The sequence below is a fragment of the Pezoporus wallicus genome, unplaced genomic scaffold (assembly GCF_028554395.1).
Source record: "Pezoporus wallicus isolate ANWC-B61680 ecotype Strahan unplaced genomic scaffold, APGP_CSIRO_Pwel_v1 contig_1438, whole genome shotgun sequence".
Lineage (NCBI taxonomy): Eukaryota > Metazoa > Chordata > Aves > Psittaciformes > Psittacidae > Pezoporus > Pezoporus wallicus.
Genome location: NW_026638681.1, coordinates 2,017,811 through 2,089,899, shown reverse-complemented (window position 1 = coordinate 2,089,899; position 72,089 = coordinate 2,017,811). Strand labels below are relative to the sequence as shown.

The window sequence follows — 72,089 nt, the reverse complement described above, 5'->3', positions numbered from 1 at the left end:
CGGTGTCCCTGCCCACGGCAGGGAGGTTGAAACTAGATGATCTTAAGGTCCTTTCCAACCCTAACTATTCTATGATTTGCACACATACAAGGCCTTTTCTGAGCTGTTATTTTCCCAAAAGCTTTTGTCCAGTGACAGTTACCTACTAAGTGCAGTAGAGCAACTGCCTGCACATTCACAAACAGGTAACAGAAAGAGGCACTAGGTGGTATTTAACTAAGATATACCTTTGTTTATGGGTTTCAAGGAAATCTATTGGGTGTACCTGAAAGCTGTTTACTGAGTCTGAGGCAGCAACAGGACAGCAGATATGAGGAGGGCTACGCCGCCTAACACTAATGAGATGCCTTAGAAGTTATGCAGTGATGGGTGACTCACTCAGCACTTAGATGTCACAGGTGGGATGATTTGTATTAAATGCAGAGCTTTACAGCTGAGCTTTTAAGGCATAAATCCTCAAGTAAATGCATAAAGTAAGTAACAACAATTGGCCCCCAAAATTGTCACTTTTTTCCTTCAACTAGAAAGAGAATCTACTTTGTAAACTTCTGAAATATGTAAGATGAATCCTGACAGATTACAGTAAGGATATGTTTCTTTTTGGAAGCTCCTACCTATTTATGATCGCACACTTGGCTTTACACTTGCAGGTGACCTTAGTATGATTTTTAGCTGCCTCTGAATACCCTTGTTTGAGTATTGGAAACAGAGTAGCTTCACCAGTCTCGATCTCTATCAGAGGTAATTAGCCCAGGTGGTTCAAAAACACAAACCAGAAACATCACCCTTAGGTCAGTAGCTTCAGTGACTATTTCAGAATCTCTCAGGCAACTAAGAATTTTGTAAATGTGGTCCTGAAGCCATTTGAAATCCTTCTAGTTACAGCCAGAGTCAAATATTAACTCCAAATGCAGCTACCTGAAAGAACTGAGAAGCAGCTGCTTTTAGTAAAACACTAAACAAGGAGACAATTTTTAGTAGTGTGTGAAAATTATGATAGCACTGAAATGATCTTCTGCTTGCCTTTGAGGGTAATAAAAAGCACTACACCAATTGCAGGGTACTTGAAGTATTCTCTCTTTGCTCTGTGATTTTTCATTTCGCAGACACTTATGAATTACCACAGTTATTTCATAACTTCACTACCTGTTTTCAACAACATTACAGAAGGAATATATTTTCTGACCTCTCTGGTATCATGGTGGGGGTGCACTTAGAGGGAAGGGGGTTCTAGGTATTCGTTAATACAGTGGTATAGGGTTAACTTGAAGTACGAAAGAGTTTGAGAAACTATTGGTATATCATAATGCAGCACACCAGGTAGAGGTTGTCTTTCTCATTACAAGTGGGCAAGTGTCAAACTCTAACCCAGAAATGCCACAGTAAAAAGATTTCTTCTCAAGCTAACCCAGACAACTGGGTCACTACAGCAGTCTTTTGATGAAACTCTCAGCTGGAATAAACTGGCAGGATCTACCAAAATCCACTCCTCCTGGTTTTTACTTTCAGCAGTGGGCCTGGCCCTTATTTCTAGATTAATGTTGTATTGTTTAATTAACAAATAAAATTTGTTAATTTTCTGTATGAGGTAATTCTTTACCCAAAGGAAATGTACAAATCTTGCAGCATATCACTGCCACAAGGAGAAAACAAATTTGTCCTATAACATCTCAAGCAGAATACCTACACTAAGAGCAGGAGGGCATTCACAGCAGGGTAAGATACATAAAATAGAGACTTATTGCTAGGATTAGATTTCTGCCCAGGATTCACTTCTGCTAAATGAATGTATTGCAGCAAAACTGAAAGAAAGACTTACTCATGTATTTGCAGGAATTTCTTTTTAATCTGTGGTCAGGGAGTTGATGGTCAAGAACCTTTCCACCAGTCTACATGAGGGTTTTTGGTAGCTTTAAAATTAGACACTGCCTGAGGTGAGGGAAGGAAAAAGATCTATTCACCAGTGCTGGTTAAATGAAGAACCATGAGCATGTCCTAGCTCATGCAATGGAGTTTGTTTGTGGAGCTGCTCTTTTATTAGCTTGGATATCAATAAAACAAAACACATTCCGACTCAGAAGCCATCCTTAATGTGTGGAAGCTGATTTCTCATACAAATCCAGTATTCAAGAAAACATAACCAACACAATGACATATGAAGTTTGTATTTTCAAACTGTTTAAACGGCTTCTCTTTCCCCTGGTGGACCAGACTTTTTGTTTCTGCTTCACTGAATTGTTCCTCTTGTCAATAATGAAACAGATATTTAGTTACATCTTTTTAACAAGGTCTTTTCTTAGTCAGCTTTCTGTTAAATTTAGCATAGATGTTTTAAGGTAGCCATTTCCTTTGAAGGTAAGCAGAAATGTTCCTAAACCTTTATTTTCTACAGAGCTCCCTGTAATTATATTGAAGTTTCTATTTGGTGAGAAATAGCAGTGGGAGTTTGATAGCTTAGGGCGTACTCTCAGGTCTTCATTTAACCAGCACTGGTTAATACACCTCCTGCTCCCACCACCTCAGACAACCTCTGATTTCAGAGCTATGAAAGAATTTGTTTGTTGGTGAATATATAATTGATCACTGACTCACTGGCCACAAACATAAAAAACAAATTTCTGCAGAAACTCTTTGTAGATGACTGGCAGGATGATAGTTTTGTAAGAGACATCTGGAGCTTCACAGCTGTGAAGAAAAGAAAAAAAAAAGATGGGAAAAATATCCATAGAAGCCTTGGAAATTTTCAGCAATACACAGATGCACTAAATGAGCCTACTTTTATAGTGCCCCAATAAGTATTTTTCAGCTGCACTGTCTTGAAACAGGTTTTACTTAAAAGTCATCAGGACAGAGATTACTAAATCATTAAAAGGATGAGATGTTAAAAAATTCCAAGACATAAGAGAAAGGCAAGAAATGATTAAAACACTAAAATTGATGGCGCAATTAAAGCTTTCTGTCTATGCCAAATTGTAGGTGAAGTTGAGAGAATAAGTTCTTGTTTATAATATGGAAAATGAGAACCCTGGAGCAAAACATTGGATTTCAGTCAGTTAATTGGAGCAAATATTCCCACATAGAATTATTTGTTTCCTGAGATTTCGTTATGGAAATATCCTGGAGCTAATGATCTTCATACGGCATATCAAATTCAACTTTAGTAGGTATTGCCTGAGAATGGACCACTTGAGAAATATTTACAAGAAACATTTACCTCAAATTTGAATGAAGCTCAGGAGAACTTTTGTTCATTAAAAGCTCAATTAATTTAGTAAAATATGACTTTTGCTTCAAAAGTACAACTACATGTACTGGAATGAACAAATAGGCAATTAAGTCCTTGCACCTTTGTCAATACAATGGTAGACTATAAATTAGTTTTCTAACAAAAGGATATTTTCAAGTAACATGGAAAAAAAGTTATACTAAGTACAATGAGGAGAACATAATTCTGCAGAAAATTAGTTAATAAGTAATTATCAAAGCTAGCTTTCTTTCCTGAACATGAGCTCCATATATATTTCTAGTTACAAAGAGACAGCTGATTTGTAACAGTTTTGAAAGAGAGTGTCTTTTGATGATGCAATTTCCTTCCATTTCTAACGTCTGATGCTTTCCTGCTGAAAAAGACTGGGCCTTGCTGATTCTCCCAAACACTTTCCTAGAAGTGGAGGAATTGCAAATGTGAAGCAATTTTCATACTTAAACAAAGACTGTGGAAAGGGGACAGAGGAGGGAGCACTTACAGCCCTCCTCCACACCAACATCACTTTCTGAGCTGCTAAAAGACCAACACACAAAAATGTCATCAGGGAAGCCACTATGAACAGCTGTCAAACTAAAGAGCAACCGTTGTATGAATTATGGACTCTGACTAAATCTTTATCATCAACCACTAGTAGCCAATCAACTGAGTAACAAATACAGAGACAGTAAAATTCAAAGCACAGTCCATTTTTCTGCTTGTTTTTCCTATCTATGTGCATATGGAAACCACCTTTTTAGTAGTCTCCTAAAAGAAAACAACAAATTGTGAGCACTAAGGTAGACTCAATGCCATATTTAATGCATTTACACTACAGAAGCAATGATGTCTGGGATGTTACTAGCTGATATTTTGTTCAACAGAAATCTGAACACAAGAACATCTGCTGTCTAGAAACTGTGAGCAGTCAATGAACCTTGCAGATGTGTGAGGACATACAAATGACAGATAAGGCAAAGAGGGAAAAATTAAGGTGGCAATCAGCATCACTTTATGGCACTGATGCTGCACATCTTAGGGAAAGAAGCAGCAATCTGCTGCAGCAGCCAAGCAGATCAATTTTTCTCCATTTGCATAAAGTCATCCTAAAATGGCCACGCTCCCATGTGAAAGAGGTGATGTGCCAGAACATAGGAAGATAAAAGGTGACAAGTTTGACATTTTTGCCTGCAGATAACCTCAGGCAGGCAAGAGGCATAGTGAATTTGAAGGACATCCTGGGACACAGCAACAGTAGTTCCCAGGTGTCAGCAATTCACAGTAGTGGGTGTTGGTGCCCTGGAGAAGTCTCAGGCCAGACAAAATGTCACTTCCTGCTTCTTTCATTTTTCTTCACAATATCTGGCCATACTAGATCCAGTCAACATTTTTGCTACTGTTATGTAGGCATGGCTGCAAACAGGATTTGTGCTTAGCAGGTGAGAACAGTTCTTGTTCCAAGTTCAAGTCAGATAGATACCAAACCTGCAAAACAGACTCCCTTCTTCAGAATGATTTCTGTGCAATGTGTGGCTAACTTCAAGTCCATGCTAACATCTAAATCATGATAGCCTAACTTCAAAAATTAATTTTGGATTAATTAGTGATTTTTCAAGATTTATAACATTCCCAAGCTCTTTACTAACAACAGCCAACAGTAATTGTTCGAAAAAACAGATGCAGTGGTTTGAGAAAAGTAAAACTGAAATGTCTCTTGATACTAAATAATGTAACTTGACATGTTGTAATTTGAACAATTCAGTGCTGTGACAGAAGTCTAATGTAAAGAGGGGGGGGAAATTTTCTGTTTTCCTTCACCCTCACTAGACAGGATTGCTCTTGTTTTGTGCCCTAATACCCTAATAACCTAGGAAGGACAGATGAACAAAAGAGTGAAATATCTGCTGCAGATAAAAGTTGGCTTGTGAGATGGTTTCAAGCCTAAATGAATTATTTATCAGTGACTAAGCGCATGTCTTCTATGAGGAGGAATAGTGCAGCAATTACAATTGTACTGGCTTATTTTTGCATTCAGGAAAAAACATCTAATTAAGATAGACCAATAAGAAACAAAGTTACCAGTTAGGTCCTAAGTTATAATATCTTAAAGTAAACATCTACTGGCAATCTACTATCTTCTCTCCCACCTGCCTTGAGATATTTCTAGATGCCTTATACTGCCTCACTTAATCTAAAATGTACTATACTACAGTCAAGAATACAAAAGGGTTAACAGCATTAGCTTCCCCTAAGCTTCCTGATGTCCTATTTGTATGTCTGCATAAGGACAGAATAAGATACGAATATCCCATATAATGTTTAGCATGTCGTAGAAATAGCATGGATATTAAATAAATAAAAGTTACTTTGCATTTTGCTTTCTTTTCCTCCATAATACTGGGGCTATTTGAACACAGAATAGCATAGAGAGATACACGTATGCCAACACAAGTTATTCTCTTTCTATGTTACAATTTAAAGTTTTACTGTGAAGAGTTAGGGAGGCTTTTAACAATGGTTCACACATGCTTTTATCTTCTGTGACAAAATAAGATTATTCCCTAGGTACTCAGATATAGTACTTGGCCTTCCAGATCTAGGATTCATGTGAGTTTCCCTTAAAATGAACAAAGCTTTTTTTTGTTATATCATTTGCTTCAAGAGCTAAGCAAAAAATCTCAAGGCGTTGGCTTTGCATTTTTTAGTCATATGACACAGGTACCAGGCAGTTAACTTGTAGAACTACAAGAGCCTTTTGTGCTGCAGAATGGCAGGTAAGGAACTTGCCTACAGTCAGACCATTTTGCACTATGGCAGTCTTTTTCCATGGGTCAGGTAGTCAAGCAATAACTAGGTGTGGCTAAGTATGTGAGCCTACTTCTGCTGTCTTACCTCAGAAAGTGTTCAGATGAATTCACACAGGGGTACAAGAAAACCTAGGTCATATTTAAGAGTGTTTGCTAAGGGATCCCAAAGTTGTTTGAAATACTGATTAACATATAGGGTACCCCATGCTTAAAGGCTGAAGAGACAACTTCACTCCCATGACTGGGATAGCAGATGTACACCAGGTACCTCCATCACAGCCACAACTGTAGCTCCAGTCTCCCATGAGCCCCAGTAGTGTGGAGCTCAGTACCAGCTGCTAAATCTGCTCGGAATAAAGTGGTAAATCAGGCAGCAATAAGCCTCATGTTGTCAGGGCGAGGAGTATTACTATATCCAACCAACTAATTTAAATTTACCTTGGGCATATTAACTGGTTTGATTGTACTGTACACATGCCTTTGTTTTTTCACCATGCTCAGCAATATGAAATCAGAAATAATGCATTCAGGAGCAAGAAGCTTCCACAGTGCTTCTGACCACACACCATGATTCCAAACTGATCCTTTGACCAGCAGAGACAGATGGAAAATTCACCTGAAAGAGCAGATGATGATTGATGGTCTGAGCAAGACTATTTCCCCCTAGCCTCTGACAGCAGCTGCAGACATGCAAAACAAGCTCCTGTTCACAGGGAACAAAATGACAAAAAGAAAAATGTAGCATAGGGAGTTGCCCACATCCTCTGTCAATTCAAGAACAGCACTTTCTTGCGATAGCTAATACAAACATATGGGGAAAGAACACAGCTTTTCCCTGAAAAACTTATGACCTAAAACGCCAAGACAAAGACAGGGAGAACAAAAACATGCAGACAGACATGAAGTGATTTACACCAGGAAGTATCAACAGTGTTGTTCCCAACATATTTTAAGCTTTCTTGGTTTTTATCGACTCAAGGAAACACTTACATGCCCATAATTTGCCCCTTTTCTGGTTTAATAAAATCTATTTGTGTATATATATGCAGACTTCTCCATTTAAAACTTGCCCCAACCAATTAGCTTAAAAATCCAGTAAGGTCAGGCAGAGTTCAAAAACTTTTGGTTTACACTCCAACACCATATCCATAGCTTCCCACGTTAAACATGTGCCTTGTGAGACACTGGACAGGTACTGCCAGTACCACTTTCTCAAAAAAAACTAACTGTTCAGGGGACTCTGGGTGTATGGGTGGAGTTGTTTATAAGTGTAGTATCTGAATTGCAGTGAATTATGTGCCTACAACTACCCAAAATAGAAGGATACAACTGTGAACATAAGAGAAAGCAGAGCTAAGCTCTCATGTGAAAAACAAACATATTAGTAGAACATGCGCAAAGCAGGCAGTGATTACATCTGTTTTCAGCCTGGGATTTCTTTCCCTGCTGCAGCACACCGTGGTCCTGCAGCTCCTGCAGTGACAGAGATTGTGCAGGCACACTTCAAACCAGACAATCTGGGCATTTGCTGGCATTGTAACCACAGCAGCGCAGAGCTCAGCGTGAGCTAATCTCCTTAGCATGTACCCAGCATCTCAGGTGGGTTTTACAGCTAACTGTGCTCCTTCATCTAGCAGCACAGAGCTATCAGCAGCAGGGAAACTAGTTAAGAGCTAGCTTAGCTGTATCCCCTTGTCCTGTTGTCACTGCTTCAGAGAACTAACGTGAGAAAAGCTTGACTGTGCAAATCAGAGACCTTTCAGAAGCTACAAATTAGGTCTCAAAAACCTGGGTGCTGCAAAAAAAAACAAGCCAGTGCCCAAATAAGCAAGGGAAGTATACAGGGAAATTGCTTGTGGGATTCTGTGGAATTTGCTTAAAGTACACCACCACCAAACCCCAAAATTTTTGTGAGTGACAATGATAAACAGCAACAAACGAGCTGAGCCATCAGACAGAAACTATGACACACTACTGTAAATGCAAAGGTTAAACCAATAAATCAATAACTTTGTGGGTTACTTTGCACAGCCTAAAGACAAATGAGAATGACAGGGAGAAATCACTGCAGGTACTTTTAAGTAATACTTGGACTGGTGAGGCAGGTATCCATAATTAGGCCAACTCTCAAACTAAGAGCCCATTAAGCCTTGCTAGGAGGAATACAAAACTGATAATCTAATACAGTGAATCTTGCAAGAATTGCTGGATAAAAATCAAATTAAGGCAATCAATGATAAAAAGAGGATTCCCAGGGAAAATAGGTTTGGGGGGTGTTCTTTTCATTGTTGTTATTTTTTAAATGTAGGAGAACTAACTCACATCAGTGGGGTGGGAAGAACAGAAAAACCCAAACTATTAAGTGATCACAAGTACCACTGGCTTGCTGAATGACATTGTGTTTATATGCTGTATGTTACCTTTTGTTTTTATGAGCCAGTTTAAAGAAGCTTTGCACAAAATGCATTAGGATCTATATTGAATTAGGATTGATTTGTTTAATGGCCACAGCAAAGCAGGAAAAAAAGAGTCAGACAAATGAAAGATCACACAACCAGAATTACGTTTTACTATTTTGTACTATTTTGTACCTATAGAGTACTCCAACTTTCAAGCAATGCCAGTATTAGGTATCAATAGATTTTGACATGCTGACATTCCATTTAGGTACTAACGGAACCAGACTGCACTGTACCAGAAATATTCCCCGATATGAGATTTGTAATGATTCCAGTTAAGTGAACTGTACTGCATAGAAAACAACTGTAAAGGCATCACAAATCACCCATAAGCCAACAGACTTCAATAGTAAAGGTGGTCTTCTCAAGATCATTTACTAGGAAACATTAATTTACAATAAACCATAATTCTAGCATCACTAAGGAACAAACATTCAATAGGAACAAAGAGCTCACTTCATCTGACAAGCCACAAAAAAACCCTACACCATAATTCTGGAATACATTTCCACATTCTCCCCTAAATCCCATTAAGTAGATAGGTTTTACAGGAAGATCAAAATATGCAAGGGTAGGCAAGGAAACAATTAGGTTTTAAAAGAGGGAGGTAGAAAAAATCCCTTTGAAAAGAAGAGTTGGACAAAAAGGAAGCTGGACAAAGATGAGTTTACTTTGTTGTGTTACACAGCCAATGACTATAGTCCTTTAACATCATCTCCTCTGGTCTGGGATTAAAAGGAGGAAAAAGTAAGCAAGCACATTTCTTTCAAGCAAGTGATGTTTGTTCAAAATTTAGAAAGACTGCATCAGATAAGATCTGGCTTCTATAGACTCAAATAAATATCTTAAGAATGAAATGTTATCCCTTCAATCTCAAGGCAAAAGCCAAAAAGCTGGCAAAAGGAAAATGCACCCTTAAAAAAACCACTCTGCCTGGCGATCTTAGAATCATAGAATAGTTAGGGTTGGAAAGGACCTTAAGATCACCTAGTTCCAAACCCCCTGCCATGGGCAAGGACACCTCCAACTAAACCATGCCACCCGAAGCTCTGCCCAACCTGGAACACTGCCAAGGATGGAGCATTCTCAACCGCCTTGGGCAACCCATTCCAGTGCCTCACCACCCTCACAGTAAAGAACTTCTTCCTTATACCCAAACTTCCCCTGTTTAAGGGTTTAACCCGTTACCCCTTGTCCTATCACTACAGTCCCTAGTGAAGAGTCTCTTTCCAGCATCCTTGTAGGCCCCCTTCAGATACTGGAAGGCTGCTAGGAGGTCTCCACGCAGCCTTCTCTTCTCCAGGCTGAACAGCCCCAACTTTCTCAGCCTGTCTTCATACGGGAGGTGCTCCGGTCCCCTGATCATCCTCATGGCCCTCCTCTGGACTTCTTCCAACAGTTCCATGTCCTTTTTATGTTGAGGACACCAGAACTGCACACAATACTCCAAGTGAGGTCTCACAAGAGCAAAGGGGCAGGATCACCTCCTTCAACCTGCTGGTCATGCTCCTTTTGATGCAGCCCAGGATACGGTTGGCTTTTTGGGCTGCAAGCACACTGAAGCTGGCTCATGTTCAGTTTCTCATTCACCAACACCCCCAAGTCTTTCTCCACAGGGCTGCTCTGAATCTCTTCTCTGCCCAACCTGTAGCTGTGCCTGGGATTGCTCCAAGCCAGGTGTAGAACTTTGCACTTGGCATGGTTAAACTTCATGAGGCTGGCATCAGCCCACCTCACAAGCGTGTCAAGGTCCCTCTGGATGGCATTCCTTCCCTCCAGCGTACCAACCGAACCACACAGCTTGGTGTCATCAGCAAACTTGCTGAGGGCGCACTCAATCCCACTGTCCATGTCAGCGACAAAGATGTTGAACAAGATCGGTCCCAACACCAATCCCTGAGGGACACCACTCGTTATTGGTCTCCAGGCAGACATTGAGCCATTGACCACAACTCTTTGCTTGTGGCCATCTGGCCATTTCTTTATGCACTGGGTAGTCCATCTATCAAATTGATATCTCTCCAATTTAGAGACAATAGAGGCTTTATTACTGTCTTCAGGGAATTCAGGAGCAAGTCATTCCTTCTGGCATGGAAGCAGAACTCTCTACTAGCACTCTCTACTACTCTGAGAACACAGTGGAAGACGTCAACACATGTCCTGTGACTGAGATGACACAAAGCATGCTGGAGGGATTGTAAAGGAAGGCACAGGAAGGATATATCATAGAGAACTATAAGTGAAAGCAACACATAAAGATGTTCACAATGTAAAATTATACTAGCTAGCAAAGATTCTTCTTCATCTATTTTACTATGTTCATCTTAAAACATTAACAACAAAAAAGAGTTAGACACTACACATTTAAGTAAATGTACGTAGAGTAGTTCATCAAGTTATCTCATAGGCGCCTACACAGTTTTGTTTCTGGTTTTAATCTGATTGTCCAGACAACCCACGTCCTTCTAGTAATGCATATAAATATGCATTATGTGGTTCTGATCTTTCAAAAAAGTCACAGAATTCATAATGTTAAAACTCTGCAGAATGACCAGAAGACCTCTGCCAGCAGTCATAAGAGTGAAACCTTGTACTTATTAAGGCAGCTGTACAAAACTACCTGATGCATAGAGAAGTTCTTAATGAATAATGACCAGGTATTTTCATTTTCAGCTCATTAGAGGAGCTTTCTCTTTCTACACTACAGCTTTGCTAAAGGTTTGTCAAGTCAAGAGTTTTATTTGTGGACATTACGTCAACAGTAGCCCTTCTATATATCACTGCTTCTATAAAATACATCACAACAAACAGTTTTCACAGTGACTATTCCTAATATGCCTGTGCTATTTTTGATACTCTGCTTGACATCAGTCAGACAGTTTCACTTTCTAAGGAATGGAGTTTCCTCAGATCTCTTCAGTTGGGTGTCTGAGCTTTTATACCTGGACTTACTAATAAAAATCCCAATCACCTTCAAAAGTGGGTACCTACAGAAAGGATCTATCCGTATTAACAGACCTAGAGGAGGAAATCTAGGAAATATGTCGTTAATTCCTTCGACACAAATAAAATTTACTCTCCTACAGGAGCAGACCATCACATAAGCCAATGTAGCTTAACAGTGACCAAGAAGTATCAGCTGCACCTCTGAGAGGAGGGTGTCTGGTCCACAATTTTGGATTACTATCTTTCCTGATGTGTCTCTCCTTGAAACTAAAGAAGGGGAGGGGAAAGCAAGGAGATAGGATTTGCAGTTATGGTAATGATTTAATAATTTAACACCTGCTCCTTGGAAAGTAGATGGCAGTTGCATTCATTTTGCTGGGGTCACTGCCCAGCCATCTGAATGCAAAGATTTTTTACCACCTCTGACTTGGGTCTGATATAAACGGGTGACCTAGAAATTAATGGCTCTGCTTTACATTAACAAACCTTTGAAGCATACAGAAGCCTGAATTTCCTTTCAGTAAGTGGGAATTCATTAGTGTGAGCTTTTGCATTCGCAGTGGCATTTATTTATGATAAGAAAGGTGTCACGGGAGATTAAAGATTTTCTAACTAGAGATGCTTAGAGAGATAGTAGCGAGCTTATTTTTACTTAGGAGAAATTCTAAAACTACATTAGCAAAAGCGACACAACAGTCAAAAAAAAAAATAATTTTCCAATAATCAAACAATTGGTCCCTAACTGCACAGGCTTTTCTTATGAAAGAGCAGCAAGAGTGTTCACTGATATTTATTAGGCAACAATTTACAAACAGAAATAGATCCCACTGAAATCTTGTGAGCTAACCTTAAAAAAATAGATTAAACATAAATATAATCCATAGCATAAGTCACTCAAGAGTAAAACTAGAGTGCAAAATCTGAAGGAATTAATAAGGTGCTCTCAGTACTTGATAAGGTGCAGCCTGTACCACCTTAGCAACTTAAAGAGAGAGGAAGCATTTTTCCATCTACTCAAATCTCCTTCAGAGATAGTAGCTGCAGAAAGTGGGACTTGTTAACCTTATAACATTGACATTTAAAAAGTAGAGATAATTATAAACAAAGTGAGCAAACCCTACCAAGCAAATGGATTTAAGTGGAATTCCTATAAGGTCGTTTTTCTTTCTTTTTTTTTTCTTTCTTTCTTTCTTTTTTTTTTTTTTAAAAAAAAGAGCTAAATATGTGCTAGACAAGTTTAATGAGGCAAATAGGAAGTATCTCAAAAGACATTCACCCAGAGATAACAGAATCCAATTTCTGTTTGGTTCAGAATACCACTCAGAGTATCCTGTTTAATTAAAAGAAACATTCATATAAGAAGCATGAGATTCTTGAGTATGAATTTAAATATAACAGCCTAAGAAAGCAGCTAAGATTAGAATGGATTGTGATTCTAAATGAAATTATTTGCAGTCCTATACCTTAGAAAGTTCAATAGCTGTACAGATATAATAAGCTTTGAATCAAAATTATCAGGTCTGAGCTAATGTAATCTGTTCAGATTAATAGATGGGATGACAGAAACTGTGTATAGGAAGCCTAAACATATCCATACTGCAGTTGTTGCCAAAGCCTTCATCTACCTCTACAGTTATATGTCTCTTCCTATCACATGACAGCATGAAGTGTTGTTTAGTTGGGGTTTCTGTTTTTTTTTTTTGTTTTTTTTACACTAGCTACATAAGCCTGGGCAATGCTAAAAGCAAAATACAGTTCTACTCTGAAATACCTCAGTAGATTTGCTTTGTCAACATTCAGACAAATCTTGTAACTTAGATACTAGTTTCTCAGATTCACTAAAATTAAGGTGTAAAATTTAATTTTTTGTTTGTTCCAAGCACATCAAGATCAAGAAGGTGACTGGGAACAGCCAGGTGGAGTTACCAAGAACAATTTGTTCTTGACCAACCTGACTGCCTTCTACCAGTCATCTACCAGTTGTGATGACTGGTAGCATGGATGACAGGAGAGCTGTGAATCAAAAGCAGGGCCCTGCACCTGGGATGGGACAGGCTGCTGCACAGATTTACAAGATCAGGAATGGCTGGTTGGTGAATACCTTTGCTAAAAAAGACCTTTCAGTGCTGGTAGACAGGACTTTCAGCCTGGTAAGCTCATTCAGCATGAGCCAGCCACGGGCCCTTGAAAGCCATCATCATGGGCTAGTTGAATTGCAACTAGCAGTTGCAGGAGGGTGATCCTTCACCTCTGCTTGGCACTTCTGAGACCACATCTGGTGCACTGTGCAGTTTTGTGTTCCAATACAATAAAGATATTGACATGCTGGAGCAAGTCCAGCCGAGGACAAACAAGATAGTCCTGGGGCTGAAGCACTTGGCACATGAGGACAAGCAGAGAGATCTGGGTCTGTTCAGCTCAGGGAGAAGACATGTCAAGGGATATACTGCAGTCTACAGCTACGTAATGGCAGGATGTAGAGAAGACAAACTCTGCTCAAAGATGCATGGTGGAAAGATGAGAGGCACAAGGGACAAATTGGAACATAGGAAACGACACACAAGGAAAACAAGTGGCCAGACACTGGAACAGAGTTCCAGAGAGTCTGTTGGGAACTCCATTATTAGAGTCATTCAAATCTGAGCTGGACAACCTTGTACCCGTGACACTTTTTTGAGTAAAGACTGGACCAGCTGGCCTTCAGAGGACACACCAAACTATATGATGACTATGATTCTGTGCTTTTATCTCTGTGGTTCAGCAAACAAAAGAGGTAAATGACGTACGTTTGCTGATCTCCCATGTGCCTTAGTGTTTCGGCCTAAACAATTTACAGAGCTATCTTGTAAAATGCTGATTTGTTTTACCTTAGGAAAAAATGGACTCTACCTACTGAAATGATCATTGGATCCTCTTCAGTGTGCCTGTCTGATCATGTGGTGTATATCTTCTGATTCTTGGCTCCTAAAACTAATAAGCAGAAAAGTATCAAACCATCTCCCCATTATAAGAATGAGGAAGACTAAGATGAAAAGATGCAGAGATGCTCCCAGAATCATGCAAGAATTTTTGGGGAGACCTGGGAATTCCATGTATGACCCCTGAGATTTATGGTGGTTTTTCTTTGTACTGAAGGAAATGGACATAATTTTGGAAAGGTAAAGCACCTTCTGAAAAATCTGTAGCTCCCTCAAATTACCCAAAAAAGAGGTAATTTGCGGGTAGATTATTACAGATGGCAGCATATGACTGCTCTGGCCAGGGTGCAGGGCTAGAAAATGGAAGGCAGAAAAAAAAGTAATGCATAAGCAATGGGAAAGAAATGCCATATGACACTGCAAATGTGAAAAGTCCCCATACTATACTTTTATAGCATTAATTTCCAAAGTTTAGCCTCATTTTAAGCATTATATGTTGAATCAGCCAACCAGTCAAGGGCACCATGGACTGAGTGTAACTCTTTCAAAACAGAAGCCATGGTTTTTGATTCTGCCTTTCAAAGAGATGAGCTGACCTAGCCATATGTTCATATAGCCTCATGCACAAGGCCATATCCCTTTGACTACAAAAGATAATGTAAAAAGCTCTTCAACATATAACGCGGTAAACTCTAGCTGTTAACTAGCAATGGTAAAGGTTTTGAGTGCATTACCTGGCATATATTATCCTCACTCTCTGAATTCCCACAATAAATTAAAACCTGGATCTGTCTGAATTGTATGCGTGTGTGTGTGTGTGGAGAAAGATCAAAACCAGCAAAGTATTGTGGAGACAGTGTTCTCACAGGAGAATGCATAATTGGTACATAAACTCTGAATAATCCTGAAAGATACAGCAAGGCCATGAGAAGCCCAAAGAAGCTTAAGCAAGCAAGATAAGAAGCTGGAATTCACTGAGTTAATGAGAACTGTGGACTATTGGCAAGCTTTCGAGGTCAAGTTCTCACACCTGTGCTTAACCAATTATATGTTAGTCACTAAGGGTCTTCAAGACATGTATCCAATCATAATATGCCAAATCACTGTAACTGCATGTAAGAAATAGTATATAAGGAGTTAAGGCTTTGCAATAAATTTGGCAATCACTTGATCACATTGATCGTCTCTGCGTTGTCCGTGACTCCCGCGTCAACAAAGTATGACTATTGTAAAGTTAAATGTGTAGGCAGTTCTCATCTTAAAGTTTTCTGGTCATGCAAAGATTAGATAATATGTCAGGACAGTTAGGAGGGGATTGGAACACCTATTTGCAGTTCTTCTCCAGCAGGCTCACTTCTTAGGCTGACCTGCTAATAAAGGCAACCCCTGGACCATGTAGAGAACTACTGAAGCAGAGCAAGGTGTGATAACTGGGTGCAATATTAGTACCAATTGTGAATTACGTATTATTTAGGCCAAGCAGTAATATAGAAAAGGCTATTTCCAGTGCTAGCTAAATGAGGAGAGAGAGGAGAAAATTGCTGACTTGATATGCTGAAAAAATCATGGCTTGATACACTGAAGGAATGTTTCTCTTTTTGTGAACAACAGGAAAAAATACACATTTCTCACAAACTTACAGATACGAAAAAGGCAGACCAAGATCTCAAATATCAGGGTGAAACGTCAAAGACTGGTGAATTATTTCAAATAAGATGACATTGTACTAAGAATTCAACTAAAGCAAAATAGATAGAGACAAAGAATGGTGGGAAGTAGAACCAGGACAATGAGGATAAAGCTTAGCACTGTATTCTCATTTAAATGCCTGTACCATCTGCGAACCATATGTACTAAGTATGTGGGCTGTTAAGGTTACTTATGAGTGTGAGAACTTGTAATGAGGCCCTTGACATTTACAGAGGGACATGGCCTGTCCAGCTTGTGGCTGAAGGCAAATAAAACATCATAGAACAAGGAAAATCACCTTAGTATACTTCAGTGCTTCACTTCACCAAGGAAACATAAAGCTCCTCTAAAGAGTATGGTCTTTGTACTATGCAGTATTAGTAAACTTACAAGATTGCCCATGTATAAATAGGAATTTGCTCCAGACTTTTTTTAAAAAATATTTTCAGCTCTAAGCAAACAAGACAGCAGAAAAGCTATGGGATAAAGATTTGAAACAGTGCACAAAGCAGCAAAAGCTATAAAATCCTAGTTAATATACATGAAAAAATAATTAGTATGCATTGAAGCCTTGGGAAGAAAGCAGATGCACAAGAATTTTTACTGTAGATAAATTCAATGTTCCTGCTGCTGAATGTAAGATACAGAAGAAACTTTTTTCTTCTTATTTTTCGTCATGCTTGATGATCTTGCAGCAGTTTGGATGGTAATTGAGTAGTGAACGCATGGAAATTAATGTTTTACCTAGTCCGTTAAATCTCATTTCCAGAATGCGGCTGTATGGAGTAGTATCCCTTTGGTATCCCTGTTTTCTGAAAGACACTATTTCTGTATGTTGAGAAAAGATGCAGATGTAATGATTCTCCACATTTATGATATGAAAAAATTGTGGGAAAGGTGTAGAGAGGTTCTTTATTAAGACCATTAACTAGCTCTGGCAGTCACCATGATTACAAAAAGTAATAATACTACTTTCCTTTGCTTTCCCTGCTTTCCTTGCCTATCCTGCTCCATTGTGCACACTGTTCATTAGCACCCTTTTGAGGGTGGTTCAAGAGCTCATAGTCTTCTAGCCTTTGGAAGAAAAGTGACTAAATCACTCTAGCACCATAAATGTCTTTGGAGAAGACATTTTCCTTTCCCATTCCCAGAAAATTAATGTGCAGACTGCACCAGGAATAGATTTTCTGAGCAGCTGCTGATATCTTGGTATTTGAGCTTACTATAGATATTGGGAGTCAAATACAATCTTTCCCACTTCTCTTGATTGTAACTATTGGACCTATAACTAAAAAAGGGTTAAGCCATACTAGCTTTCTTCTCATCTGGCACTTACAGAACATGCCAAGCAGAAGTAGGATTTGGCTTGTTTCAAGATCTGAAGTGCAAGAAATCCATTGTGTGCAGTAGTAGTGGGAAATTTTAGAAGTAGATACAGATCCAAAAATGCACCACATGACATAAGGAAATATTCAAGAACTACTTAAAGATGACTTTTCTGAGACATAGCATAAAAGGGAAAAAAGGTTTGATCTATTCTTTGTCATAGTTGAAGAGATACTAAAGAGAAAGCCAATTTAGAGCCAGACTCTAGCCTACACTGACTATTGCAATGATTGATTTTATATCATTTGCAAGTCCTTCTGTTTGAACCCCAAATTAAGCCTTGAGGTGAGGGCTTTCATCAACTCTCTTCTTCTGATGAGGCTGTCCAGCATCTAGCACACCAAGAGCTCAACTTTCCCCCTGCATGACTAATGACAGCGTGATGGAAGAAAGGTGCAAGTCAGCAGAGAAAAAGGGCTCCCATGTAGAGAAAAGTGACGAAATGCAGTTCCATGGCAGGCTCTATAAGTCTGACCATATTTCTAATTTCTTAGCAGCTCTGGCAAAGGGAGCAGCATCACAATCTGAATAAAGGGTATTATCCAGTCTTCCTGTGAAAAGCTTTGCCAGTGCCACCCACAGTCCCACTGAAAACCGGCTATGAAACGCAGTCACTCATCTTGCCAAAAGCATCTTTTCTCTGCTGTATTCCAAACCTTCCTTTTCTCTCTCCTTGTCATTAAGTGAACATTACAAGCCCATTCAACACTTCCTATTGTTCCCAGAAGTGCATTTCTATTACTGAGTTATACAGCAAGAGTACAAGTAGCCACATGTTCATCAACCATCTTAATTTACACTCCCTCCAAAAACAGCACATATCTGAAACCTCCTCAGTTCCTAAAACAAATTACACCTCACTCTGACTTATACCAAAATTGAAGCAAAGCTCAGCAGGACTCATCAATTCTCAGCAAAGACTAAGTAGAATAGTCAGAAATTTCTAATGTCTGTTTAAAGGTTTTTTTTTAAATATGCATATGGCTGCTTTTAACCAGCATATTTCATCATGAGTAACTAAAGGCAAACTGCAGTTGTCAAAATCAAAGGACAAGGACTGTCTTTGTGATATATTAATATGTTATGTAAATTTGTCACTAACACACAACATATTATATCTATCTTATCTTTCTGATATTTGAGGACATATAGGAGCTGAACTCCACTGTCATTCTTTGTGCCCCTTCAAGTATCAGGAGAAATGTCCTGCTGCTTTGGGGTTCAAAGAATTTTCCAGTACCTTGAAATGAAAATGAAAGAAGGGGAAAGAGGAAAAGAGCTATTTCATGGTCTTTGTGTATGTATTGCAAAGAAGAGTCTTCAAGTTTGATTCAAGTTACTGCCTGTCAGAATCAGATGCAACTGGAAGTGAAGTTCAGTAGCTCTTCCAAACATTACCTAGTCTGCAGCTGCTCTTTGAAGTAAAAGACTATCTTTAAATAACAATTGAGCAAAAAGATATAGAGTGCACATACTTAAAATCAGTGTCTCTGTGAGTCATCATCCATGTACTTTGATATGGGAGGTCTCTATTTTCCGTCAGTTTTAGAGTTACCTTTAGAGTCTTCAAACAAACACTGATGGAGGAGGCTGAAAAGAAGAAATTTGTGCCTGTTGGAGATGTTCCAACCAGACTCAGTACAGGGACAAAGGATATCTCTTCTGATGTTTCTTATCTATTTCCCAGCACCTGGTGCTTGGTCTCCTTTGCTCTTCAACAATACCTCTGAGTGTTGCTACTCCAAAGCACAACCCATTGGGCAATTTGGATTAGCATTTAAGGTTACAGTTATTTTAGGGTTGTCTTTTATTTGTGAAGGGTTGTTCTAAGATGGCGGACAAAATTCCCATTTAGCATCTAACTATTTCTGGCCAAAATTTTTTTTTTAGGCCCATATTCTATAGGCAGCCCAGAAAGTTTGTGTGCAGTTCTGGTGTCCTCAACATAAAAAGGACACGGAACTGTTGGAACAAGTCCAGAGGAGGGCCACGAGGATGATCAGGGGATTGGAGCACCTCCTGTATGAAGATAGGCTGAGAAAGCTGGGGCTGTTCAGCCTGGAGAAGAGAAGGCTGCATGGAGACCTCAGAGCAGCCTTCCAGTATCTGAAGAGGGGCTATAAGGATGTGGGGAGGGACTCTTCATTAGAGACTGTAGTGATAGGACAAGGGGTAATGGGTTCAAACATAAACAGAGGAACTGAAGGTTAGATACAAGGAAGAAGTTCGTTACTGTGAGGGTGGTGAGACACTGGAACAGGTCGCCCAAGGAAGATGCAAATGCTCCATCCCTGGAAGTGTTCAAGGCCAGGTTGGATGGAGTTTTGGTGTCCATGGTTTAGTGTGTGTTGTTAGCGTAGGAACAGACACATAACCAACAGTATGGTTATATGAGGTGCTTTATTGCAGTGCTGGGAAACCAGGGGCACGCACCCAAATCTGGTTCCAACCTCATCACATCGCGTTTGCAGTTTATACACATTTAGCACAGATTACAACATTAGCTAATGCATATGCATTAAGGATTGCCACATCAGAAATGTTACGGCATCAGACTCTTCTACGCTTGCGCAGCCCCCTCTGGTGGTCGTCTGTGGTCGTTCCGACGAAGTAAGGAGTCTTCCTCAGATGAAGTAAGGAGTCTTCCTCAGATGAAGGAAGAAGTCTTCCTCAGGTTGTCCTCTTCACCTTTTCCTTACTTGGACCTATCCCAACCCTTGTGTGGATGCTAGCATTTTCTTATCAGCTTCTGGTATGCTCTTCTGGCTACCTCATGCATAGGTTCTACTTGGGTATCGTCTCCAGTACATACCTTTCTAAATCCACCCATACACTTTTCACCATATATGGTTATGTTAGGTTTTTGCTATTAAGACTATCATTGCAACAGTGGTTACAGAACAGCCGTGATACAAAATTGCAAAGTTACAACATTTTCTAATATACAAAACCCCGCTATTGATTTATAAATTTCTTAAATATAATAATTTCTATTATTTATATAATTGTTTTTCATTTCTACTATTTATATAATCGTTTTATCATAAAGACTTTGCCCTTTTCCAACATTTCCCTGCCCATGGCAGGGGGGTTGGAACTCGATGATCTTAAGGTCCTTTCCAACACAAACTATTCTGTGATTCTATGATTTTAAGTTAAGGTGGGAGGATACATGCATGCATGTGTCCCTATGGGCACATCTGGACTGCACATAACCTCTCCTATCTGAGATGATCTGATAAATTAAAGATTGTAGCTTTTTCTCTGTGATTAGGTGTGAGAGACTGATCTGAAATCAGACTCCACTGTCCATTGTCTTAAAGATTGCTCTGAGAAGCTGAGATGGAAATCCACCTATCTTTTGTCTCAGAGATGGGTGGGAGGAGTTGAGATAAAACTCCACCATCCATCTCCTGAGGCATGAGTGGGAAAGAGCTGACTCTTCTGTCCATCACCTTCAGGACTGGTGTGACGAAATGCTACCCATTATCCCAAGAATTGCTGCAGACACATGTGAGTGCAGACATGTGCAGTTGAAGAGCTGGCTGCGAGACCAGGGAAACTGGTCTACCAGGAACGTGGAATACACTGTCCTATCCCTACCCCCTTTATTGCAATAATTTCCCTTTTTTACAGTAACTGTCTTTTTGTAATAACCAAACTGTCTGATTATGGTACTTGACCTTGTTTGTGTCTTAATTTCACTCTTGGGATCATGAACTGAAACAGATTCTGGCACTGGGGTTTTTCTCCAATCGGACCCTGACATTAGATTCATAGAAGAAAAGGCTAGGAAGTAGCTAGGTTCATTTGTACATGTGTGTGTGGAGAAATCTCAAAACCAGACAGAGAATATTTTTCACTTTGGTCCAGGACTGTGTAACCAGTTTGCATTGATTATGCAACTTATACTTCACAGATGTAAGCTGCTCTAAACCCCCTGAAATCAAAAGAAATCTTTCAATTGACTTTAGTGGCTTTGAATCAGTTCATGTTCTACAGTACAATTTGTATTTCCCACTCGGATCAATAAAAAGCAAAACAAAATATTCACTATGTAGTGTAATCCATCCCGCTCCAGCTCTGTAGCAGACAAATGAGACGCCCTTTATTGAAGCTCACAGTGAATAAATGAGACTTTCTGCAAGTTTTATATGTTCATCAATGTTCATTACTTCTGAATTGATTTTCTGAGGTCTGAAATATTCTTCCTCATACATTTAATATATGTCCTTACTTTAGTTTCTTTGACTGCAGTTGAAAGTCTCCTGGCTCTGATTTCAGGCTGAAAATTTCCTATTTTTTATGACTATAAGGTGAAATAGTGCTAATTGCATCCTTCACTAAAGGTTGGATAGCTTATTACTCATCAAAAATTTGTAGACCAATGAATGAGTTTACTGAATTGAATATCTCTAGCACTGAAAAATTTCAATTTAATATTGCAGAATATTCACAAAAAAACACCAACTTTGAATTCAACCATACAGCTGCGTTTTAGAAAACCCTTTCTATGAATTATGTGCATTGAATCAGGGAATGAAAATGACAGCACTATGAATCACATAGATAATTTAAATTATCTTGAAATTTAAAAAGACAACTATTCAGGTTGGCCAACTTGCACTTTTGAGACCAATACATAGCCTCAAGGATTTTTAAATAATTATTTTGAAAGATAAGCTAGTTTCCACATCTTCATCCACTGTACAGTTTGTGGAGGCCACTGATGCAGTAGGCTATCAGTAAGGAAAATTACAGGTTTCCATGGGAAGTATGTAAAACTTTCAGAAAAGTACGTAGTGGCCTGTGGACAGTTAAGACAGGCATGACAGGTCCATAAACATGCGGCTCACACAGCCATTCCTGCCACAAGCTGAAATACCTTCAGGCACCTTACAAACTTCAAATGCAGTTGCTTTCCAAGGATTGTATTTCAGCCACTCATCCAACTGGGAAACAGATTTCACCTGAGAGAACTACTTGCAAACCACCAGGCTCCTCACCCAGATGTACCCTGCCACTCCTGGTCCTCCTTTTGTTTGGCTGTAACAAAGCTCAAACCTTTAAGATACTTGGGATGTGGTTTCACACTGACTCCAGGCTTTGCCTTATCCGAGGTAAGAGCCTTGCTGAAATCTCATGACTGTGGGTTTCATCCTTTCTGGTATTAGCTGTTGCAATCTCCCAGGTGCATAGTGGCATGTATGAGAAAACATGGGCACACAAGAAGATGACTGAACACATGGCTATTGCTCAATGGGAACTGATTCTTTGACAGCAAATGAAGATGTAAGCTGATCATGAGACTACAAGCAAGGATGACATTATAAGGTTGAGCCAAAGCCACTGGGAGCAGTGCAGAGGCTGGAGGTACTGCTCAGAGAGAATTCAAGCACATGCTGCAGAAACTATTGGGGAAGCCTCCTGTGCCTGTTGGGAGCCAGACTATGGCTGAATACTCTCTGATTTTTGATTTTTAACACTTTCCAGGGCTTTTGATTCATCTGACCTGGAAAGCAGATATTATTTGGGAGTGGGAACAGCAGCAATGAAGAGAATATCTGTTCTCTTAAGTAAGGGGTTGCAAAACAGAGACTGAGGGTATGAGAATGTGGTGCATTGCCTGCAGTAATGTAGCTGGTACCAGTTGTTCCCTGCCCGCTTGCTGGTGCTCACCTTTGCTCTTCTGTTGCTGAAATGGTCTGGGCTAAGAACACTTATTTCCCAATGGCTTCATGATGTAGCTGATCACTTCAGTGACTCAAATCAATCATGCAATCCTGGAAAAAACACTATATCAGACTGATGAAGGTTGTGGACATGGGTACGGTGAGAAGGAGCCAAAAGTCAGAAGGGAGAACTGCATACCATTAGACCCTTGGAAACAAAATCTGCTTCAAGAAATCAAGGAAGGTTAGGGCCCATTTTGTATATTTTCTCTTTCAGCCTGAATTTTTCTCTCCAGATGGTAACTAATTAATACCAAGTAAATGTCAATAAAGGTAGCTAAAATTCTTTTTGGAGCAGCCAATCCACACGTAAGTCACCCTTTTCATCCAGCTCTGGTCTACTTAGAGAGCAAATCTCACTGCAATCTTAATTATGAATCTTTGACTGGAAAATCCACAATATAGAGGGACTGGAAATTTTCAGAGGCTTGCCTTTGGTGTTGGCTCAGTGCTTAGCACACTGGAGTCCTAGTCTCAGTTGAAATTCCTAGCTATGATGAATATATAAGTAACTATAAAAATATGTCAGTAATAATAGCACCCTTATTCTCATTGACCTCAATCCAAGAATATAAGTCCCAAAGATACCAGAGGAAAATTTAAACACTCTTTTTTAAACAGTGCTGTTTTGTCCTGAAAATAGACTCACAGAGATGCTAAAAATACATTCCGCATGAGGCTGTGGCATAACGGTCAACAGTTTCTAGCACTGTTTTCCAAACAATTTTAGCTATGCTGCTGACTCCTAAAAGGGAAATCAAATTAATTCTAATACTTAATTTTAATTGGAAAGGTTTTTCAATATAAAGTTTGGGATTTTTCTTTTTTTTTTTAAAAAAAAAAACAAAACAAACAACCCAACAACAAAAAAAAAGCAAATAAACAACAATAAAAACCCAACCCACTGCTGTTTCAGGTTTTGCTGGCAAATAGTGCTGAACTCATTCAGTCTCTTTGCCAGAGTTAAGGTCACAGCAGCTTTAGTTTTACAAAGAACACCATTTTTCTGTTTCTCTGTTAATCTTGGCCTGAAAAGACCACACATTACTCTTCCCAATTGAACAGTTTAGCCTTTGTTCCTTTGTTTGGGTTACACTATTAATCTGCTAGGTCGATAGCAAAAATGTGTGAACTGCTAGTGTGCCAGATGATTGACAGGCAATTAACAGCTTCTAGAGAACTATGCTTTGAATTTTGCAGATATGTGACTGCACTGGGAGGCAGAGGCTGCTGATCTGACTGTTTTGTAAACTTTTGCTGCAATACTAAAAATGGGGTCTTTGAAAGAACTATTGTAACTATTCTCAGAAGCTTCAGCTGCAGAAGACCTACAAAATTGAACCAGAGGTGTGAAGAGCTTTACTGTAAGAGAATAATTAACCTGTATCTATTCAGACCTCTCAGAAAATAAGGTTAGCAAAGAAGCATTAGCTTTAAACTTTACCTGATGAGCAAGAAAATGTCCTCATTAAAATACTAATTTGAGAAAACATCCTTCTCCAATTGTCAGTTTTTGTGGGAAAAAGGAATATCCCACAAATAATGAAACTTTCACGCGTGCTATTTTTTGTGAGCCTCTATTTTTCTTCTCCCTGTTCTTAACTTCTTACCAAGATGGCCACCTACTACTCCTGTTAAGCTCTGCTAAAAAAGTAATAGTGTGAAGAGCATCCTAGAATAGTGTCCCTATACTCTCCATTGGTACATACCCTGGTATTTTAAGTTTATACATTGTAAGCACGTATGTGTGTTTGATGGTATTCCGCTTCTCTGCATATAGAATTAGTCTAGGCTATGAAAGTTACATATCCTTCCCTGCCAACATTATATTTTATTTCCTGAGAATGTTAGTAATAGGTGAAATTGTGTGTTGAAACAATAATACAAAGAGAAAAGATGATTATATTTGAAAATCTGTTAATCAGTAGAGGGGTTTTATGTATTAGGAAAGTTTAAGAACAAGCTGAAATTCTTGTATTGTGTATCTTAGTTACTTTATAACTAAGCATTACAATGGTAGCTATAACGATAAGCAACTAACATAGCCATATCTGGGAAAGGATATATGGGTAGATTTAGGGGAGTATTGTGAAACTCTACCGAAGCAGAACTCACGAAAGTACCAGGAGTAGTCAAGTGAAAATAAGAGAATGCTGGCGTCCACATAATGGTTGGGACATGTCCAAGGAACAGAAAGGTGAACAGGACAAGCTGAGGAAGACTTCTTACTTCATCCGAGGAAGACTCCTTACTTCACCAGGACGACCACCAGAGGGGGCTGCGCAAGCGCAGAAGAGGCTGATGTCGTAATAGACTGATGGGGCAATTTTTGATGCATATGTATTAGTCGATGTAATCTGTGTTGAATTTGTATTAGTTACGACATTTTTAGTGTATAAATTGCGAACGCGATGTGACGAGGATGAAGCCAGATTTGGGCACGTGCCCCTGGTTTCCCAGCGCTGCAATAAAGCACTTCATATAACCATTCCGGTGGTTATGTGTCAGTTCTTACGCTAACAAGAAGATTCTACCTGTGCAAAAAGCTTCATCGTCTTCAGTGTGTGAGTACAGGTCATTTATTAGACACACATGTGCACTGCCCACTTAGTGACTCTTTCGACCTTTGTTAAAGAGGTGGGGACTTGGTCAACCACACCATCATAATAGCCTGTTGCACCTTTATTTATTCAGATCTTATGCACAGCAATCTTTGCTGACTCAAGCAGGGAAAAATCAGTTCACAGCTGAAGCCCCTGAGTAGCAGCAGTGTGCTTGACTGCACACCCCTCCAATTTGGAGAGTTGTTGCCCACAGACTTGCACAGGTGCGAGTATTAACTGCAGAGAAAGAGAATTTGTAAGAAAAATGAAATGGCTCCCTCCCAACCCCCTTCCCACTTCTGCCACACAGCCTTCTTTTGTGTAGACACAGAACAGTCAAAATCTTAGGGAGTTAGCTTTTGTCCACGAGCCTTGAGAACCACAAGCTGCAAACAGCATCAAATGCGCCTTGCCAGGATGAAAGCATGAGCTGAGTGTAGTCTGGATTTGCACCTTTGGTTCCCAAGAGAACTGGCATTTTAAAACCTGAGACCTAAACCACCATGTTGCCACACTCTTACAGCTTTAAAAAGATCCATAAAAATAAGCATGTTAGAATTACAAGATGTTTGGTACGGAGTATAACGGCATTGCACTTCAGTCAGGTACTGGTTGTTTTCAAACAAATGGAGTGTAATCTGTTCACACTTACACTTCTCAGTATCTTTGCCTGTTCCTTTTGCAAGTTGCATGATCTTTTATGTTAAAATGTCCATGTGTTAGAAAATTCAGAATAATTCCGCAGTTTTTCCTTTAATACAACAGTTGCAAAGATTTTCAGATGTTACACTGTGAAAATTATTTTTTCCAGCTAGGAATCCCTATTTCATTACATGAACCCCTTTTGGCTTCCCTTCAACCAAATTTCATTGATGTAATAATTTAAGTAGCTAGCAATTAGGCCTTGGAAATTAGGTATTCTAAACATTTACATTAGAAATTCTTGATATTAGTTTAACAATTACTTTGTTATACAACTTTATAGCAGGCATACTTACTTTGAAAACTGATAACCACTACAAATCCTGAAACATATTTCTTTGCTTGTAGCATCAAGGAAAAAAGTGTGAATACAGAGAAACAAAGGGTGTGTGTAGAAAGGGGTGGGCAGGGGTGTGTGTCACATTTCTCAGTTTGCATTCATTTCACTTTTTCACAGACATTTTCATTACTGAGCTATCTGTTGATAGAGTTGAAATTAGTACCCCTGCCATCCTGTTATTCCAAGATAAGTATAATGTTGAGCCTTGCTTTCCTACTTTCTTACTTCCAAGTGACTCAAATACTTTAGCTTTCTTATTTCAATTGATGAGAAAAGTAGATAAGCAGTTAAAAGGGAAAAAAAGAAACCGAAACCTAAAACAGATGTAGCAGCTAAGAAACTATTTTAAAAGAGTTGAATCTTCACCAGCTGAATACATTTTAAATAACTAATATTGTAAAATTCTCTGAGCAAAAAAACTTGACTTGCTCTCAATGGAAACAATTTAAGACAATGTCTCTGATTCAGCCTCCTACGATAGCTGTTAGAACAGCAACCTGGAGTAAAATACATAAGCCCACAGCAGCTCTGAGTCAGAAAATATTCCTCTTATTTAGGAAGGCATTTATGAATCCATTCATCATGGTTATATATCAAGGTTTGTCTGCTGCTGCAGAAGTTCTGTATCCTACTGTACCATTACTATTTATCACAGTTACTGCTAGTTTCATCTTCATCCAGAGACAGCTGTTTGCATCTAATCTGGAAATGTGGCAGGACTGAGGACCATCCAAAAAAACACCATGTCCTGCCCAACTTAGCTTTGCACAGTGGGCCACATCTCCCTCCAGGACAGGATTTTAGTTAGGGTGCACAGTACAGCACAGCTCAGAAGGTATGTAGTGATCAAAGGCATCTACAAGGGCAAAAGCGTCACAGGAAGCTTACATTCAGTGGGAACGTGTTCAGGGTTTGAGCTCCAGCACCTCTCAGGGAACTGAAACTAAACTCCAGAGATCTTTTGGGAGTCTGGTAGTATTTGTCACCCTTGAAGCTTGGCTCTGGGTCTGTTTCTTCTGAAGACAGGAAGGTCACTTACTTCTCCCAGATGTTTATCACCTTGATGTGGGACCATGGGCTCCCTGTTTGTCACCCACTCATGCTCTTGCTTTCTCCTTGTTAACTTTACCCTTAACTCCAAAACCTTATCCAAGTCAAGTGTGACCGGTAGTCCTCAGAGACGTGCAGTCACCTTTCGGAAGAGGATTAGATGCCATGCAGTGTGCAAAAGGCAAACAGACAGCTCTTCTCCCTGCTGCCCTGTTGTGCAACTGCTTCAGTGTGACATAGCATACATGGTACCACTAGAGTAACCATGACCAGATACATAAAACAGTTCTGCTGCCTGTCCCAAAACTCACACTTTAGGTGTTTCAGCCATATTGCTCTTCAGCGTGTTTGACAGAAAGGTGCCAAATTACTACCTTCCCTCTCACATGGGAGGGTGAGGGGGCTGCAAGGCAGAGGATCTGCAAGGCAGTCAGGAACTGAACCCAACTTAGATACCATTCCCAAAACACAGAAGTCACCATTCATCTATTTCCAAGATGAACCCACCATCAGGGATAACATTCCCCCAGCTCTTCTCCACCATGAACACCTGCTGTCTAGCTGTACGCATTTAGATATCCTCTTGCAGTGGCAGGCCTATCAAACCTTATACTTCAATAGTATGATATCATGGCTCTGTAAACGCAAAAGAAAATGGGCTGAGAAAGGAAAGCAGAAGTAAAATAGGCAATAGTGGATAGCACACTGTTATTTGAGAGCACAAAAGGTATTGTTGAATATACCTTGTGTGATTTTGCTATTACAATTCAAAACTTAGTTGAATACCTGTATTTCACTCACAATTCATACACTCCTCGTGGAATTATGAGCTTCTATATACCAGTCAAACCAGATGCTCTAAGAGTAGGCAATGGCCCACTGGATTGCAGATCCATATAGTTTTATTGCAGGGGAACTACATACAGACCATGATCTTAATGAGACACTGAACCCATTTTCCACCTGGTTGCATGATCCAGCTTTTCTCCTCACAAATCAAAAAAAGTGCAGTAACTCAAAAAAAAAAAAAAAAAAAAAAATTGTAAAACTCAGCCTTCCTGGAGGTCCCAATGCTTCTTGTGTCAAATTCCAGACACTAATTTTTTGTTTTTGATACCTGGAAGACTTAAAGCTACTGCCTTTTGGAAAAGCTCAGGAGTACTGCTTTCCATCAAGGGAGTGTCAGGAAATTAATAATATAGAAGAAAAAAATCCTCTGTATCTCCAAAAATGTTGACTTAGGAAGTACTCCTCTAAGGTATAGAAACAAACAAGCATTACAACTCTCTATCTACAGACAAAATACCAAAATATCAACTTAAAAGATCTTGTAAAGTCTTAAAGAGTTTTGCTTTAGCCTTGTTTGCTTGAGTTTGTACACTGGAATGCTCAGCATCACTTGTATACCTCAGACCACTTGTTTCCACCAACTGCTCTGTGGCTTGCTCGTGTTCAAAATGCATTTTGTGGGAACAAACTTGAGCTCGTACACCATCTTCCACACATTTTCTCTTGTTCATAACATGTCCTATTTCCAGCCACACTTCATCTGGTTAGCAGCAGAGCACAGGCCTACTTTTATGGTGGATACCAAACACGTTGTGAAGTGCTCAGGACTGTCAAACTGCTGGGACATCTTTGGTACACTCAGGGGAAGGCCAGTTCCTAGCATTCAGCATGTTTGGATAGACAAGGTTTGAGTAAGGCACCGTCACCCTACACTTTGTTACTTCCCCAAGTAAACCAGTGGGCTCCTCTGACCTTGTGCCAACATGTAGACACACAGAAGACCTAAAATTTGAGCACTGAGTCCAGTTCAAACCCTTGGAGAATATGCCCCCTAAAGCCATACATACGACAACCAGTATTTTAATGCAGATTTCAGGAAGTACACCTTCCGTCACCTCTGGCTTGCCTGCCCACTCCCCAGTGGCTGTGGATTCATAGTTTCCCATGAACTTCCTCCCTCCATTGTACTTGCATTTCACAAGAAAACAAATCTTCAGACACCTCCCCATCCTTCTTTACCCTCCCAAACTTGCTGCCTGCTCTGAATTCCTTTTCCATGTGATTTCCACTCTGCGCACTCCACCCTCGTGCCTGTACTTGCTTGTGATAGTCCACCAATGACAAGGTTTCTGCCCTCCATTCTCCTGGTTTTGGCTGGTAGTCTCTTCTTCACACTGCCGCCTGTTCACAAGAGGTCCTCAGTGATACAGAGGATGACAGTAAATTACAAAAAAGTAGAAAAATCACAGTATCATGTCTTTAGTATTTTAAACATGTTTTTCCATTTTTGCAACAATTTGTTTCAGAGTCAAAAAAAGTACTTGTTTTTTGTTTTATTTTTCCCCAGGGTGAAAAGTAACCAAGCTTTCAGAATTAAAATGGGAAGAAAGTATAAGTTATTGGAAATGTGAAAAAGAAACCTGTATATCATGAATAAATTCCCCCATTGGAACAAGGTGCTCAGTATAGATTCCCATTTCAACATATGGCCTTGTTGTTTAGCACATTAAAAGCAATTTGGTTTTCTGATGTAACAATACTTGCATTTTTATAAAGGCAGTATGGGCTCTGTGACACCCAGACACCTACCTTGTGCTATTTGTTCTATGGACAGGTGAGATGAGGGGCAAGATCCTACCGCACTCCCTCTCTAACCCCCCTCGCTAGCCCTTTGCTGTGTATTTTGACATTACTCCTTTATTATAGTAACTGAGTACAGGACATATTCATTACTCTCAGCAGACTGTTCCTTCTCAGCCTGCCTAACAGACAACTATGTCATTTCAGCTGTGTACATATTCTACTTAGAGCAAAACAGGCATGTTTTGGTTTGTGTAACAGTTGTTTTTTTTTTATTTCAGTTACTTTTTCACATAAAACTATGTAAGCTACAAAAATAGTGAAATGCATAAATGGTATTAAAACCGCAAACTTAAAAGTTTTGATAAAAAAACTCATGTGTCTTTTCCTGCTAACAATGACCATTTAAAACAAACCATATTTTGATGGATTAATTTAATAAACATACCATACACTTCTCAAAAATAAATAACATCAGAAAAACCCATACCATCAACAACATGAAGTGTTTAGTTATCTTTTTTTTTTCCTTTAAAGACAGAAATGGAATTTCTAGGCACAGTTTTAGGCATTATAGAGGACACAGAGGCAATAGGTTAGTGTGCACTGCGCTGTACAAAAATACAGTCTGAATAAATTACATTGCTAGCCATAAGATTAGACTTCACTTACCAGTCAGTTCATTGCATGTTTAATAATATACAGTTACATGCTAATCCATATATATATCATTTATATTTCAAACACATAGGTCTCTCTATATTAGTTTTTAAAATTTACAAAAGCTAAATGAAGTTGTGCAAGAAATCCAGAAGAGGTGCTAGGTACTTATGAGCACCGGATGGTATACTTCAAGCTTAAAAAATACAAATAACTAGCCCTGCTTGCAAGTTTGCTATATATTCATATTTATTTGGAAGAAAAACAATGGATTTGTTGTGAGAGAGTCATCCTGCCAATGAGATAAAGCCAAGAAAAATGAAATAATGGTGCCATGACACAAGCACAACATACAAAATGATTAATTTGTCATACATACAATCCAGACACAGGTACGTATCTTTTTTGTGGCTAGGAAAAAAAAAAAAAAAAAAAAATTAGCATAATGTTTATTTTAGTTCAGTGCTGAGAAACGGAACACTTGCCAAAATCGGCAATGGTAAGGAGAGGGGAGGAATGAAACAGCAGTACGAACTTAAGTTAAAGGTAGGTGCCTAAACACATATATTAGATGCCCAGACACAAACAACCTGAGGAGCTTGAGAGGTGGGTCCTAATAGACTGCATTATCTTCAAGAGGAAAAGCAAGTGTTGAGACTGAAAATCAGATCTCTGACTCAAATATGAGTGAAGAACCTTGTCTTTAGGCATTCACATTTGTAAATCTTTTGCCTGAATACCTTTCATATTAACACCACATGCCTTTCAGAGTGCATATCATTAATTTACATATGCCTTAGGCTTGACAGGTGTTTTTACTCAAGCTCTACATAAGGAAAAATGAGTTGATAAATTAGTGGGATACGATATGGAGTCAGCACTGTACCTTCTTATTAGATCAGGTGAAGTGCCGCCCAATGTCAGCAAAAAACACCATCCTTCTAGAAAGAAACAGACATCTCGCAGCAAGTTTCTCTATGCTAACCTAAAATCCACGTCAAACTACAACATTCTCCATGCTGCTAAATAAAAGTAGAATTACACAGCTGTTCAGAAAGATACAGACTTAACTATATACTGAATATCCATCTTAAAGTCAGCCTCAGGAAAAAAAAGAAAAGTTGTCTGGTGCCTGTGAAACACGTGGACCTGATTGTTGACCCCATCCTTTTTTGTTCTCTAGACATTGCCATACAATCCCTTCCAAGTCAAGCTGTTATTTTGCTCTGCTCACCACTGGTCCTAGGAAGACTGCTGATATGGAATACTCTGCCATGGTAATAAATATTTAACAGAGAGACCCAGAGTTTTCTAAACCATCTTTGTACATCAGCAATACTTCCACAACAACCTCCTAAAGGCAGCCCTGTGCTCCCACAGTCTTTGCAGAACCTCTATGCCCTGCAAAGAGCAGAACAAGCATTTAAACTGTAGATGTGGTCTTAACATTGAGTAATTCAGCAGTCTTTTCTGTGGAACCAGCAAAATCATTTGTGTAGAGGTCAATGTGCAACCCCAGCATACCTACTTTTGCAGAGGTCCACATAGAATATATTTCAAATTTCTCCATTAAAAAAAAAATAGGTATTTCTAGAGATTAGAACTGTATAAAAATATGTTCATAATTAATAAAAATATCTAAATAAAAATAAAAGTGATGCAGACTAAATTCATGTGAAAGTTCTCTATTTTATCTTGGGTTTCATTTCATGAGTACAGCCTCTGGATGTTTTAAGTGGGAAACACACTAAGCAAGGAGTAATCAGATTTACATGGTCATCAGCCATTATAAACTCAGCTTTTAAAACCAAGAGATTACCTCCTGAAGTACTAATGTTTTAACATGGACATGACAGGGTCTCAGTTCTATTCTTGATAATCAGAGACACTCACAACCTAACTAGATTTTTTTTAAAATGGCATTTTTTTTTTCCTTGAAACACCCTTAGAAAAGAATTTTTAGTAAGTACTAGATGACACATGGAATAGCAAGTAGTTCCTTTGTCCACCTCTACTTTAACTTGATGTGAACTTTTAAGCATTTCCCATAACACAGAGTCTCTACATATACATAAGACAAACCATTTTATGTTTATTTTGTAACACCAACCAAAATTGAGGGTACCAATCCAAGACTTTCAAGAATGTGCATAAAGTTAGTATTTTAACCATTGCATCACAGCTCATGCTACAACTTTAAGACTAATCATCTCTTTCCCTCTGCATTTATATTTGTATTATATATATTTATACTAACGAGTATCTTTCAAAAATATAATTGAACTCGTTCCATGTGCATTCTTTTCATGACAGCATTTGAAAGTTACACAGGTACTTAGGACAACTACAACTCATTCATACACTTTAGACACCTCAGGGACAGATGAGGTCTTTTTTCTACTCCCCCCTTTCTCCACCTTTCCAGCAAAATACTCAGAGCTGAGACTTCTGATTACACAGTCAGAAACACATGTCTCCAGGTTTGGACTCCCTTCAACAATCTGCTACAGCTGGCATAGTGATCTCAATTACCAATTCATGAAATCCTGTGAGGTTGGTGGCTTGTTTGTTTTGGGTTTGGGTTTTTTTTTATTCTTCTCCCAGAAGACCGCTGAATGCAGATATTAGACAAGTCATTAACCAGTTACATTCATTGCCCTCACCACAGTCACTTGCAACTAATTCCTTAAGAGCTTTGTTGAGCATGTAACAAGGGGCCAACACAGCCTATTGTACAAGACGCCATTGCCTGCTTATCAGACATCTGACTTCTCTATGATACAGGGAAACTTCTAAATGGAGCTTATATCAGCTGCTCTCCTGAAGGCAATAGCAGATGCTGGCACTGCATTCTCATTCCAACTAGTTTTTCCACAATGATAGCTGAAACGTAGATCCTTTTGCTTGTTGTCAGAAAAATGAAGCTTATATATCAGCAGCTTGCAGCATCTGCCTATGTAAGATCAGCAATCCTAGTGTTTGCAGTTCTTTTAAATGGTTGTAAAAGCTGGTTACAATGTTCACACCCAAAAGGCAAAGGCTACTGTATCAACTGAGCAGACTGGTGCTCCACAAGAGTTCTAAAAAAACTGTGAGTTAGAAAATATGGGGTAATCCTTTTGTTATTTTTCTTTCATTAAATGATTCTAGTAATAGTCTTCATAGTTCTTAGGGTTCAGGCAATAAAGAATGGCACCCCCAAATGAAAATATAGTTGCACCCCAAGCCAGGCCATAGCCCCAGTTGAACTCATGGTATATTTTCAAGCTGACTGTTTCGATGAACTTGATTGGGTAAAGGACTAAGCTGCACACCTGAAGAACAACTGAAAGAGAAAAAAAAACAAATGTCACAAGAAGCCTTCTATTAGTTTCCATAAAATAAACATTACATAACTGAAACTCATATTTTAAATGCTCTTGGTGCATGTTAAGCTTGTAAGTACTGCTCTGTTTGATAAAAAATATCACCTTCATTTCATTCACAAAGAACACAGCAGTTTCGACATTCCCTCTTTGATGAAAACATTCAGTATGGTGTTAACAATGACCTGTCAGATATCCACAAAATAAACAATGAAACCAATCTTTCCCCAGTTCTTTTCTGTCTCTTAGTGTTTTAGTTTGCAGTCATTATTCCTTCCATAACAACAAAACTAAGATCATTTGTTCTATAGCTATAAGTAAGTCAAAATGAGAATCAAGAATAAATGACTATTGAGAAATATAGCTCAGAATAAAATAATTTACTTAGCCTAGAAATAATTCATTGTAGCAGGCAATGCATATTATACATATTTGTGCTCAGTAGAGACTTACTGAATTACATATTTCACATGCATTACTGCATACTGTAATCAGAATTAATGTTATTGTTAGAACACCAAGGGATCTATACAGTTTGATCAGTCACGAGACTTCCTACTGGCAAAACATTGCCTTGTATAATGAACTTGGAAGTGCTTCTTCTTAGAAGAGCTTTGTGAGGAAAAAATAAAAGAAAAAAAGCTAATAAAACAGATCAAATGCAAGGCAGTAAAAAGCTTAAAAATAGTTATTTCTACAGCACTGTTTCTGAGAGTGCCAGATCTCATGCAGCCTGATCCACACATCTGCACTGGAATTCAGGAAACCTGTTAAATGCTGTGCTACCAAAAAAAACCAAGAAACAACCCACAAAAAAACAAAAAAAAAACCCAACCAACACTCAAACCACTAAACCCACCCCCATACAGTAATCTGCAAAGGAAAATACACAGATGAATCCCCCAAATTTTCACAAGATTTTAGTTTCATCGGCACACATTCCCTTTTAAATTCAGGCACACTCAACAGAAAATTGGGACAACAGTTTCTATGGTAAGCAGGGGAAAATTATACTTGAAGACAAGAACAAGCCACATGATGTAGCAAATCCTCATGCCCCTAATTCTGCTTCCCACAAGACTAAATATCACAGGAACATACAAAACATCCTTTTTGCCCCTCAAATACACAATATGGCCTTATGACAGCGCTTCCCTCCAACATGTAACGCTAGCAATTTTTCAAGACTCCAGTCCGTGACTGCCTCTTGCAAACTACCCCAGCCCACCGATTACAAGCAGGCTGGGCACATCCACACAGTTAAGCACATGCATAAGCATTTGCAAGCCTGAGAGAGATACACTCTGATGAAAGTTCAACGGTATACAGTGTAATGCCATCATAGCTACATTTTTTTTTTTTTAACATTGGCAAGGTCATTCTGTACAGTTAATTAGGTATTGTAAGAAGAACAAACACTGTTTAGAGAATTGTTTCAAAGCCAGCGCCAACACAAAAGGCCAGTAGATAACAGAGACGAAGACTACTCTGGACTACAGAAGTCCTGAAATCACACTGAGAAAATACAGGAAAACGAAATAATTTTATTCTCCTCCTGCTTGAACATTCCACACACTCAAAATCTGTCATTGCCATTTTGTTCCCACACGTACACTTTAGTGTTGTCAAACTGGCACCTTTCATTAGCCCTGAAGACTAACGCTTACCTATCCTCTGGATAGGACTGGTACAGGGAGATGGTTTCCAGTGTTCACTGCACATTTTGCCATAACACTATAAAACATTCATTGGAAACTCCCCCCTGTCCTTAGCTTACAGACTAGTCTTGGGACTCTTACCTGAGACTGACAATCTGAATAATGGTAATGGATTTTTTGATGTGGATACAAAAATCCACAGGATTTTTTTAATCCTGAAGTTATTGAAGTGTTATTCTGTGTTATTCCATTTCAATATAATTTTTTTCTCCCAGCTTACAATACACTGTGCAACACTGGAAAAATTTTGACAGGTTATAACTAGAGGAAGCACCCACTCTTATGAAAAGATTATGTATTCCACTTTTGCATAAAGAGAACATCATTATACTTCAAACCACCCGAACATATGTTCAGCTTTCAGGCACATCCTTAAGACCATTCAAAGTCAAAAAGGATTTCCTAAGATGAATAAAAACTGACAGGTTTTTCAGTGGCTTCCTTAACATGCAACAACTCTGCTGAATCAATACAGACGCTTCTCTGTGTGTGTCTGTGTCAAGGGACAACCAAGGAAGCTCTCCACCTTCCCTCAATCTAAAATATGAAGTACACTGAATTTTAATCTACAGACTGGACTTGTGGCAACAAAAACAAAAAAGTGATTATCTTGTAATACAAAAGTTGCCAAAGCAGCAACACCCATGACAGGTATTTTAGACATTTTTATAGTGAGGGTTCTTGCTTTTGTGCTACTGTCCAGCTACACTATTGTAAAACTCAAAGCGCTGGCAGCAACTGGCCAGTGGAGACAGCCACGCTGCACAACACTTTTATCACTCTGCACTATTTTTGCCTCCTGTCACTGTTTCTCCCTTTAGAATGAGTGGGAAGAAAACTGCGTAGGCTAGAAACAAGTTAGTGAAGTTATGAAAAATGACCAGTATGGCCCCAAAAGACGTTAAAAACAATGCTCACAACTACTGATCTGTTTCTGATGAATTTAAAGACACTCCACGTTATGTTGACCTGCTTATGGGAAGTGTGCCGAATACCTTTCTTCAGAAGTACTAGTCTTTTCACATAGAAAAAAAGGCTGCAAAAGAAATCTTAAAAAAAATCCACTTCAAAATGCTATTCGAAAAACACCAGTCATCTCAAACCAGACTATTTCCTTCAAGCTTAGATCAATTTTCATGACTAGCATTATGATGCTTACAAGACAACTGCACAGGAACAGAAATACTAGTTTTATTCCATTTACATTAAATGCATGTAATTATATATACTTACCATATTAAACAACCAGAAATCATAACAAATGCTTTAAAACTAGCAACATTTAATTTCAGTCATCTTGGTATTTTTCTTCAAATGTTTGACTAAAACAGTTTTGCTGCCAAAAAGAAACTTATGCTGTGCCCTTTCTAACTGGTCTGTATTTGCGAAAATGGTGGCGCTCCTAGTATTTCTGCTCCCTATGCGATTCCTCCTGTTCATTCATATGGGTAAGGCACTTCATTAATAACCAATGAGTGTTGAAGTTTCAAAGATTAACACACATGCAACTGCTCTCTAAGAAGTTGTTTGTATTTAATACAACCTGTGCAATTAATTGGGAAGCAGCATGAAGAGAAAGGAGGTCAGTGCTGATTTTTAAAATACTGCTAGCTCAAGCACAGGCTACTCCACTACACAGATGACCAGGCATTTCAGCAGGAGGCAACAAAGAGCTTCTCAATGAAGGACAGATGATGACAGGAGTATAAAAATACTGTTTTGATACTTAGATACAAACTCAGGAAGGCTGAAGCCCATCTGGAGCTCACATTAAGCCAGGAAACGGAAAAAGGGTAATAAGGAAGAATTTCCACAGGTGCATTAGTTGCAAAATGAAGTTCAGCAAACATATTTATACAATGATAGACAGGAAAGCCAGTCTAGCAACAGATAATTCATTGAGACACCTTCTCCAAGATCTCTAAGTGAAAGTGACAAGGTTTGGGAGGGTGTCAGCAGATCAGCAGTGCAAGAACTACTTAGGAGTAGCATCCGTATCGATGGGAACAGATGGGATCAAGCCAAGGGTAATGAAAGAGCTGGCTAACGTCATCATGAGCCCTCTATCATCTACGAAAAATCACAGTGATCAGGAAATATGCAGATGACTGGGAAATGGTTAATGTTGTGACCATCTTTGCAAAGGCTAGAAGTGAAAAATCCACAGAATTATAAAATGGTCAACCTCAACTCAATCCCTGGAGTCATTATGGTGTACATCATCTTGGAGTCCACCTCCAAGCAGATGCAAAACAAAGTGGCCATCACAAGGGAACATGGCTTCACCAACCAAAGGACAAGGGTCCAGAGGGCTGCCAAGATAACCAGAATCCTGTAGCACACTATTCTTGTGAAGACGATGAGAGAGCTAGGTTTATTTAGACTCATGAAGAGGCAGATAGAGAGTAATTTCAAACCAGCCTACAGCTACCTGAAAATGTAGCTGCAACAATGATAGAAAAAACTCAACCAAACAACACTCTTTGTAGTGACCAAAGGTAATGGCACCTGAAATAATGGCAACCCAAGATAATGGCAATGGACGCAAATCTGAGTTTCAGACATTCAGGATGGACATTAAGAAATGTATCATAAGGTGGGTAACATGGCATAGGACAACATGCTTGGAGAAGTTGTGGAATCTTCACCCTTGGAGCTCTTCCAGAGTGGTCCAGACAAAGCTGCAGCTGATTGACCCAATGTTAGTGACTGTCCTGCCTCAACAAGAAGGTTGGCACTCATGACCTACAAATTCTCTTTCCTATCAATATTTCTTTGATGCTATGACACTTTTTGCCACCCTGTAGCCACTTGTACTACAGTCCGACTTTTTCAGACCATTCCATCAATTTCTCAGAATCAAATTCTGTCCTCTAATGTATCTGCATTTTTTTCTACTTACATTGTAAAATTTGACAAGTAGACTTTTATTCTATCTTCCGCATCACTATCAAAACAGAACTCAGGAAGCAATCCAGCCAGACTGTGCTCTAACTCTCTGTCAGAAGAAAAAGATACATCCTCTAAATATTCTCCAAATATTAATTGTTGTCCTTTTTTAACTGTCTCACCTACAGTACTTTCACTTAGACACTGCTTCCCTAGTTTACATGTAAAAAACATCCTGGGAAATGTCTCAAAACTTACTAACTTCAACAGGTTATTCTTACAAACATTGTTAAAACTGTTAAAATATAGACCCAGAAGGCAAAAAAAAATATCTTTTCAATACCTTTTTTTGTTTGCTTTTACGGACTTTCAACAACTAAACTTCCCCTTTCTATCCTTAAATTAAGACTTGGTTGGCACTCTTTTGTTTGGTAACTGTATCGTGAGACTCCTCCACTGTCAAGTTATGAACTTGTACTTCGCAGATGCTTTCAGGGCCAGTTTGGTTCATAATCACCAAGATACTCTAGCAAGTACATAAGCTAGTGACCTCTACTAGGCAAAAAAAAGCTGGGAAGAGCTGTATAAGGTGGCTCCACGCAAGTGTCCCGCAACTGCTGCTCTGTATGCTCCGTATTTTTCCATTAGCTGAGTTATTCCTGTTCTCTCTTCATTACACAGAGCTGACAGTGTGTATTTTAAACACATTCATGTCTGTTGAGCTCTTGATAGCTTATTCTCAGTATCTAGGTTGAATTTCTTTTTTGTCCCTTTGCTTTCTCATCTCTTCCACTCCAGTCAATCTTTTTCCTCACCTACAGAGTCGCTAACTGAAACCTGAAGCTGAGACGGAAAAAAAAAAGTTAAAAAAATCAAAGCTAGAAGAAAAAAATGCCTGAAGCCAACTGTTTGGATTCTAAAGTGCCTGGAAAATACTTTTATATTTTGTCTCTTCTCCTATACAGTGATGTTTTCTACCTGACACCCACAAAGACCATTAAATGTCTCTGGGCAATTCATCCCGTGTCCTTCTTCCAGAGGCAGCTGGCAGACTCCTAACTAGAGTCATACAGAACACTTGGTCTTCTAAGTGGACCCACAGGTCAGGGCAGGGTATATCCTCAAAGATCTTCTGTGAAATCCAGGTGAAGGTTTGAATCCATGGACAGTTGCACAAACTCTACTGTGCTGCAATCTTAACCTTCCTCTCTTCAGTAGGAGATTCTCTTCATGACTCTTTGAAGATACATCAGTCCATATTCACATCTAAATATAGCTGACATCAAAGATAAAATCTGTAGGAAATGACAGTAACAATTTCAGTGTCAAATCCCAAAAGGATTCTCCTCACATCTTCCAGATAACAAAGTAGAATGGAGCAGGCTGTCTTGGCCTCATCATCTCTCTTCTTATATGCTTCGGGTCATAGCTATTTAAAACATGTATGCACACAACACATGCGCACAGGCAAAGGAAAGAGGTGAACACCATTCATAAGCTAAAGCAGCAATGTATTTTCCTTTATGATGCAAGTAAGCATTAATCCCCTCTACCCCCAACCTTTTGTAGTAAAGACTAGAACTAATTTTGTGTAGAGGAGAAGAGATTAACCTTTAACATAAACAGTGGGATCTGGGGAATTTTTTTCTTGGGGAGAGTTTTTCTTTTTTTTTTTTTTTTAGTACAAACTTAACCATATACTAAATGAGAAACATGGCAAGAGAGGCAGTGTATGGCTGAATAATTGCTAAGTTACTACACAGTATTATGAGAAATGAATTCAAAAGCCAAACAAAAAAAACACTACAGAAATTCAACAGTCCCACTCCCTTCAAAGTTAACTGGCCAATGTGCTTTGTAAACTCAGAATTAATACTAAATTTTAAAATAATGGCACTAGCTCCTTTATTCCTTCCACCAAGCAAGCAAAGTGACACATAGAACAAAAAGATACTATTTCCACTCAGGAAATCTGATCCTAGGTTACATTCTTTTCCTAAAAGCAAATGAAATATAACTTATCTAGAGCAAATAAAAGTCCATGTTGAAGCACTGTGGCTCAGCCAAGGAAACGTTATCAGCAGGGGGCAGCAGGAGCCTTCCTCGAAGCTTCGTTTCATTCCCGAATACCCTGCAAAATCTGCTCTCTTATCTTTCTGTATTTTTGCAAGTGGCTTTTTATAATACATCCAAAAGACTAGGTTCTGTCATCCTCTTCATTATGGGCTAACAGAAGGGGCTTAAACTTCTGGCTCCAATGCAGATATGAGTGGCAGGATGAAGGCAAACTATGCTTGGAGAATCTCAGGAGAAAGAAAACATCCGTGCTGACCAAGCCCCAAAACACCAGCATGTATAAAAGGAGATGATTTGATATTGTAATTACACCTCACTGGAACAGTCTTACAGACAGTTCAGATTTATAGGTCTCCCTTAAGATTTTGTGATAGTTTATATAAACTGTTCCATTTTCATGTTTTTTAAAATGAATCAGGGACTACACTATGACAGCCTGTTAAATTAATAACTAAGGAAGCAAGCTGACACAGTGAAATTAATTCCTCATTGCACAGGGGCATACATAAACACTTTACAACATAACCCTATTTATTTTCACACATAGGGCTTCAAGAGCTCACATCTGGGAATTAGTTTTCCCATTTTAAAATTATAAAAGGAAGAACATTAAAATAATAGAAATGGCTTTGTGTGAAGAATAAAAATGGGGCCATCAAGAAGCACAAAGTCACAGATTAAAAATGGTACTTTGAGATTTATCCTTTATATCCCCTGCTGCATGTACTTCACAAAGTAATAAATATAACACAAATAAATAATTTCTTATGAACTAATATCAGTGCAACTGCAAAATGATTAATTCTGTGCAGAACTGGTATCCTGAAAAACCTCACTGGAGTTAACAAAAATAAACCAAATGCCTCTGAATTTGTATGCAGAACAAGGCCATGGCTTCCTTCATCAAAGCGAAGCTGCTCTCATCACGTTGCCAGTAATCTGCTTACCTGCAGCAAAGAGCATGACTGCAACTGGTCTGTAGAACCGCCTCCGAGATCCCACGCAGATAGAGATCAACCCAACCAGGAAAGCTATGAGAATAATGGCAGCACCACCCAGCAGCAAAGCAAGAGTAGCTATCTGCCAGTCTAGGGGGAAAAAAAACAGAGAGAGGAAAACAATAATAATGCAGTTTCAGTAAAACAAGTCCATAGGTCAGACAGAAACAGAATATGAGGAACACAAAAGGCTGCATCAAGGCTCGAATAAACAAACAACTGTGCTTCAGATTTCTTTTCTCCTAATTAGTGAAACACCTTTATACAATAGATGCAACTCAGGAGCAGAATGCTACAACCTCCCCCACTTTTTCTAAGGCTTCTTTAGGATTTTGGCTCCAGTAAGACTGAATAATTTGGTTCCCTGGTTTTTGTCCAATTTAGAATGAGAAATTGAAGCCGGGTCACAATTAGCTGGCCCCCAGTCTGCAGTAACCTTCTCACATAGAACAGTAAAAGTCAAACCTCTACTTGAGCTGATTAGGATGGCATAGGAAGGCTCATTATACACACTTGGTACTTGGGAAGCCACATAATATGACTAACAAGACTAAGGTGTAGGAAGATGTTTAGTTAACAAACATTAGATGTAGTGAGTTAAATCTGAACTCCATTTTAAAACATCAGTTATCTTTCCCCAAAATCAGCTTCTGAATTTGGCCCAGTGTATTTTCTAATTATTTTGATACATAATGAATGCAGTTATAAACAACACCCTTGCAGTCTTACATCACATAAATGAAAAATCCATTTGCAAGCTGATGATCTAACTCAAGAAATTCCGTAGGATTTTAGAAAGGCATGGGCTTTGTGCTGCCTCTCTGCTGAAGGCTAAGTAAGATCTTTTCTCCCTCCAATAACAGTCATCAAGAAAAACAATCAGATCACTCCTATTTATTAGTACAAGAAAGATGATCTAAGATCTGCTTTTGGGAAAAGGACCTATGGATCCAATGCATCTTGCATTACTTTGAACATACTAGCACTCATACAATATTCAGGATAAAATGTCCAAATGCATGACAACAGTTCCAAGAAGAGATTAATTACTTCCAAAATAAATTTAGAGATATTGAGGTTACTAAAAGAAGAACGACAAAAATCCACATCCTCTTTCGGAAAAGGGCAAAAGTCAGTATTTTAAAAAACAGTACATCCAGTTTCAAGCAGGATCTAATCTGCTGAAGATACCAACAGTGCAGCTGTCGGGCTTGAGAATGGAAGGCTGGCAGCTATTATCACCAAAGAGCCTTCATATACTATATGAAAAAGGATGGAGATTAAAGAAGAAAGTGAACAGAAAAGCTATAAAAGCATTGCTCAAAAAGATAGTTAATTTAAAGGTGGCTTTGTGCAAGTACATGTTTATTTTCATTCTTTTTAGACATCCAGACGTTGTTTACTAATACTTACAAAAGTACTCAACCATCCAAGCTATTTTACTCCAAAAATCCAAAGCTGGGAACAATCTCTTGTTCTTCTACCATCACCAATGTAATCTCTAACACCAGTCTGCTGTGTCCCCTAACTGCTTTACTATTATTGATATAAAAATGTGATTTTAGTTATGGATAGGAGTGTTATGAAAAGTGGTTTTTAATGTTGACATGATCCTTCAGAAACACCAAGTGGTTAGTGCACTGATGATTTAGAAAGTATTCTTCCAATATCTGAGTGCATTACAGATATAAAATGCAGAAATAAATGAACAGAATGGACTGCTCTGGAACAATAAGAGAGGCATCCTTGAACTAGAAAATTACATAGATACAAAGACTAGACTCATAAATCCATATTGGCCCAGAAGTTAAAAGCCGTACCAAATTGATGAAACGAATTAAAATGCCAGACAGGAAAACTCAGAAACTAAGATTTTTGGAAGCCATTATAAATAATAAAATATTAAATGTTATCTTCACATTGATCAGACGCCAAAGTCTAAGACAAACAGAAGGTGTGCAGCACCGGAGTAGCAGCTAAATGGAAAAAAGCTGAGTATCCTACTGCTTTCCAAAACCACCACATTGGTAAGACCACCAAAAAATGAAAATAACTAAGGTAAAAATGATATAAGCATGAGGTCAGAATATAGTTTTGCTTTCAGGACACACATCTATGGGTTTTGGAAAGGTTAAAAAATAAACAAACTACCTCACTATAGTACTGATGTGGGAGGGAAAAGGACAAATGAGTGTTGGGAGACACCTACACTCCCAACTAAAAAAGAACCGACTTAAACAAAATTAATTTCTTGAGTAAGAGAACCTACTCAGTGATGTTGACAGTAGGACAAAACCAAGGTTCTTAATGTTCCTCACTACTAGCTGAGGATCAGGTATTGAATGCTGTGCTCTGAGCTGCAATGTCTGGAACTGCCTCTCTATTTTGGCTCCAGCCTCCATTCACAGGAGCATACAATACTACCAGCCTTTGCCTTGAGCTGCAGCCAAGAGGGATTCTGGTTAAAGAATATCACGACGGTAAGATGCTAGTGCACAAAGCATACTGGACTGAATTTTCCCTTATTGCCTACCATGGAAACTGCATGTATAAGTCTCCTTGTCATCTTACAAAAACCTTAACTTTCAATTCTGGAAGTCATTTGATCTGGTGACTAAAGCTTATGTTGGACTAAGGAAGCAGTATCTTCTGCATGAGCCTTCTACTTAACAGCAATTTTTTGAGGAAAAACTCCAGGCCAGTAGACTTTATATGAAAGAAAGGAAACATCAAAAGACAACTGAATCAGTAACCCTGAAAAGAAAAACACTCTGTTAGATACCTACCTAGCAGCCTTCCAGTATCTGAAGAGGGGCTATAGGGATGCTGGAGAGGGACTATTCATTACGGACAGTAGTAACAGGACAAGAGGCAATGGGTTCAAACTTAAACAGGGGAAGTTTAGATTGGATATAAGGAAGAAGTTCTTTACTGTAAGGGTGGTGAGGCACTGGAATGGGTTGCCCAGGGTAGCTGTGAATGCTCCATCCCTGGCAGTGTTCAAGGCCAGGTTGGACAGAGTATTGGGTGACATGGTTTAGTGTGAGGCCATGGTAGGGGGGTTGGAATTAGATGATCTTAAGGTCCTTTCCAACCCTAACTATTCTATAATTCTAACAATATAACCACACAGAGCAAGTGCAGTTTTCCACAGTAAAAATCTATAATGTTCCTCCGACTACCCAGGAATGACTTATAACACACAGCATCAAAACTGGTACAGCAGATTGCTCTGTTACATTATGTTACTGGTACACAGAACATAAACATCATAAACCTACTTTAGAGTATCCATAATACACTTGCACCATTTCTAGGCATGCACCAATCTTGCAAGTAAGATACTATACTCAGTTCAGGAGGCTCAGCAGTTTGGTGAGACTGCTTGTTCTCACAGAGATAGAAACATGCATAAACATGAGCAAAACAGGACCTTATAAACAATAATTATTAGTTTCCTGGATTCAAAACATAATTTGGGTACACTTTAGGGATGCATGTCAGTACTTTTCACTGTACATTGCTACAGTTTATTTACACTACACATCCACTAAAAAAAACGTTAAATAGCACTTCTTGTGTAAGAACTCCCACCATATAAAGTTTTAGATTTTAAAAATCACTGTCATTTCATCTACACGCAAATTAAGTTGCTATGTTGATTTATAACTGTAGAGTCAACAGAAAGCATAACTTTAGTTTTTTTCAGCGTTCTGTCATTCCAGCAATATGTTAAGAATTACACTGATGATGCCACCTATCCCATCCAAACAACTCGAATGCATTTTTGACAATTGTTAAGCAACTTGAAACAGATTTCTTAAGGAAAGTCTCACTTATTGTATACTATTTCTAGGTCTGAAAATCCAAACATGTTTTTGTACCACACAAGAAGCATCACCATGTCTATAACCATGGGAAATATACACTGCTATTCTGACAGTGATGATAGTGTCATTGTAACAATCTGCCTGTTAGTTTAGGGATGTGGATTTCAATATTTGGAAATAAATATAAACATGAACCTAGGTACTTAACACATTTTCAAATCATATATGGTGTAAAATTTATTAGAATTACCATCTTTGGTGAAAAAAGCAGACCCACAAACCATGATGATATTGTTTCTTTTCAGTTAATTTCTCATAGATAAGTAAGTCAGTGCCTTTTTGTAAGGACAGCTTGGTCTGATTGCTCTTTGGAAATTCTGCCTGTTTCTTAATGATATGGAAGCATAGGGTTAATTGCACATTGAAACGTGTGACCCTCCTCCCTTCTTCGCCCCAAATGAAATGACCTAAGGCTTTAAGCTGTATATTCACTTTTAATTAAGACCAGCTCTATCTGCTCTCTTAGGCAAAATACTTCTGTACTAGGATAAAATCAGGAAAAGCCATAACAGAAGGAGAAAACATCCCAAAGTTCTGAAATGTTTATTTTAATAACTAGTTTTTTTTTAACACAAGAAAGAGTAATGCAAAAGTCTAGCATTGTCATAGAATTCATGTTTCCAGTGAGTTCTCCCCAAAATTACGTATTTCGTATATGTGGTACTCTACAGTAAAAGAAATAAAGGACATTAAAAAATACTGGAGAATATGTGAAACATTTGTGTATAGGGACCTTTCAGGTAATGCAAGTGAACGGAATTAATCTCTTGGGAAACTAATCAAGTATTCCTTTCTTTCATAAAATGATTCTCCACGAAGTCCTCTCCTCATAGAGGCTGAAGTGAGAAAATGCATGCAGCTGTTACATGATGAAGGCAATGACTAAGCTTCTTCTAGCACAAAACAAAACCTTGGTAAGTAACAAAACACAACACACTCTTAGTTAAGTTTTTCTGATTCATTGCACAGCCTCCACTTATCATGTACCTGCCCTCAGCCAATAAATATTCTTAGAAATTATAGCATTTAAATTCAAGAATAATGAATTTGAAAGAACGTGTCAAGTACAGCATAGAAAGTTGAGGCACCCACGCATAAGAAATTAAATATAACCCACTGAATGTCATAACAATCAACTAAGATAAATAAGATAGCTAGAGATACTCCTAATTGCTTCATATTCAAAACTATTACTAAGTTTATAAACACCCATCAACTTAGTCATCAAATAGTCAACAAAAGTTTAGAAAGTGCGTGATTACATAAAACCACAAAAGTAGCATCTAGTTTCTGAAAGCACATTTGTCATACAATCAGTAAGTTATCCTCTTTCTTCAGCACGATCAGATGCACAGACTTCTGCGGAAAACTAAGCTCTACTGAACTCAGTGAATATACTGAGGTAAAGTGAGGACTGCAGTAGCCATTAAGTTCTCATATACCACTACACAGAAAAGTCAGTCCTTTGGAACCTCATCTGAGCCAAAATGATGGGTTTTAAGGAGCTGCACAGATGGATTCTGCTCTGGACAATGGAGATATAGGCTAAAGCTGTGAAGCCCAGTGTCCCTAAATTACTCAGTGCATACTCCTCCACTCCTGTACAGCCAGCATGGCAAGAGTCTTTGAGACTCCGTAGCATGTGCTTCTGCACACGGCAGCAAGAAGTGCTTTCTGGCAGAATCCGTACCAAACATCCAGTAAGTTCTCTAGCCAGTTTTCTACAGTGAGCCCTTATACAAAAATAACACTAAATATTGCCTGCACGTTGTCAGTTTGAATAGTATGCTTATTACCACTAGCTGCCGCACAGACATACATTTTTGGATAGAGAATAGGATTTTTCTAAAGTGGATCCTCAAGTCACTCAGACACTTAAAAAGCACTGCCAGAGCTATGGGAACCAGCCAGCTGTGGCTGAATGCATAATTTCCTTAAGACAGAACTCACTCTACCCCAAAGCATTCTTCTGAAAGCCATGAATTTGAACACACAAAATAACTACATGAGGTCACAGATAGGTTAAAAAGAAGCTGTTCATGGAAGACACAAAACTATTTTCTGCTTCTTCACCAGATTTATGTACTGAGCTAGTCCCTAAGAAATCACCCTTCATCCACACACAGCAGCACATGGGACAAAGCCCTTATAACCCAGGTCTTGAACAAAGCAAGTGGGCTTAAGAGCTAGGCTGTTTCATAGCTCAAATTCACCAGAATTTTGACAACTCCCAGATAGAAATTTGAGCACTTTATGCTGGGTACCAAAATCCCTAATTCCCTGCTGTGGATTATTCAGAGGCTCCATATAAGGCATCAGTCACTTTCCACTTACTGTACAAGACACTTTGCAGGATGATTTAGTGATCCTGACAACGCATGGACAGTTACTTACAGCCAGTCAAAGAAAAGGTGAACAAGCACAGAGATGTGTCCAAGAAACAGCTAACGGGTGCAAACCCAGGTACACCCGTGTGTTGCCAAGATGCAGAATGCTAATGACCACAGCTGACTAATGAAGGAGGAAAGGCACACAGCTCCTCCTTGGAAGCAACATACTGGAGCTAGAGGACTTCTCAGAAACTGCAAGGTCTTTGCTTCCCAGCTCCAGACTCAAACCTCTGCTCCCATTTCCCAGAATAATTTCTTAACTGCTAGGATAGACTGAAACTGCTCTCCTTTTCAGCCTACTAGACTCAAGATGGAAAAACAGAGGCATGAGATCTATGAGATCTGTGAAAAAATAGGTACAAGGGAATCCAAATCTGAGTCTTGAAGCACCCCTTACATAACTGGTCCGTTCTAACTTCATGGGGCTGTTCATGCACTGACACACAAAAAAAGCTGAGCGCTACTGTAAGTCAGTCCAAACTCAGGGCTCTCTCACCTTTGTGGGAAAAAACAGCCAGCTATAGAGTCCCTCTTGCTTGGGTTCCTCCTATGGCTTTCCTTTTCTCCACAGAAAGAAAACCTCCACCAGAGGAGAAGAGGCTGGATCTGTTCCAGGGAAGGTAACACCCTGATGGCAGGATGTTCTGGGCAGTTAAGTGCTCTACTACCTAACCTCCTCAGCCTGGGAAGGGGGTGCTTGCTAAGTCAGGGGAATAATTAGGCAGTCTCTGCTCACCTTTCAATGGCAAGAGGACCTCTCCTGCTTCCCACCCAAAGATGCCACTGAGCATGCAGGACATAGCTTGGCTCCCAGAGAAGTGAACAGCACAGAAAGCAGAAATGCTCTCAGTTTCTCAGGGTGGTCTCTGCAAAAAAACTACACATCACCTGCTTGATGTCTCTTTTATAGCTGCCATGTTCATCAGACTATGTGTGGCCCTGAGACTGCTGGACTCAAACTTCCTGTGTACTTTGACACTGCAGCAAGTTTATCTCCCATCTGTACAGAAGATCCGACTGAACAAAAGCAATAAAAATATGGTAAGCAACTCTGCTACTGTGCAAAGGAGATGGATTTTGCAAGACAAGAAGACAGTCTAATGCCTGGGGGAGTGTTACAGATGTATGAGCAACCTGAAACATAGCAGGTGCTTACTCATCTGCCCACTGACATGCATCCCTCCTGAAGATTAAACCTTAGATGCCTTATTTATATAAAATTTATACACTTGGAGGGAAAATGGGGCACGTTGTATACCTACTCTTCGAGCCATGGCCTGCCTTTATTTCTAAAATCATGTAGTAAAAAGTCCTTTAAATGCAATTCATCCTCAAATAAAGAGTTAATTGGTACCATTATATAAATCTTTATTATTTAAAAGCAGCATGCCTTGCACATCATTTTGCCAACAGAGGACTTCAAGACAAGCACAGTATTACAGAGAACCATGTAATCTATAATTCATTCACAGAATAGTACAGCATGTACTCAGGCATTTCTTCCATTGGATACACAGCATTCTTCTAAGATTAGCTCACTACTATGCCATTTTAATTATTGGATATTCATTCATTCAATTAAAAAAAATGCACATATCTACAACTCCAAGAACCTCACAAAAACCTGGAAATCTCAGAATTATGTCACCTTTTTTGACCTCTTCTATATATATTACTACATTTTAGTAATCTGAAGAAGTATACTTCAGGTTGGAGCAGGAATGCGATTATTTCCTACAGTTACTGATGTTCTTCAAGCAAATTGGCAATCTTTTGCAATTTTCATACCTCATACGATTGTTCCTTGCAAAAAATAATTAGCATTTAAAATAGTGCCAGGAGTACTTCCCATCAAAACTATGGCCTTTATATTACAGAATTGGAACAAGTAAAAACACATGAAGCAATTGAAGCAATATAACTGTATACACTTTATCCCGTCTCCTGCTTTCTACCTTGAATCTTATGTGGTCATCTTTGGCCATAAATCAGTAGCAGAGACAAGGTTACTCTCTACGTGATTCTAAATATAAAATCTCATCAAATATTTAAACCACTATCTTATTGCTAACACAAGGAACATCTTTTAACTTACTGGTGCAAAACTTCTTTATATAATACACAAGACTTAAAGCAACAGGATACATTACTGATTTTAAAATTGCAATGAACACAGCAGTAACAATAACCCATTAAAGCTAGAAGTCTTTTTTCTGTTGTTTGTTTTTATGGGGTTAGGTTTGTTTTTTTTCAGTATTATCACTGATGACGTGTGGTGCTCTTGACCTGACCAAATAAACACATACAAACTTCATGCATTACACTCAAATGTGCTGTAACCATGTCTCTTAGCTAATTGGAGAACAGTGGATGAAATGGTAGCCTCCATCACACTGCAAAGTCCAGACTACTAAACAGGACTTCCAGATCTGCTGCTCCCACAGCGCTTGGGAAGTCTGAGGCTAAAATAACTGCTCCATTTGTAAAAGAGGGAGCACATCTAAACACATTTTATCTAGGGCTACTGTGAGGGGTAGTCAACAAATTCAAGGCATTCTGAATACACTGAAGGAATCAGGTAGACATTGGGCATAAACAGAGTATCAGTCATCACAGAATCACAAAGTAATTTAGGTTGGGAAGAACCTCCAGAGGTCTTTCTAGTCCAGTTCCCCATGAAAAGCCAGGCCAGTCTCCAAGTCACACTCAACTTCAAAGTTAGATCATCTTTCTCAGGGTCTTAGATACCGAGTTTGAAGTCATATGGCTTTTGATTTCATATCCACCTTCAGATGAAGCATCGGGGATGATTATTAAAGAGAGTAATATGCAAAATGACAGACTACAGCTTTCAAAACCAGAAGGAATGTTTTATTAATTTCTCCTTACATTGCATGAACCACTTTCTTCAGACTTAGTGAAATTACGTTGTTATTTTATAGTGAACTATCAGGCTTGCTGAGCCTTTTACAAATATGTGTCAACATCAACGCTGAGCAATGGTCCAGATTTTCTAATGAGGAAGCTGCTTTTGAGCTAGCAATTTTCCCCTGGAACAACTTAAATTCAAACCAAGCAGATACCATCCAAGACTACTGAGCCATGTCAATTCACATATCTGCATCTAATGTATAATTAAGGTTAAACCCCTTCGAGTGCTACTGAATGAACAGCCTCTGATGCCTTTTTTTTTTTTTAAGAACAAATTATAACACAATTATACGTGTAAAACCAGACACAAGTTGTTCTACTGCACTATGTTGTAAGTTCAGCTTAGTGGTTTGCTAACCACTAAGTTTAAACATGTCCAGACACCCTGATGCATGTATTTCCTTAAGAATGTTTTGTTTTTCAAACACTGATGGACAGTTCGTAGAGAGTATAATAATCTTAAAAAAACCCTGAATGTTCCATAAACAGATATACAGGTTGTTAAGTTACAAAGTCACATATCCCTGTCCAGCAGAATGAATACAACTAATTGGAATGAAAACCATTCAAACTTATGTAAGCTATTTTCACAATAAACTGAAATGCTGCAAAGGAGTCATTATTTTCTATGAACAGCAAATATGTGTACTAAAGACAAAATACACAATGTTTGCCTATAAATCAGATTCTATGGAATAATTTATGTCTTTCACATCATATTTGGTGAGGCACTGGAATGGGTTGCCCAGGGAGGTTGTGAATGCTCCATCCCTGGCAGTGTTCAAGGGCAGGTTGGACAAGGCCTTGGGTGATATGATTTAGTGTAAGATGTCCCTGCCCACGGCAGGGGGGGTTGGAACTAGATGACCTTAAGGTCCTTTCCAACCCTAACGATTCTATGATTCTATATTTGTATATCTTTGCTTATGAGGCTATAACATTATGTGAACTATAATGGCTGCAGTCTATTGCACAAATTCAAATTTACTGCAATTAATTCTGCAGCGAGATGACAACTGTGTCCACAGGTACAGATGCACCAGACAGTTGTACATAAGATGCACTTAATTTTAGGCAGATGCTGTGATAGAAATAAATATTCATACATAATTCTTAACTCTTAATAAATCCATAAGTGAACCATCACAAATTAGACATAATCCACTTCAAATAAGGTCAAAAAAAAAAGTATTTCCTTCAAAGACACCAAAGGAACACTCCAAACCCTGTAAGTTTCAGTTTTTTCAGCTCCTCCTTATGTTGCTATTAGTGAGAATATTTTAATTTCATCAAGGGAAGAGAGACAAGGGATATGCAAGAATACCTTTCTGAAATTACAGGAAAGAATTGAACAGATGATTTACCTACACCCTAAAGACCCAAAAATAACAAAAGCAAATTAAGATGAAATATTTTATAATATTCAGATTTCTAAAAATTAACTATTTTACATACTTGAACCACCACTATTATGAAGTACTTGCACAACTTTACCAGTAGTATATGAGAGCAAGGGATTGCTTGCAAGCTATAAAAAAGGCTCTCAAAACAGTGAATGAATGAATGAATGAATGCACACACACATACTCCAAGCACTAGCAACACTCAAGGAAAAAACAAGGTATTATTTCCTGCTATAGCAGCCAATGTAATCATGGTCTGTACAGCTCCTTCTCTCCATCACTACATTGCCCTTTAGATAGCAGTCAGGGGTCCTAAATCTAATTACAATAAAAGTTTTTAATTAAACCTTGAACATGCTTTAACAGCTTCTAGTGTGAGCTTGCCCTTGATGGTGCCACTTGAGGTGCTCTCCTTCAAGGGATGATGAAGTAAATCTCTTTAAAACCAAGGGTGAAGATGCCTTTTTCCTGTGTGTACTACTGCTTTTCACAGCTAGCTAGCTACAAAGCTCTTTGCAGAGGTATCAAGCTAAAGAGCTTTCCCTGTGGGAGCTCTCCACTACCTCCAAAATATACTGCTTGCTAGATTCTCAATGTAGGAGGAAAGTGCACTTAAAATATTAAGGCAAGCACAAAAATGGCCTTAAAAGATGAGCACAGTCCAACTTGGTGAACTTACTGGGAGCCCTCCTACTGACTTTAATGGATATTTTAACACACTAGCAAAAGGCAAAGCGAGAACAGTACAGTTTCTCATGTTCCAGGTCTCCTCAGAGTGCAGCACTGTGTGCCAAACATAAGGAAAGTGAAAGGTTTATTCCAGTCACCTCAAATAAAACAACAATTCGCTTCTTTCCCAGTAGCTTGTGAAACCTGGCCTGATCAGACTGGAAAGTATCTGAGGAAAATGAGTAAAGCTCATACAAGGAACTTGAATAAAACTGGACAGGCAGGAATTTTTGTACAGGACAAAAGAAGCACCAGGAGTGAACACATTTTCAACACATGACATGTAACAAAACTACATTTCATTCGTATCCATCCTCACCCATTCATCTTCCAGCTTCCCATAAAAGACAGGTGACCAATAAAGCAACAAAAGAGATTAGTGTCCTTTTATGCTGTTCCATAAGCTGTTCCACTGTCTTAATGTCTCACTTGTGTGTGTGTGTACATATGCATGTGTGGCAGGCAGACGGATTGATGGGGGAACCCAATAAAGTGTGTGCAAAACTGGGAAGGGGGGCAGGATTTGAAGCAGGTTCTCATTCAAGCCATCTGAAAAGTCTTTCTTCAATCAAGGGGATACTATTTCAGAAGACACGGAGAAGGGACAAAGGATTCACGTTGCTAAGGAGACATGCAGAAGCTGACATTCCTACATAAATTTCCACTTATACTGGGGAAGGAAAAGAAAGCTCTGTGAAGTTTGTCTAGATACCCTGGTAACTGATTGAAAATGACATTTCTTTACAATTTCTTTTGGCATTTTGTGATTTGGAACAAAACCCCAAACAAATTCAAACCCTCAAATATTACTCCACACAATGACAGGAGGGAAAAAAACAAAACAAAACAAGAGCACAGCAGCAAAGGAACCTGTGCAATTCCTACTCAAGCAGAGATCGGTTATTTCCCAGAACCTACACAAAGATTTCAGAGAAGCGAGGAAAAAGGAAAGTATCCAGAATACACAGTAAGCCCCTTGCTTCCCCGCCCCCCCCCCCCCCCCCCCCCCCCCCCCCAACATCTTGTCCCTGTATGATTTACCCACCGGAGAGCACAGTGATCCAAATGGATGAGTTAGCAACGCCAGCGTGCGTGTAGGGAGGACGTGGATGGGGATGAAAAGGGGAAGGGGGTGGAGAGGAAGAGGCTGGTTTCATTTGTCTTTGTTTCTACTGGGACTCCAAAGTTACTATCAGGCATAAAGTAAATAAAACAACCCATGTAAACCAAAACAATCATGGCACTACAAAACAATTTACTGAAAAATATTCAACAGGCAGCTTGTTTATATCATTCACAACCGTTTTTTTAAGTACGCCGAGCAACAGTGAAATGACATTTAAAAAAAAAAAAAGAAAAAAAAAAGGACAGAATAATCGATGACCAAAATCCTAGAAAGCTTAAGAACAAATGAGCAATAAGAAATCAAAACGGGTAGTGTGACAAACAGGCAAAGAGTATGAAAGGCCAGGGAAAAGATCAGTACCTGCCAGAAAAGACACACACAAGCACAACCCAGGGGGATGGATGTAGGGAGCCAGACTCCAGGCGTGCTCGCTCTGGACAAAATAACAATCGTGTTTGCCTCAGGAAGCCCCAACTTTCCAAGATTAGTGATTTCGGGGTACGGGGGATTATAAAATACTTGATCTCCCTTCTCATATAGCTTCTCACTGTATGGGTACAACTACAACACGGAAAGACAATCAAAACTAGCGCAAACTCGAGCTCTTTCCTGAGGGGGACAGGGCAAAGGGCAGACACGGCACCAGCCAACCCTGCCGCTCACAGCATCCAACCTCACGCCTCCCCTTCACCGCTGCCCATCCCGCGGGCGGAGGGACGAGCCGAGGACGGAGCCGCGGTTCCCCCAGCTCCCGCCGCTCACAGGGACTGCCGCAGCCCGCGCCCCAACTTGCGAGCAGGGAGGTGTGGAATCGGGGCCCCGCAGCCCGGGGCGGGGAGGGGGGAAGCACCGGTACCGGGAGTAGGATCGGAATGGACGAAGCAGGTCGGGATGGGGAAGGCTGCAGAGGTCGGGAGGACAAAGGTGCCAGGGACCTTCCCCAGCGGCTGTCAGTGCAGGGAGTAGGGCGGGGAGCAGGGGCGGCAGCGGACGACGCGGGAAGTCCGGCGGGGCAGCAGGAAGGTGGCGGAGCAGGGCCGCGGGCACTGCTCTGGTCCAGTGGAGGGTGGAAGGGAGCGGTCAGGCTGGCCCCCTGAAGGGGCTGGGACCCAGTCCCGGGGGCACAAGGGTGACGGAGATGGCTCGGGGTATGCTGGAGGGGCCGCCAGGGCACGGGGGGTGTGGGGGGTATCGGCCTCAGTGCTCTGGGTGTAGACCAGGAGGAGCAGGAGGCCACCGAGGTAAGAGGGCGGACGGAGGGACGGGGCAGGAGATGGGATGCGCGGTCGTGATGCCGCCGGCGGAGGGGAGAGGAGCGCGGGGATGCCGGGGCAGATCCGGGGCAGCCGTATCTCACCGCTGTGCAGCGTCGACTCGCAGAGCCAGCTGTCCAAGTTGCCGGGCTTGCGGCAGGACTCCCAGAGGGACAGGTAGTATTGGTGATCCGCCGTCACCCAGGCGGGGCTCAGCACGGCTCCCAGGTCCAGGCACAGCGCCAGGAAGATGCACACTAGCCCAACGAGCTTCAGCGGGGTCAGCACCGAGACGCGCACCTCCTCCATGCCGCTGCCGGACGAAGCCATCGGGCCCGTGGGGAACACGGACGAGGAGGAGAAGGAGGACGCGCTGCCGCCAGCCCCGAGGGGAGCAAGAGCGAAAGCCCAGCTCCGCGCCGAAGGGGCGGGAGGAGAGAAAAGCAGTGAAACCAGCGCTGACTAACGGTGAGGACAGGCCTTCGCAGGCAGCGGGCAACGTCGCTCGCTGCCTCCCTCCTTCCTTCGCCGCGATCCCTCCTCGGTGTATCAGGTGCAGAGCTCCCCCTAGCCCCTCTGGCACCGCCCGCTCCAGCCCGGCCCGGCCCGGCCCGACGCGCTCCTCCCCGTTCCCGCCCCTATCGGGCGGTGACCGCGGCGGGGCCCGGCCCGAGCTCCGCCGGGAAAGGGTTGGGGGAGTCGTCACGCCGCGTGCGGGGGTCGGGAGAGGGGCCGGAGCTAGAAACGGTGTCGGGTGCGAGTCCGCGTCCGCTCCGCCGGGGCAAAGTTTGGGGAACTTGCTGCCCCGCCCCGCCGCCCCCGAGCGGCAGCCCCCGGTCGCACCGTACGGATCGGGGCACCCCGGTCTTCCCAGTGGACCTGGGATAGCGCGGATGGCCCGGCGTCACGAGTGGAAGCGGAGAGTGTCCCGCAGGGCCGGGCCGGGCTGTAGCGGAAGGGCAGCGGGGCCGAGCAATCCGGTTCCTACCCGCTGCCGTCGTAACGCGGCGTTACTGGGAGAAACGAGAAAGCGGGAGAAACGGAAGGCCGCCTCGGATGCGGGATTAGCGGTGCCTGACCTTGGTTCCTTTTCTGAAGTGACCTTTAAATCACAAGTTGTTACTGGGAGGTTTAACAAATAATTCAGCGTTTCACTGTTGGTGCGCTGGACGGGCTTGCAGTTCCCGCTTCCTTGTCCTGTCAGTGGTGCTTCTGCTCTGATCCCAAAATAAAGATCCCAAAATAATAACTACTTTGCCTGAGTTTCATTTCATTTCTGTTTGTTTTGCTTAATTACCATTACGGTGCTGAGAATGTCAAGAGTAAATGTTTTGGTTAGTCATTAAACACGGGTAGTAGTCTGATTTGCTGTTTTAAAGTAGGTCTTCATAAGATAGAAACACAAACACGAAGGTAGAGTATAATGTCCATTAAGGGTTATTAAAAAGGAAGAGGAGGAAGATTCAACCAACAGATTTTAAAGCGAATGCTTCTGCTTTGAGGGAGAAATATGGGATGAGAAAAATCAAGTGGGGAAACCCATCATTTAGGGAAGAAACAGAAAAAAAAAAATCCCTTCCATAAGTGCTAATTATTCTATTGCTACTAATATTACTTAGTTTCTCCACCCTTCCCTTCCCCAAAGCATCAGTTTTCTTTCTAAGATCATCATCTTACTGTAGGAGTGTTCTCATTAATTGCAAAAGGCACAGGATTAAATTCTACATTTACGCAACTTTGTCCCAAGTTGCTTTTCACTCTATTCATAGTCCTTTAAATCTGAAATGGAAAAAAAGAATATTACTTACACTGAAAGCTCCTCGAAGCACAAACAGCTTTGCTCTTACAGCTGTTCATAGGAGTTAGTGTATGAGGTCTACCCCTGTTTTCCCAGTGCTATTATGTTAGAGAACGCTTAGATGTATTGCCACAATTTCTCCTTTTCTTAAGTATTTAGGTGTTTCCTGTGTTAAAAACACAATCACAGCTCAGTACCCTGATACCATAGTAAGTGTATCAGAGTGCATATACAGTGATGCTAGCAGAAGCCAGATGCATTTCTAAGGGTTCTTAGCCACAGGTGAATCACCCAACACTGGTCTATCATTAATCCCAAATAAGAAATGCATTTGTCTGAGCTGTTACTGTTAGAACTTGGAAGGAAATTAGATGTTTGGGTTTGGGGGTTTGTGGGGTTTCATTTTATCTTTTTTTTTAATGTCTGGTATTACTTCAGTAAGTATGTACCAGACATTAATATGCTAGCTACCTTGTTTTTTTGAGTCATGTTTTTATTGCCCTTCAATTGTAAAATGTTAGTTATTGAAAGAACAGAGTAAATACAATTAAAACAAATGAGAAAGGATTTTAAAATTGATAAAGAGCATATATGTGTCATGCTAAGCACACTATCTCAAAACTGTTTAAAATGCAGAATCATGGTTCTGTTTTAGTACTTCATGAAAAGGAGAAAATGTCAACATTTTACTAGTATATATGAAAACTTGGGATATTATATGTAGAAATAGCACTGGCGCCTACAGTTAATGTTGCCAGTACTTTCTGTACAAAACTCAATTTGTTTTTGCTTTATTAAACCTTTGCTGTTTGGGCTGGAGTTGCCACTGCAAGATACCTGCCTCAGGTTGATTTTTTTTTTTTTTTTTTAAGTTCCAGCTAAAGTTCAGTCATACTGAGTCTGAAAAACAAATATTTTCACTGTCTACAAAAACCACACACTTCAGGGTTCTCAGTGGGAAGCACAAATTTGATATGCAGTGTACAGCCGTCCTCAAGACTCAAACCCAGCCACAACCTACATACCCTACTACACTTTGCTATGCTTGGGATAGGTGTGTTTGCATCTCAAATTCTCCGAAGATTTCATCTGTAGTGAGCATGCTACATCCATTTACAGCTCCTGTGTCTGGATGAACAGTGTATTGTCAAATGGATGCTTGGCCATACTCCAGTCTCCATCTTCCAGCCACCCGCTGTTCCTGAAGGACCTTGGAGAGACCACTCTGGGCCTGAAAAGGAACACGAGATGTCCACCCTCCTCAGAGATGTTCTGCTCAAGGACCACAGGAGAAACAGCCCATATTGGCAGGTCCACTTGGTCCTAAAGCACCATCAGACATCATGGGTTTCAGGGGTTAGGAAAGCAGCCTGGATTGCCTCATGGAGGGCGAGGAGGGCTGGAAAGAAGGAGGCAGAGACAGCATAAATGTACAAACAAAGATGAAGTGAATAGAAGCAAAACGAGAAAAGACAGCAAGGAAAAACTGAAATAGCAAAGTTCATAATAAAGTAACAAGCACCGTTGCCTCGGGAATTTGTCTTTGACTTAAGGAGTACTGTGACCATCTTTTTTCCGATAGCAAATGGATATGAAATCAACTGGAAAAGTCTCTGCCCTGACTCTCTGGGGGGTCAGTCTGTGGAAGGAACAGATACTGAAACTATTAGTTCAAGTGATAAGGATCTCCTCTGTGTCACTATGAAGACATAACCTTTGCTGATGACATAAATTGCGGGTCAGTGTAATTTCACACAATGTGCATTTCCAATGTACAAAGCACTCATTTTTGAAATGTCTGAATGACTTGCTTGAATTCAGGTTTGGAGCTCATGTTGACAAAGGAAATGAGTCACAAAGATGTTTTGATGTGTAAGATATTATAAGCTTGTTAAATATTCCCAAATATCAGGTCAAAGCATCCAGATTTCTCTTACCATCAGTGGGCAGTTTTGATGAACCTTGATCAATCTGTACATGAAATCCCTCTTAGGAAACAAGGAAAAAAAAAAAACAAACCAGCACAAAGCCCCCAAAACATCCACATCTGACAGAGATATTAATCACTCTTCATTAGAATCCATATGCTAAAGTTACAAAGACCATAGAAGTATTCCAAGAGAATTAATATTGTTGTATTCAATAAAAAGTCAGTATGGAGGTAAAATGGAATAAGTAAATAGTAAAGCTTCTAAAAAGTACTGAGTGCCTGCTTCATTTCCTTGGAGAGGCAGGAATCCTCTGGAAACAAAGCTCATGCTCATGTATTAAATTAGTATGTCACCATTAACATTATTCAGTACATATGTAGAAACAGCTGAATTAAATCACTCTAAATCTTGTCATTTGCAAACTTCTAAGTGCTACTTTGAAACAATATCTTTTAAAATATATTATTCTCCTTATAGCTTAAAATAGAACAATTCTAAATTAAAAAAAAAAACAAACAACCAACTAATAAGTAGTATATTTCTGAGATACTTAAGGAAGTTATAAAAGCTAACATTGTAATTGTACCTTTCTAAAATGACACCCCATTTCTCAACAGAAATGTGACAGAGGTATTTTTTCTTAGGACATTATTACAGCATCAGTGTTTGCCTTTACTTTGTTGTGTTTTTTTTTTCCTTCAGTTTGGATTTTGAATATTATAACTTTCCCCTCTCCCCGCTTTCTCTCTGACTTCTCTGTTTTTCCTTTGGCACTCTCTCTCTTGTTCATTGTACCACTATATCCATGGGCTGAAAGAGGAAATTAGTCTGGAAGGTGAACTTTAATGGTCATCTAGCCCAGCCTCCTGCTCAGAACCAGGCCTAATTGGATCAGGTTGCTCAGGGTTGTGTCCACTTGCGGTTTGAACATTTCCAGGGGTGGAAATCCCACTGTCTCTTTGGGTGTGCCATGGCATTTGAATGCCCTTCTGGTAAAAAAAGCTTCTAATATGTAATCAGAATTCAGTGTGTTCCAACTTTTCCCTATCACTGCATTCCCATCACCATGCACCTCTGTGAATGGCACCACCATTTTTGTGTCTCTGGTAAGGAAATGGTAAGATCTCCTTGAGCCTTTACCTCTCTGAGCTCAATTTAACCCATCTCTTTCAGCTTCTTCCCACACATCAAGTGCTCTTGGCTGTCTTCATTGCCATGTGCAGGACTCACATCTTTCCTGCACTGGGGAAGCAAAATTCTGGGCAGAGCACTCTAGAAAGTGTCTCCCAAGTGCTGAACAGTGGTGGTGGATTGCCCTCTCAGACCTGCTGCTCACATTTTTGCTCAGGTAACCCAGGATGCTGTTGGCCCGCTTTGCTGCAGGGGAAAGCTGCTGGCTCTTGTTCAGCTTGCTGCCTACTTTGACCACCAGGTTGTTTCGTGCAGAGCTGCTTCCTAGCAGGTCATACCCCAGCCTATACTGGTACATGGGATAATCCCACCCCAAGGTGCATTCTTGAACTGTGTGAGTTTCCTGCCAGACCATTGTTTCAGCCTGACCAGGTCATTCAGAACCACAGTCCTGCCCTCATTGGCCAGTCCCCCCTCCAGCTCAGCGTTCTCTGAAGATTTGCATAGTGCTCCTCATGCTTTCATAAGTCACAGCTCCAACAACTGTATACCTAGTCAAGGGTCCTTCTAGGATGGAGAGATTGACCCAAATGATAGACACTGCATAAGGGGAACTGAGGGAGACAAGCCTTTTCCCCCTTCAGTCGCAAACAGGACGCTTACAGGAGAGCCGTAACAAGCAGTCAAAACTCAAATGTACCCAGTGGGCTGCTTTCTCTGTTGTCAGTTCTTTGCAGTGTCAGTAGGAAGAACTGTATAGCAGAGGTCCTAGAGGAGGTTCCAGCCCTGCAATCTTTAGACAAGTATCCATGCAAGCAAGATGTTGATTTCTGTAGGACTTCTTCCATTGTGCATAGTATCTTTGGATCAGACCCTGAGATAATAGCAGTAGTACTGAGGCAGCAGTTCACTTCTCTTTCCTTGAAGTGGGATAGGGTCTGAATTATGCATGGGCTGAGGTCACTGCTGCTAGCATGCTTGGTTTTAAATTAGATTCTAAAGCCAAATAGCACCCGAACTGGGAAGTACATCACCACCACCTAAAAGCTACTGCATTTTCCTTAACCACAGTGAGCCTGTCACTACGCAGCAGAAGAAAACATTTAGTTTCTCAGTAGTGGTTTAGTACTGGCTGTGCCACAAAATGCACAGTAACTTAGAAAAAAATGAAGCAGGTACCAAAAAAAAAGCATGGGAAAAGTTTATCTTAGTAGGAAGAGAAAATAGTGTTATTACCATGCAAGAAAACAAAATGTTATTTCATTTAAAGACTGTGATGAAGCTGAATGTGACTTATTAAAAGAAAACAAAAAAGGTAAGTGTAAACTACTCTTTGCAACAGGTGGTAGATACAGCAAGAGAAAATGTATGATTAAGCCAGTGACACACAGAAAATTCAATGTGACTGATGTACCCAGAACTAAGGAGATGAGCAACATCACTGCAAATTTTAATATCCTTTTCTTTTGCAGAGGCTGGGATTGTAAAAATGTTATCTCCTGACATATCATCACCTCCTATGGTCAAATGAGCTACTGCAAAACCTCCCAGACATCATATCTGAGAAAGTGTATTTGTTCTGCTTGTTGATACCTTTTGGAATTTCTTTCACAATATTTTGAATCTTTCCCCAAATTGTTATCATTTGTACATCTGACTGAGTGCATTTCCTCAGTCATATATTGTAACACTTCTCATATGCCCTTGAGCATCAACAGAAACACATTTTTCATTGGCTGGATTGATGTTGCTGGTTTTTTCATTGTATTTGTAATGTGACATTCCATTTTGTTTTGTTTTCTGTTTTCTGTTTTTTGTTTGTTTTGTTTTTTGTCCTGGCACTTCACTTAAAATGGCAAAGTATTTAGAGAGCAAGCTTTATTCGGCTGTATTTAAAGAGAATGCCTCTAACTGCAATGTTAGAGCTAATCTCATTGAAATTAATGACAAAAATCAGCATTTGAAAAAAGGGATATATATATAGGAACTTACAAAACGCAGCAAGGAATCATTGTTTGCACTATATCTATGCACCTTGATTACTTTGGTCAATGCGGAGGTCACCTAGAAAGCCATTCCTACCCAGCATCCATACTATGGATCTAGCTCTGCTGCTAGTGGGAAGGACAGCCAAGGCTGGAAGTTTTGCTGCTATTCCAGGTGTGAGACAGATCCCAGGTCTTTGCTCTTTCAGGCTTTTTCCTTCCTGTGGTCCATTTGGCACCACAAATACCAGGCACAAAATGTCCCCCAAAGGCAATTCTGTTCCCTCTTCCTAAATTCCAGCCCTTTGGCTGCTTATATTTCCTCTTTTTCTGTGTTGCCCTTAAGTAGAAATGCAGATGAGGAAGGGCAGCTAACCCTTGTTGAGAATCCTGGAGGCTAATTCTAAATCTCCCCCATCTCCCCCTTTTTCCCTCCCCCCCCCCCCCCCCCCCCTTAGTAGTCTAGCAAGGGCATTGTTTTATTATTATATGGGAGAAGTACAGTTGTGCTCTTTGCACTGCCTTCAAGCAAATTTTTCTGATCTTTCTCCTGAATGAGGGAAAGGACAGTCTCTTGGCTGTTGTTTAGGATACCTGAGCTGTTTGGGTTTTTGTTAATACCCTGAGACTCTGTAACACATATTTTAGACCCATCCTGTGTCTTGTGGTCTCCTCTTAGATCTGATTAACTTCATGCATGTTTAACATTTAAGAAAAACAAAATTGAGACCTAGAAATTCCCTTTCCTTCTGCACCCTCCTCCACATTGTGTATTTATCACTTGTTTTTAGCCAAGAAGCAGTGTTCCAGTTGTTTTCTTGTTCATATTAAGACTGCCAGTAAAAGATTTGCATTTGGTTTCACTCAGTCATATAAGAAAAAGTAAAGGGAAGCTTGCAGTAAGAAACACAGCTGAGAAAGGCTTGCAGTGAGCAGTTTTAAGAACTTAAATTCTTAAGAAAATCAAATACAAAGCTTTAGCAAATAGGGCTTTTTTTTTTAAGACTGAGAAAACAGTGATTGTTAATTAGGACACTAAGCTATTTTTAAGAGTTTTGCTCATCAAAAGCCTTCATTTTCATAAAGAAACAACACACACAAAATAAAGTTTCAAAATAAAACCATAAAAATGGATTTGAGACAAAGTTTGAGTGAAAAAAAAAACAACCCAAACCCAGAAACTACACCCAACCAAAACCAACCAAAAAAGTCTTACATGGAAGATGACTGCTGCATTTTCTTTTAATGTGGGCTTCTCTCCAATGGCTGATTAGGTAAATTGCTCAGTCCCCTAGCCTACTTAATTCTGCAATGAAAATTCACCGGTCACATCACTGAAAACACAGTGAGTCACTTTTCTGATGTCTGTTTACTACAGTCCTGTGTTTTTTCCTTCACTGGATGTCTCTGCTTCAAGAAATATGAAGAATGAAGGAGGCTGTCATGGTCTATTGAAAGATGTCAAGGCACTTTTGATGTCTTCAAGATCCTTGTTCATTTGGAGTAAAGCATCAGTTATGAAACGTGGGACCAAAGAGCTGGTGAAGAAACTGAAATTAGTAGAAACAATAGTACAATATGACTTACAAAAAAATGATTTATAATTCAAAAGACAAAAATAGCTCACACCAATGTCCAGTGTATTAAATCTACCTTCACTGGAGCACAAAGCACTCATGAGAGAAAAGACATATGTCAAATACAGTATACAATAGATTGAAGAAAAATCACTTTGACTAACATGAAATTTAAACCCAGACCGAGATTCTTTGCATATCCCAAACTCTTATTGGTTTGAGTAGATGAATACGTTAGGAATGCAGACTAGGTGCAGAACAAGCAGTGGTAATAAATATCCCATACCTTTTTTGCAGTATTATTTCATTCCTCTTTCTTCCCTTCACAGCCCCATCAAACATCTGGATTTTGGCATCGCTTTTTAAAAATCAATAAATAAAAAAAAATCAAGATGCTTTTCGATTTTCAGGAGTGCAGGGGTGTGCTGAGATTTTCCCTTTTCTTTTACCACTTGCAGAAACATTATATAATCCCCACAACCTTATATTCATCTGACCACAGACCACAGTGGGCTGACAGCCAGCTGCTGGCACCAGTGCTGCTGGTTTTGTCCTGCTGCTGGAGTCTTGGCTGTAAGCAGAAGCATACTAAGAACAGATGTCTGTGGTATGCTGCTCATTTTGAGATGAATCCTTACAGACCTATGCATCCCTCCATCTCCAAAATGTGGGTTAGAAATTGCCTTTCTGTTTTGAGTAGGATTCAGCTGTTTAAAGAGTCCCATTAGGGGAAAGGATGAAGGAACCAATTCACAAATGGATGCAGCCTGAATGTGCAAGTAGCATTAGCAACCAAGGCAGCCATGTGCTGGGTGATTGCCTTTGCATGAAGGGAACTGCAGGTTGGGAGTGTAGGTCTGGGGTCTGAGAAGAACATATTCCTTAACTGTGTTGCATCTTATGTCTGGCTCTGTAAAAGTAGCATTTGGGATCTGGAAACTGACTGGAAATAGTGACACTATACAGAAACCAAATTAATTCTCAGAAGTGTGAAAGAAGGATGTGAGACAGGAGTTGGTTGGAAATGTTTGTTTTTCCTTTTAGCCTACATCAACTCTTATCCCCCAACTCTGCCTCCCCCCTTGAAATAGTGTGCCTGACAGGGTAGTTCTCTACGTGAATGCCAATGATTTTACAGCAGTGTTGGGTCAGCCTCTCTCATCTATAGCAATTCACTTTACATTGCTCCGGCAAAGTGCAATGACGTAAAGATATCCTGATGCAAAAGAAAACAATGTCTAGCCTCTTTTGTGATTTACAGCACCAATTCCTACTCTGGAAGGAGTATTCACAGACTCTAGGTTAGACATGTCTTTAGTGCCCTGGCAGACAGAGGCAGCTGTTTCCCTCTTTGCATTCCATCTGGCAGAGAACAGGGCTGGAAACAGCCTCACAGGCTGCCAGAAGAAAGTTAGCAGAGAGCTGGAACTTTGAAACACTGTAGAATTTGGCCTGACTATTACCAATAAAAATAGAAATTATTTTCAAAGTATTTACCCAGAATTCTCCACTCTGCTATTTTAAGTGAGTTGCTCAATTTTGTTGTCTACAACCAACCAAAGTTTTAAATTTATGGGGTTTTGGGGTTTCTGGGTGTGGGGTGTTTCTTTTGGGGTTTGTTTGTTTTTTTTTCTTCTTTTAAGTTTCAGCTTTATGGAAATTGTGTGACATCTTTGAGGGTTGGGATAAGATCCAAACTGTCTGTGCCACAATTATTTTCAAACCTTGCTGAATTGTATGACAACTTTAGCTTAACACCAGTATTTTTCTTCAACACATAAGCATAAGATGGTGCTGTGTATGAACAAGTATCCATGGGCATGATAAACTAGCATCTCCGTATTCACTTGGAGTGACTCCATGTCTCTGGCTTTAAAACTATGCAAATTCAAATTTGCCATACTGAATTTGTCTCCTCTTCCCACTTCAAGAAAGAAGAAAGAAGAACATGAATTTCAAAATGTAGTATCAAAATGTGCTGGTTTTTTTTTTCCAAATTATTTTCTTAATTAAAATGAATGAATTATGTGGCATAGTATTTCCCAATGGGAGGAGGACACAAAGGTCTGCTCTGAGAATTAGAAATAGCCATGCAAATTGGAGACAATAACTTCTGTCAAATATTTAGCAGCCTTTCTATCGCAAAGCACTTTAAAATGATTACTCTGACTTCTACTGTATTTGCTTATTTCTTGTATTAATAAGCCATATGCATTTGGTCTTGCTTTTGGAGGCTGTTATATTTGCATTTGGGAATTTAAAATACAATGTAATGTAATGTGTAGCAGGAGTTTAATAAGGTTTTCTGAAAGCTGCTGGATCAGGCTGACCTTTCATACTTAGGAGGCTGGGAACTCTGCCTTTTCTTTGCTTCAGAACTATGTTTTTTTCTTCAGAAAGAGAGTACAGAGAAATTAAAAGAAAATACAGCAACCTTCCAAACCCCTGTATACTTACAGCTTTGAGGAAAGCTGATGAAAAGTTGGGGAAGTAATACGAAGAAATGAAATGGGAAGTTAAGAAGGCTGGAATGGAAGCTGAAGAAGAGTGGACATTAAATGTCAAGGATCCTGAACAGAAATAAAAAACAACAAAAAACCAACCAAACAAAAAACAACCACCAGGAATACCTACAAGATGATGAAAAAAAAAAAAGAATAATTGCGTTCCAGGAGCAAGGTTGAACTTCTAAACTGAAACTGCAGAAATGTCAGTGCAATGCAGTGAGACTTGTAAACTTGTGACCACATTAAGAGTAATATGTTGTGGAAACTCAGATGTACTCATATATTACTGAATTCAAGAGTCTGGATACCTGATAGGTATCCAAACTTATCCTGCAAAGCATCTAAGTTGTCAGAGCAAAGTCTAATACTAGTGAAAGCTATAACTCTATTCAAAACATTACCTCCCCACCCCACGCTGCCAAACGTAAAAAGGCAGCACTACACTGTATATGCTAGCATCAGAGGAGACACCACATCCAATAACACCGATACTGTAAATATGAGAATGACAAAACTGAGAGAAGCAATGGCACTCAGCTCATACCATGACAATGAAGAGCCGTAAAGTTGTAGAGCAAAGAATATGGTAGGTGGAAAGACAGAAAACTGCAAAAGATATGGGAAGACACTAAGGAAAACACTAACCTACAGTTTAAATAATATATATCTCGACCAAAAGAGAGAGAATTAATGAGATGGAATATGCAATAATGCATTTGGATCACCTAGAAACCCACTGCACAGTCTTGAATAAAACACTGTTACTGGGGGATTATTCCATATTTCTTGATGTGTTATCAGCAATAAAGAAGGATGACAAAATGGAGTCTGCATTTAGGTAAAGGTGATTAAATTTGATTTTAAATATAAAATTGCAATCTGAATAGTTGTCACTATTAAAAATACTAGCACACAAAGAAGAAAATACGCAAACCCCCATTGTGACTGTTTACTAGCCCATTAACACATTTAATTTATTTTTTTGGGTCAAGCTTTGAGAATACTAGGCAATGTGGCATTGTCTACATCATTATTAGACATATAAATTCTCCACATATCCACCAAAGAATCTAAAAGGCAGTATAAAGTAAACTGTCCATGGGATGCATCTGCAAATTTTTCAAGGCTCTGAAAGAGGAGGTACAATGCAGAGGTGATGCTACCAGCACTGTCTTTGCTTTAAACTTCATTAATGTTTACAATAAAGGTGCTTAGAATAGCAGTTTAGCACTAAGAAATTAAAAATCTTTAAAACGTTTAATAAAAAATGAAAATTATTATTTTAATACATTTACATACCCTAGGGCTTAAAAGAAAAGAAGGTAAAAATGTATGTGGGATTAAAATGAAATTATAAAATTTAAGGGTCTTTAGATCCTTGGAAGATAATTTACTATTGATAGACATTGACAGAGTGAGGGTCAGGAAGGAAGCCATTTAAAAAATGGGAAGTTTCTTTCTCAGGGGAACAACAGCTGTGGACTGTTTCCAGTAACTTCTTATGAGAATAAGGCCAAGAAATAAGGACCAGCGTTTTACCAGAAGACATATCTCACTGTTTGAAGCAGTTAAAAAAAAGACAAAAAGGGCACAGAACAGTAGGAAGTGAGGAATATTAGTATTAGCATTCTGTATGTTGCATATGCTGAATTTCTGGAAGGCACTTTTAGGCTCCCTTTCTATATGCTGAAGAAATCAATGTCATGAATACTTGATTTCCTTTTGGAAGGGCTATGAAGGCTGAACAACATTTTTAGCCATCTTATATCTCAAGCTCATGTAGTTTCTGAGAATAGCCACGTAGATGATGATGAATTGATAGATTCCAAAATACTGTAATTGAAACAATATACACTTTGTACAACCAGAGAAGATGATAAAGCAGCAGAAACATTTTATTAGGATTATTTTATATTTTATTAACAACTTGATTGATTGTGAGTTCTTGTATTTCATAAATGAGACTGCTACATTATCCATATTCTGCTATATCACATATCATTATTTCACTATCACAGAAATACAGCAACAGTATCCGATGCTGATTTGTTGGCCCAAAGTCTTCCCACAGCACATCATGATGCACTGTTCCTAAGAGCTGGATGTTGACTCTGGTCTAAAAAGAGACTTGCTAAAATCCTCAGTAATTAGGTATTTCTTCTACTGACTGTATACTCTTAGAAGCTCATGTTTGTTATTTACTGCTACCTACATACTGAATAATTACACTCAGTAAATTGTTTCCTGCTATGCCTTTCTCAGATGGTTGGATAAGATTAGTCACAGCAGAAGGTACCTTCATCCTTTTAAAATATGAATAATATGAATAGAATAATATGAATAGCATTGATCGCCACTGTTCCCTTCAATTTACTTTGTTGTGGTGCAGAATCAAACATTTAATTTAAACACTGGTAAAAATGAATGTCTGCACTTCAGCAGGGAGGTTCCAATGAAGCAACATGTATTCAGCAGCAGGACCTGCTGAAGGTCCTGTTTAGCTACATGTCAAACATTTTGGTAATTGCGTTCATAGGCAATGAGGTTTTTTATAACTCTATTAACCTTGATACAGATCAGGATAAATAAATCAGAAAATATGGGCCTGTATATAAATGGAAAAACTTTTCTCAATTGACTATAAATTCTATAATTTTGTGTACTAATATGGAACTCCTAAAAGAAGTATAGTTAGATGTCTTAGCCACTTTGAAATGCCTAAGTTCACTTTGAAATGAAAGTAAACTTTAGTTGTGGTATTGTCATTGGGTTGCTACTCTCCCTTCTCATTTCAAAGGTGTTGGATGAAATGAATATCCTGTGGGGCACGCTGAGAGGGACTTCAGTGCCTTAAATGTATCACTGTTAATGTATCTTCTTGTGAACACCTTGGTACTCTAGTCCTATTCAGGTAAGTTTAGACGCATGAAGTACAACTATTAGCAAGAATCCTGGTATTGCTATCTTCTATCAGACTTTGTTTGTCAGCCAGACTTCTTTTATAATAGTTGATCTAATAGTTTTAGACTTGAGCGTTGTGCATAGATTGCTACTGAATAGTCACAATAAAGAAATAATAGATTACAGTGCTGAGCTATGATAGTTGGCATAGAAAAACTGAATTGTCATTTTGGTTAATCATCAGACTCTGAAACAGTTATGTCTTTCAGACCAGAGTCCTTTTTAAAATGTTTTTCCCCATGTTAGAACTCAGTGAGTCAGAGATAAACTAAAACCTACTTGGAATAAAGGTAAAGGAGGTTGCAACATTGGCTCATCAGCATTTTTTTTTTTAATAGCAGTAATTTTGTGCAGATAAGAGGATGTGCATATGTTCTTATATACCAGTGGTAGTTAGATATACTACCGATGGTAGGCTTATTAATGTATCTTTTCAAGATTTGTAACGCTCTATATCTTTTAGCAGCTTCACACACCTGCCATTTAATTAAAACCAACTGCTTACCAGAAGAATATTTCATTCTTTGGTCTCCGAGTGTTAATGATCTCTTCAGACATTTACATTCTCTAAAGCCAAGGCTGCACAATGATATATCCATCTTCTGCACTGTGCAGTTGGTTTGGTTTTTGTTTAGGTTGACTGGACACCTGACATCTGCAGCTCATCAGGGCACTTTTGTCCAGGTGGCATCAAACCACCCTGAAATTATATGGTTATTGCTTTTGGAAGTGAATTCATTCTTAATTTCCAGCTAGGTCTGAGCTTGAGAGGTTTCTGGTTATCTCACTTTGAAATCATTTGGTCAGGTGTCAAATGCTCATTCATACAGTTGAAGAGGCTTAAAAATATTATTTATTTAAATGCTTTCTTGTGGATCCTTACAGTTAGACTCAGCGTAATTAGGGGGCTAAGTCTGCTCAAGCTAATTTTAATGACAAAACCCCAATTAACATCACTGGAAGGAATACCAAGTCCTGGTTTCTTTGCTAGTGTCTATGTATACACACACAGGAACTGCTTCATTCATCACTGACACTCAGCTGTCGCTGTCTGTCTAGAACAGGCATCATCGCCAGTAAAATGTCATTTTATTATTAGCCTTTCAGAGCAATGCCCAGACTTCTTGCTTAATTTATGGTTGCTGCTTTATTTCCAATGTTATAATGTCCTTAAGTGTACATCTTCCAGACTGAGATATGCTGCTGTTTCTGGGGAAAAAAAATAAAAAAATAAAAAATTAATCTAATCTGGGAAAAAAGGATGCTGTTTTCTTTCAATGGATAAGAATAAATACAAATAAAGTAACTGTGTCTGATTATATGAATCATAGCACTGGCAGACAAGGGTTTTATTTAGTTCCCTGTAGAATTAGGATAAAGGTGGTCAAAGGATTTGCAACTTCTATGTGCTGGCGTTCTCTTTAAAGTGTGGAAGAAATAATTCACCATCTCTCAGGGCAGCTTTACAATTACGAGTTTATTCTTGTGTTGAAGAGAAAGAGGGAAAATGGCCCAATAATACTGCTGGGTGAAGATATGTGCACCTAGCTGTACAGACCTTCATTATTCATAGGAAGAGGTGCAGATGCTCGTTATTGAGCTGGTGGCTGTGGCTGCAGCCTCAGGTAAGGCTCAGGGTGTCAAACGTGTGGAGGAGGCATAAGTCCACTTTGCCCTTGTTAGAGAAGGCTTTTTGTTGGAGAGGCAATGCAGAACATCCTACAACAGAGGGGCAAGGAGATGTGTCCATCACGTGTAAACGCCAGCGCAGGGCTTTTAGGCAAGCAGACGCACCAGCTCCAGGGAAGCGGCTCTTGGGGAAGCATCTAGCAGCACACAGGTTGCAGGGTCAAACACCTTACAGCAGCAGACAGGATTTTCACTCCTTGGAAAGGAAGATTTGCAAGATCTGCTTTAAAAATCCATCTGTGAATAAAATAAAGGAGTGTTTCTCTGTAGTCACTTATCTCAATTCTTATGTTGCAAGTTTTACTCTTTTTTTTTTTTCTAATTTGAACCTTGCTGTGTAATAATTATCCTTCACCTGAAAATCTAAAAGGAGTTTTTAAGCTCTCAACCTTAGCTCCACAGGTTTAAGTTTTATCACTTACTGTTCTGACATCTATTTCAAATGTGTCTTTTTCCTTTTAAACTTTCATTTGAAACCAAAGGAGACACTGTCAACTTAATTTTCTCCTCCACTAAAGGAAGAGTAACACATTCAAGATTAACTACATGTGAGGTCAGGCAGAACAGCCAACATTCGCGTGACTTTGGTCACCAGATTGTCTCTAGGAAAATGTTAT

At 39.6% G+C, this 72,089-nt stretch overlaps 1 protein-coding gene across 1 annotated transcript; it reads right to left on the bottom strand.

The window, feature by feature from the left end:
* Nucleotides 1-33,586: 33,586 nt before the first annotated feature.
* TMEM47 (transmembrane protein 47) lies at nucleotides 33,587-56,393 on the bottom strand. The gene is made up of 3 exons (XM_057411830.1): nucleotides 55,998-56,393; nucleotides 42,121-42,261; nucleotides 33,587-34,450 (listed from the first exon to the last, which is right to left on the bottom strand). The coding sequence occupies exons 1-3, from the start codon at nucleotides 56,221-56,223 to the stop codon at nucleotides 34,272-34,274; spliced, it is 546 nt and encodes a 181-aa protein (XP_057267813.1). The 5' UTR covers nucleotides 56,224-56,393; the 3' UTR covers nucleotides 33,587-34,271.
* Nucleotides 56,394-72,089: the final 15,696 nt, after the last annotated feature.

What these genes read in the sequence shown, in the direction of transcription:
- TMEM47 (XM_057411830.1), bottom strand. Translation starts at nt 56,223, where the DNA reads ATGGCTTCGTCCGGCAGCGGCATGGAGGAGGTGCGCGTCTCGGTGCTG. An exon ending in CGAGTCGACGCTGCACAGCG is followed by an intron (nt 42,262 to 55,997) that starts GTGAGATACGGC and finishes TTTTCCCCCTAG; the next exon opens with ACTGGCAGATAGCTACTCTT. An exon ending in AGTCATGCTCTTTGCTGCAG is followed by an intron (nt 34,451 to 42,120) that starts GTAAGCAGATTA and finishes TTTCTCTTTCAG; the next exon opens with TTGTTCTTCAGGTGTGCAGC.